The sequence below is a fragment of the Callospermophilus lateralis genome, unplaced genomic scaffold (assembly GCF_048772815.1).
Source record: "Callospermophilus lateralis isolate mCalLat2 unplaced genomic scaffold, mCalLat2.hap1 Scaffold_43, whole genome shotgun sequence".
NCBI classification, from domain to species: domain Eukaryota; kingdom Metazoa; phylum Chordata; class Mammalia; order Rodentia; family Sciuridae; genus Callospermophilus; species Callospermophilus lateralis.
Genome location: NW_027514380.1, coordinates 7661720 through 7733808, shown reverse-complemented (window position 1 = coordinate 7733808; position 72089 = coordinate 7661720). Strand labels below are relative to the sequence as shown.

At 43.4% G+C, this 72089-nt stretch overlaps 1 pseudogene; it reads right to left on the bottom strand.

The window, feature by feature from the left end:
• Positions 1-16652: 16652 nt before the first annotated feature.
• Positions 16653-59699, bottom strand: LOC143389433 (protein-tyrosine kinase 2-beta-like; annotated as a pseudogene).
• Between the last annotated feature and the right edge of the window lie 12390 nt (positions 59700-72089).

Genomic DNA, 72089 nt, shown 5'->3' with positions numbered 1-72089 from the left:
CTTAAATTGACACTTTGGGATTATATAGTTTTAGAATTATTTTTTTTCCTCTCTGCTTCATCTGGTTATCTGTAGTTCAATTTGTGAAGTGCCAAGAAGTCATCGACAGTGTTTCTTCATATCCTGTAATTTCTATTCTTATCATTATTGCACATTTTATACATTCCTAAATTTAGGTTCCTCATGCACTCTCTTTGAACATTCTCTTAAAGATTCCTCTTGCAGAAATAGTTACAGAAAATGCTAATTATGTGATATAAGTAGTTTTGGAGAGTTGTCAGGTGTTAGGGGAGGAAAATTACTTATTTCTGGAGTAAGTTTTGTTTGGAAAATAGTCTCTTAAGGAAAAAAACACCAATATGTGAAATGGCTGCCATACCTTGAATAACTCCTTCCTTCACAACCCCAAGCTAACACCTGAGGTACAGTTATAATTTCCAGTACCACAGAGTTTGCCATACATTATACAACCACATCTGGGAAGGTCACATTATTTCAATAATTGCATAGTTAACAGACACTCATTGAAAGGCTATAACATGTTAAAAAACATTGGCTCATGATAAGCACTGGTCAATTAATTAATTTAATGATTGTAATGAAAGTAAAGGGGAAACAATCTCAATTGCTATCATGGTGTCTTGTAAAGCACATTTTTCATAATGATAACTATTAAGTTAAAATTTGTTAATGTTTATGCAGGAATGGAAAATTTAAGTTAGAGTGTCATAGATATTCTAAAAGCTAAACATCACAGTGCCTTTCACAATGTGATGCAGCGGCTGCAAGCCCCATTAATAAATCAAATTATCATGGTAGTAAAAACAACCCACAAAAGTCAAGAGTCAAATGAAAAAACTAGAAAAAAAATTGAGCATATGTCATCTAAATACCCAGATTTTCTAACATACTTATCAATATTAATCTTTTTTATTAAATAAGAAAATGAATAAATAAGCAAAAACATGAAAATGTAAATGTGTCATACTCCTGTTAAAATTCTCCTCTGCCCTTCCTTTTTCAGTTCTATATAATTTAATTCAAAATTCCCAGAAATGTTTCTTTCCCCCATACAACATTAACAAAATTCCAGCATTTTGCCTGAAGCTATGGGCTGTCCTAATCCCTGAGGAAAGAGATACCAGAAAAAAAAAAGAAGTTCCACTTTTTTTCTCTACAATTTTAGAAAGTAGAGAGTATTGTACATTACAAAATTCATTCTGGTAATATCACATGTTGAGAACTTTCCCAAAGTTGTCAACTGTTCTCTCCATTATATTATGGAGACGTGTATGAGAATACGTAATTCTGTTCTCCTTTCCAACTTTAAACAACATGTGGATGTCTCATTTGAACCAAGTAGTCTAGATTCATAGAGTTCAGAGAACAAAGCTATAGGTGTAAAATGCAGAGAGTAATTTCTATGTTTGGTCCTCCACTTTATTGTTTTCATTATTTGTTGATTTAGTAACCACATTTATTTCTATTTCTTCACGGTGTAAAGATAAATCAAAGCTGCTTTTTCACTTATGTGTAAAATAAAAATAAATCCAAAGATACTATAGGACTCATTATTAAAAGGAAACGTTTAAGAATCTTTATTTCACTTTAAATGGCAGTGTGCATGTGGATGAGTGCGCATGCGCGCCCGCATGCGCACACGCATGCACACACACACACAGACACACACTCCATAAATAACCTAAAATATCTCAAGACCAAACTTACTCATATATTTAAAAATTAAAACACTGTTAATTAAGTCACTATTTTAACATTAACAGATCATCTAAAAATATTTGATAGTATTCAAGGATTGCTTAGATTATGGGAAAACATACAGTATCCTACCCTACTAGGGAAGGGTGTGAACTGCTCTCAAATTTTTAAAAGAAAGTTGGAAATATGTAAAAAAATATGAAGTGTAAGCTCCTATTAACATACCAATTTTAATTTCATTGATATTTTACATATTAAATCAAATAAGTACCGCAAATACACAATGTTAGGTACACTGACTTTCTGCTTGCAATAGACCAGAAAAGAAAAGAGACCATCTAAATGCCATGAGAGGACAGAGAGGAAGAATGGCAAAACAAGTAGTGTCACCTTTGTGGAATACAACACAGAAAAGGATCTGTTTAAAATGTATGTGGTTATAGTATTCTTCAATTTGCATAAGATAGCATATATTGTTCACATATCAACAGAAAGTTTTAATCAGGAGTAGCAAATGAATAGAGGATACAGCGAGATGATTCATAAATTTAAAAAATATATTGCCAATAAGCATGTTGAAAACATGATTTTTCTAAATTAATTTAGAATAAATTAATTCTTTTTGAAAATAGCATACATTTTGTTTTAATAATTTAAAGTTCTAAAAAAAGAGAGAAATATTTATCCATAAACAAAAACAGCAGTAATCTTTCATATATAACATATATACATAGATTATTTCCCAAAGGCTATTTATTTCTGGTCACTGATCTTAATACTGTGAATGTAGAAAGTGGAATAATAAGATTGAACAACCTAATTTTTCTCCTGTCTTGGTTTCTTAAATCTTTCTCAAGGAGAACTCACCTTCAAGTGAAAATATCTTTCAAAAAGTAGGAATCCCAATGGAGTGTTTGGGTTAGCTATGATATAAGGAAATAATTGTAAATTATTTTCTTAAAACCCCTCTTGCTCAACAGTCATTTAAAATATTCAGACACATGCACACATACAAAAACAGGCCATTTTCAAAAGGAACATTATTTTGGAATAAATAAAGAACTAGTCAAAATATTGTTCAATAAAGAAATGTTTTCATGTCATATGACATTGATCAGAAAGAAAAATGGAGTAGGGTGAAGGGATGAATTACATGCAAACTATACCATTTGGATGCCACAGGTTCTCTATCCTGAGAGAGGGGGGGAAAAAAAAAAGTAAAAGCAATCTCATATCTCAGCTATACATACAGCACACCCATAGATTCTTATTTTAGAGTAAATCTAAGTTACATGTGATGTGAATAGCCATATGTAAAAGAGAAAGCAGACTCTCCTCATAAAAATGTTAACAGAAAATAGGATAGAAGAAGGCACTTTCTCAACTATGGTACAGGAAGTTATACAGCTTTTGATGTAGAAGTTAATCTGAAGCCTGGAGTGGAAGACCCACATGCTGTGAGTAAAATGCACCTCTCAGTAGGCTCCTGAACCTAGGAAAAAATGCATGGTTAAATTAAGCTCTGATTTGTACCACACCTAATGGGAAAATCTAAGGTTAGATTAAGAAGTGTTTGATAACAGTTAACATTCAGGCAAAGGTCAACATAAGCAATGGGCAACATTGCCTGTAGTTTATATAATAATGAGTAATTTGAAGATTTTATCATTCTCATGTGGGTGACCGCACGCGCGCGCGCGCGCGCGCGCACACACACACACACACACACACACATACACCATAAATAACCTAAAATATCTCAAGTCCAAGCTTACTCATATATTTAAAAATTAAAACATTGTTAATTAAGTCACTATTTAACATTAATAGATCATCTAAAAATATTTGATAGTATTCAAGGTTGCTTAGATTATGGGAAAACATACAGTATCCTACACTTTTCTATTTTAAAATTCCCTTTAGAATTAGAGAGTATGATCAGTATTGGTAGCTCTCACAGTCTCTCATCTCTACTTCCCCCTATTATGAGAATGCTTTATATTTCAATGTACTTATTAAAGTACACTGCCAATTAGAAAATATAGAACATGTATATTATTTTGTTTTGCTCATTTATTAATGAAGAAATATTTATTTATTAATGCATAATAATAATTTTAAAATTCTCTTTTCTATTTTAAGCCCGAATAACCAACGATATGTGTTTAAACTGTTCAATCAGTAATTATCATCTATCACATGATTCTTAATTGATTTATGTCCTGGTATTAATTCCCTAATGCTGCTGTGAAACAAACAGAAAACCAAACAAAAACAAAAAACTTATTGTGTTGGTACATTAAAAACAGGATTGTATTGTCCCATAGTTCTGAAAGCAAAAATTCTGTGTCTCCCTCTTTTTTCTTTTTTGGTACCAGGGATTGAACTCAGGAGCACTTGGCCACTGTGCCACATCCACAGCCCTATTTTGTATTTTATTTAGAGACAGTGTCTCACTGAGTTGCTTAGTGCCTCCCTTTTGCTGAGGCTGGCTTTGGGCTCGCAATTCTATGATCTTAGCCTCCTAAACTGCTGGGATTACAGGTGTGTGCCATCATGCTGGCCTGTGCCTCCCTCTTAATTTGGCTCACAGATAGTGTTATCTGCCTGTTTGCATTGTCTTTTCTGTGTTTCTGTGTTTACCCTTTTCCTTTTACATAAGGATATCTGTTACACTGTATTAGGGCCAAGCCTAATAATCTGATCTTAATTTGAGCATCTTCAATACTATTTCCAACTAATGTTATGTTCATAGGTATGGGGAACTGACACTTCAATAACTATATGTGGGATACATTTTAAACTGTAACAGTCCCTAAATTCAGGAGGAAAAAGACACTCCTATAAATGGCATCACTTACATCAAGTATTTTTTATTGAGGGAGTGGAAAATGGTAGGGAGTGGAAAGTTTTCCAAGATGAAAAAGAAACAGTAGCTGATATGTGAAGTTTGGAAAGAATGGCCTAGGTTGTAAGAAACCACAATACTGGCTAAAAAAGTTCCCTCACCTTTTGAATCACTGACAAATAGGGGATCCCATTCCTATTTTCGGATGGGAGATGCCTAATATATAATGATAGTGTATTTTGAGGAAAAGAATTACCATAACTAGCCTGTAATAGTCTAGAATTACAAGTGTTAATTCTATGAATTGGTGGCAAAAAAATTCCTAGCATTTTATTAAGCTGACTGAATCATACCATTTATCTATTTCATTAATTTATTTTGAGATCATATCCAGGATATCAGGTACAAGACACAAGGGCACAAAGACAAGTTAACCACCTTCTGTTCCCTCAAAAAGACTGTAATTGAGGTGACAGACTTACCAGAACACCCATAGAGAGGAAGAATGGCAAAACAAAATGTCATCTTTGTGATGTAAAACATGGTATACTCTATATGGAAAAGGATCTAAGTTTAAAATGTATGTAGTAATAGTATTCTTTAATTTGCATGAACAACAGAGGTCACTTTAAGCAATTGCTCTGAAACTACTTTCCACTTGGGCACATATGCAAGATGCTTGTAGCATGCACAAAATATTCTTATGGACAAAGAAAACTTGTTAACAAAATTTTTTAAAATTATGGTAAAGATACTAAATAATTCAAAATCATTGCTGTATTAACATTCCTCAATGTCTCTGTACCAATTAAGTATAATGTCTCTTCTTCTCCCATAAAAGAATATGTGAGTAATGTTACAGAAATAATGTTGACTTTACAATATGTTACAAAAAATTACTCATAAACTTTAGTAATGTTCTATTTAGTATACATTGATTTTAGTGCAACTGACATAGACAAAGAGGAACATAAAGATGTCAGATGAGCTTCTCTGACTTAGAGAGTATGAGCACTATTGATAGCTCTCAGTCTCTCATCTCTACCTCCCCCTTTTATGAGAATGCTTTATATTTCAATGTATTTATTAAAGTACACTGCCAATTAGAAAATATAGAACATGTGTATTATTTTGTTTTGCTCATTCATTAATGAAGGAATATTTATTTATTAATGACTATGTTCTGGATATTTAGTACATGCCCTTGAAGAATTACATGTTAGGGATAATAACAGAAGACAATTAGACAAACAGATGATAAAGATAACCTTGATTAGTATTAAAAGCTGTGGGAAAAAAAGAAAGAAATGAGATACAAAGAGTGAGTAGTGGAGCAGATGGAAAGCTCTTTTAGAATGGAATCAAGGAAGGTATTGCTGAGAACATTTCGCCATGCTGCATCTGTGACAGAGCAACAAGAGAAGAAAACAGCCACAGCAAGCCCAAATGGTATGAGGAAGTCAGGGATGGTGGCAAAACAAAGTATTCCAGATTCTTACCACATTTATAAGTAGAAAATGTATTTTTAAGAGGCACTTCCCCCTCATTTTTCCTTTTATTTAATTATATGCTGGATTATAAGATTTAATAACCATAAAGCACAGCCCATTAGTAATTGCTATAAAGGTTCAAACTCTAAGAATGAGCAAGTAAAAGAGCAATATTTTTAATATCATATTTAATTCAAAATACATGCTTATTTTGCCAGAAACACTTAATTGTGTTTACAGCTGTTAAATGGTACATCATCAGACGGCCAAATAGATGCTGTTTAGGGAAAACTTTAAACAAAATTATTTCCTAATGAAAAATTAGAACTCCTTTCCTAATGTGGTGAAATACTTAGAAGTAAAATTTTCCTAATTTTAAAGTGCTAGCCTGCATGAGGTCCTGGGTTCAATTCCCAGCACTGCAAAAGAAGAGGAGTTCTCTTTTATTTTTCTGATTTTAAATGACACATTGAAATAAATAATCGGTGAGAGAAAATGTGTGTGTGTGTGTGTGTGTGTGTGTGTGTGTGCGCGCGCGCTCGCGCACGAGTGTATGTGTATAAGCTGCTATAACCAAGTACCATAGACTGGGTGGTTTATAAATAACAGAAATTTATGTCTCACATTTCTGGCAAGTGGAATCCTGAGACAAGCATGCTAGTGTAGCTACAGGTTATGGTAGGGTTCTTTTATGGTTTGGGGGCTGATGATTTCTCCTATGTCCAAATATGGTGGAAACAGAATGACAGAGCTTTAGGTATCCTTTTATTACAGGTACTAATCTTATAATGAGGGCTCCACTTTCATGACCTCCCAACACCTTACATTCTAATACCATCACACTGGGGTTATGATTTCAACATACAAATTTGGGGGATACAAACATTCAGTACATTGCGGGGTTTGTGCTTGTGTATGTGTGTAAGTGAAAGTATGATTGTGGGGTTTATGTACTCATAAAAATTCAGCTGCCTTTGTTTTCAGGCATGGTATATTTCTTTTTACATGCAAGCTATTAATAGTGAGAATGCATATACCCATATTCTAGGTGCGTCTGGTAAAGACATTTATTCACGTCTAACTTTCTGGCTTTTTATTCTTGTGGCTTTATTTCAAACCTGTAACCTCTATTATCAGTGTCTTGCTCCCTGCCTTGTCTCTCTCTTAGCTTCGTACTCTTGACTTCCAAAGTTGCCCATAACATCAGGCTTTCACAGCTTCCTCTGGTCTTGAAGGAGGAAACACTCAAATTTCTTTATCCACCACGGATTTCACTATGGACACTACAGAAATATATAAGATAATTAGAAACTATTTTGAAAATTTGTAATCTAGTAAAATAGAAAATATTGAAGACATTGACAAATTACTAGAGTCATAGGATTTACCCAAACTGAAGCAGGACTATATATACAAGTTAAATAGCAGTTTCAAGGAATGAAATCAAAGATGCCATCAAAAGCCTACCAACCAAGAAAAGCCCAGGATCAGATGGATTCACAGCTGAGTTCTACAAGACATTTGAAGAAGAATACCAATATTTCTCAAATTATTCAATGAAACAGAAAAGGAGGGAACACTTCCAAACTCATTCTATGAGGCCAATCATCCTGATTCCAAAACCAGATAAAGACACATCAAGGAAAGAAAACTTCAGACCAATATCTCTAATGAATGTAAAAGCAAAAATTCTCACTAAAATTCTGGCAAACCGAATACAAAAACATATTAAAATAGAGTAAACCATGATCAAGTGGGGTTCATTCCAGAGATGCAAGGTCAGGTTCAACATACGGGAATCATAAATGTATTTTATTACATGATTGGACTTAAAGATAAGAATCTCATGATCATATCAATAGATGCAGAAAAAGCATTCAACAAAATACATCACTCCTTCATGTTCAAAACACTAGAAAAACTAGGGATAATAGGAACATATTTCAACATTGTAAAAGCTATCTATGCTAAGCCCAAGGCCAACATTTTTCTAAATGGAGAAAAATTGAAAGCATTCCCTCTAAACACTAGAATAAGACAGGGATGCCCTCTTTCACCAATTCTATTTAACAGTCTTTGAAACTCTAGCCAGAGCAATTAGACAGTTGAAAGAAATTAAAGGAATATGAATAGAAAAAAATAAACTATCACTATTTGCCAATGACACAGTTCTATACTTAGAGAATCCTTAATGTTTCAACAGAAAACTTCTAGAACTAATAAATGAATTCAGCAAAGTAGCAGGATATAAAATCAACACCCATAAATTAAAGGCATTTCTTTATATTAGTGACGAATCCTCTGAAAGAGAAATTAGGAAATTTACCCCATTCACAATAGCCTCAAAAACAAAACAAAACAAAAACCCAAAAAACAAAAAAAAATACTTGGGAATCAATGAAAGAAGTAAAAGACTTCTACAATGAAAAGTACATAACACTAAAGAAAGAAATTAAAGTAGAACTTAGAAGACAGAAAGATCTACCATGTTCTTGGATAGGCAGAATAAATATTGTCAAAATGACCATAGTACCAAAAGAACTATACAGATTTTTTGAAATTCCAAACAAAATCCCAATTATATTGCTCACAGCAATAGAAAAAACAGTAATTCATTTGGAAAAATAAGAGACCCAGAATAACTACAGCAATCATTTACAAGAAGAGTGAAGCAGGTGGCATTACTATTCCAGACTTTATACTACAGAGCAATAGTAACAAATACAGCATGGTATTGGCACCAAAATAGACTTGTAGACCAATGGTACAGAATAGAAGACTCAGAGACAAATCCACATATATACAGTTATCTCATGCTAGACAAAGGCACCAAAAACCTACATTGGAGAAAAGATAGCCTCTTCACCAAATAGTGCTGGGCAAACTGAAAATTCATGTGCAGCAAAATGAAAGTAAGTCCTTGTCTCTCACCATGCACAAAACTCAACTCAAATTGGATTAAGGACCTAGGAATTAAACCAGAAATTCTGCACCTAATAGAAGAAAAAGTAGGTCCAATTCTTCATCATGTTGGATTAGGTCCTCAATTCCTTAACAAGACACCCAAAGCACATGAAATTAATTCAAGAATCAATAAATGGAATGGATTCAAACTGAAAAGTTTCTTTTTAGTAAAAGAAACAATCAGTGAGTTGGAGAGAGCCTACAGAACGGAGCAAATTTTTACCACATGCACATCAGATAAAGCACTGATCTCCAAGATATATAAAGAACTCAAAAAACTTAACACCAATAAAACAAGTAACCAATCAATAAATGGGCTAAAGAACTGAACAGACACTTCTCAAAAGAAGATATTCATTCAAACAACAATAATATAAAAAAAAAATGTTCAACATCTCCAGTAATCGTGAAATAAACATCAAGAGTAGAGTAAGATTTCATTTCACTCCAATAAGAATGGCAGTTATTAACAATATAAGCAACAATAAGTGTTAAGGAGGATGTGGGGGGAAAGACAAACTCTTACATGGCTGGTGTGGCTGCAAATTGGTGCAACCAATCTGGAAAGCAGTATGGAGATTCCTTAGAAAACTTGGATTGGAAATGCCATTTGATCTAGCTATCCCACTCCTCAGTTTATACCCAAAGGACTGAAAAACAGTATACTATAATGATACAGCCACATCAATGTTTATAGCAGCTCAATTCACAATAGCTAAACTGTGGAACCAACCTAGATGCCCTTCTATAGATAAATGATGAAGAAAGTGGGGTATATATACACAATGGTATATTACCCAGCATTAAAAGAGAATAAAATTATGTCATTTGCAAGTTAATAAATGGATTTGGAGAATATCATGCTAAGTGAAGTAAGCCAATCTCAAAAAACCATTGGCCAGATGTTTTCTCTGATAAATGGATGCTGATTCTTAATGGGAGGAGGAGTGGGGGAGAGTGGAGAAGAGTTTGGGAGGAATGGAGAAACTTTGGATAGGCGAAGAGAAGGGAGGGAGCAAGGGCGCAGGGAAGATGGTAGAATGATATGGACATCATTACCTTAGGTACACGTATGAAGACCCTAATGGTGTGACTCTGCTTTGAAATGAAAAATTGTGCTTTATTTGTGTACTATGAATAGAAATGCATTCTGCTATCATGTATAACAAATTAGATCTAATAAATAAATTTTGAAAAAAATTCTTAACTCACTTAATACTTCTGTTGATCTTCTCTATTGTATACCAACCCTTTCTTCCTTTTTTTTCTTAAGGTTTTCATTTTTTATTTTGTTTATGTTTCCCCCACCCCCCATCAGCTCATAAATCACTTGGATACAATTCTTATGCTGTTAAAAGAATTAAAAAGTAATAGTTTCTCTTTATCCCTTACTCTTAAATGAACTGGTGCATATTTACATATTGCTGTAAGCTTTCTTTTCTCATGGAACCCATTTCCCTTGTTATAGAAATGATTGTCTCAAAGACGGCTTTAACTAGATGAGTTTTCAGTGTTATGCTTTGTCTTCAGTCTATTTAACCTCATTGCTTCTCCAAAATCTGTGGTCCTGTATGGTCACACTGACCTCCCTGGGTTTGCTTATGGTGCTATACTTGGGTTCTCTCACTTTCTCTCTTTTTGCTCCCTTTCCTCTCTCACCCATTGCTTCTCTTCTGTATATATTAAGTTTTCCTGGATAATTTCAGTCTTTCTTCACCACCTAGAGCCTTCTGATTTCAAACTTCATACTTTAACTAGACTTTCTTTTCAGCATCAAATATAAAGGTTCATCTTTCATTTACCAACTTTGATTTTTATATCTATATTTAATGAAAATGTCCATGAGGGAAAATTTTAGGATTTTCACCTAAATCTGAAGCTTCTTAGACCATAAAGTAGGCCTTAGTGACATCTGTATTTCTAATACAAAACAATACTATCTACTTCACAGTAAAGACTAAATGAATATTTGAACAAATTTAATATTCAACTCATAATATGTTGTGAATTTTAAAATGTAAAATATGCTATTTAGATTTTTGCTTAAGCCAGAAGGACACCGGTAGGCAGCATAAACTAAATAATAAACACTGAAAATCACCATTTTTTACTGAAGGTAAATAAGAGAAAAATTTAGGATTCATGAATCCCAACAATGCCATTTGATCTAGCTATCCCACTCCTCAGTTTATACCCAGATTTCTGTAAAGACAAACTTCCCCTAATCATCTATTAAGTTATTAAAACTGGTCTCTGCTTCTGTATTCTGTCTGCTTCTTCAGATGAATCCAAATTATCACAAAGATTCTTCTCTTTGAAATTATCCCTGAATAGGTTCTGACAGCTATTACTCTGGTTTGGGTACAATCACGAAAACATTTAGAACTCAGACATAGAAAAACTTGACTTTCACTTTAACTTCAGTAAAGCAAAAAAATAAAAAACTTATACTTGTAGGTAAGTAATGGATATCCTAAAATCTCCATCATCACTAAATTAACTCACTGTATATTTACTGTGCAAGGAAAACCTCAGCTTGAGGCAGCTTGCTATAAAATGCAGGAAAAGTTAGTAGCCATAGACATCTGTTTTGAAAAGATAGACCTCTGCTTCTTTTGAGTCTTACCAACAGAACTCATCCCATCTGGATCTAGTATGTCTTCTACAAGACTTCTGAAAATATTTTATGAACCTCTTCTGTTCGCTGAGGTCCCTAAAACCTAGAAATTCCAGGACGTATGTCCTATTTTATAACTGAACTCAATAGTGAAAATGACTTTTAGATAGTCGACTGCATTAAAAAAGTTTTTTTAATTCATATGTTGTGCAATCTCTGTACCTAGTTTTCAGGAAAAAATATGGGCATTTTGGGGATTGCTTTGTAAATGTTATATTTTCTTCTGTGAAAGTTTCTGTAAAGGAGATTCTGTTGGGAGAAGAGAAGTTCCCAGAAAAAGAAACAATGTCAAATACTTCTATAAGCCTATGGTACATGGAAAAAGATTCTGGATTGGAAGTAACTGACAAAGAATTAAATAGAAAAATAAATGTTATATATATATATATATATATATATATATATATATATATATATATATATATATACCCCTTGATATTATTTATGTGAACTATAAATTTCTAAAAGATACTTCATTCATTTATTAGACAAATATTTATTGAACACCTACTCTGGGTTCCTAGAACCTCAAATGAAGGTAGTTACAAAAAATAGCAGTTACAAACTTAGATTTAAAGCTCTTTTTAGGCATGTTCCTCAATCATCAATAATTAGATGAGATTCTGAACATCTGTATTCCTTATGTATTGTTATTTTCATATGAATTTTAAACAATCAATATGATTTTACAAAAATTAAAAAGAAAACTTTACAAAGTCACTAAAAATAAACCATTTCAGATTTTCTGAATAAAATAGAAGGTAACCATACAAAACTAAAATGAAAATGTTGGCCCACATGACACATAAACTCATTTATTGTGACAACAAAGGTATAGATTCCACACTTTGGGAAACACCTGTGACATGTAGCACTGCCTTGAAATGGTTTAATTTCCCAATCTTAACTGTTAGACTCTAAGCATCTTGATTTCAGAAATCATGTCTAATAATTTTTAAATTCACTTCTTAATAAAAAATGGATAATCAATAGCTTGAATTACAGAATATACATGCACAGATCTCTTCAGTTATACGTACTCAAATTTCTTTGAAGAGTAATTGCATCTTACTATGAAGAGATGATTTTAAATGAAAATCATTTAACATTTTATTTTTTAAAACCATGTATTCTAAAGAAAGACTTTGCTTTTGATTTGGTAACATGCATATTTCATGGGCTGTACTTTGAACATTTAACCAAGAGATTCGATGTGATTACTTCAGTAACAATTCAATTTGAAATGTCAACTATGTTCAGCATTTAAAAATTAATAGCTAAATTCCTTTAAGGATCAGGGAAATTTTGTTCTGACTTAGAATAATTTTATAGCCTATTAATCTCCTTGTAGATTGTTTGCATGTTTTAAGCTATTCTGAATAATGTACTCTCTGTAAGGGCCCATTACTTCAAAGAATTTTGACAGCCATAGCTCAAGGTATTAATTTTCATACTAGATATATATTTCTATTGGCAGCATGTTTGTCAAGACAAAAATACACTTCACCCAAATTTTGAGTATGTACATTTTGAATAGGTTACAGCAGTATATAAATATTTTTCAAATGAGAATTTAATCAAGGCTTCATCCCCCCTCCCTTTTATTTGATTTCTGAGAAGAGAATGAGTCAGTGAAGTCAGAAATCTGAAGTAGCAGGCTTCAAACCAAAGTGGCTGGAAAAGGAGTCCAGGCAGTGCTGTAGTTTTCTCCAGAAGCAAAGAAAAATTATAGCATTTCTGAGCAAAAGGGTGGGGAGCTTCATATGTAATATGAAAGTGTAAATAGGAAATACACTGATACCATACTTGTTGGTATCAGAAGCACTTCTTACCTAAATGAGGTTGATGGAAACGTTATTACCTCTCAGTGGCATCAAGAAGAACAGTCAGAAATTCCCCTGGACTGTCAATACCATCTTAGCAAAACCTGAGATGATATGTTCAGTTATTCATCTGAGAAACTTTTCTTTAATATATTATTATTGACATACTACTCTGGGCTAGAAATTGGTGAAGTACTCAGAAAATAACATGGGGTAAACAGTTCCTATCCATGGGAAGCTTGCAGCTAAGTGGGCAATACAGACTCAATCAAACACTACTGCCCATTAATATGCACTTAAAGAATGAGATAAATGGTAGGAAGGGGAAACAGCTTTGAAAGAATATTTTGCAAGACAGAAATCCTGCAAGGATTGTTGAATGAGAGTTAGCTTCTCTGAAAATTTGACAGTACCACACCTTTAACATTTTATCATTTTATTTATAGTACTTACCATGACCTAGGTCACAGTAAAATATGAAATTCATATTGCCACACATGGTTCTAAGGAACTGAGGATTCTGTATGAATTGATATTTAAAGAAAAACATAGTTAACTCCATAAACTCTCTTCCCAAGTTTTCTTCTCTATATAGTTCCAGAGTATATGCACAAAAAATAGCAGTTGAATATATATTTTCATAGGTGTTAGATACAGAGCCAATATCCTTTCACACATTAGAGAATATGGACTACGCTGTTTCTGAAGTCCTTGCCCCTTCCATATGTCTGTAAGCACCTAACTGCCTTTTTTCCTCCTACCCCATTTAAAATACCTCCAAGTACCCTGTAATCCATTTTGACAGTCATCAATTTATGAGCCCTCAACTCTAAACCCATCCTTTAATACTTGCTTTGTGAAAATAAAGCTGGTTTCCTTTTTCCTTGCCAGTTTGTGTAATGTTAAATTGTGTCAGCAGAGGGCGGTGGAAGGACACTGGAAGAGAAGGGTTTCTTTCTGGATTGGTGTTCTGGGCTCCTCCTTCAAAGCATGTAGCCTGTTCACTCCTGCTCTGTTTCCAGAATTTGATTCCTGAGGAGCAAGTGGCTAGTTCTGCAACATGCAGAGCTTTTTCAACACTTGGTTCCTATAGTACACAATCGTCAATAGCACCCAGCATCTCCCTCATACTTCTTTCTGTAGTTACTTATCTCTTTGAAATTGGAGGGCCAATTTCTAGCAATTTACTGAGGGTAAATTTCTGGTCAGTTCCACTGTGTTAGCACCTCAGAAACTTCTGCCAGGCATTGATCATAAGCAAGCCCTCTCCAGCAAGATCTAGATCTCAGCCCTGCTAGAGTGGGGGATGAGATCTGTCTTGGTCCTAGGCTTAGTGGCTGTGCTTTCTGCTAATACTTTTTCCTCTACAATTCTCTTAATACTTGGAAACACTCACCTTAATGATGTGTTGTTAAAGTCAAAATTCTTTATATTAACTTTTCACTGTCCAATGTACTGAGGAATCTTTGTTTCTTTATCAGATCTTGACTGATACAGCCATTAATGATATTTTAAATCCCAAACAAGGGCAGTGATATCACAACTTTGGGATGTTTCATGTGCCACTTATATACTGGTATAGTTTCTGTTCAGTCTTTATGACATAACCAAGTCACTGGGATTCTTAATCCAGGTCTGGTCCTTGGAGAGTCCTCTCCACTCTCCAAGGACCAGACCTGAACTAACGTTCTTTCTTCTCATTTTCATCCCAGTACAGTTTTGTCATGTTCTTACAATTTTCACATAATTGTTGCTTTACTCATTTACCTCCCAACCACAATAGGAGGCTCTTTAAGGTATATACACCCAGCACAGCATATATTTATAATGAGCATTTTAAAAATTGTTAAATAAATGAATGCTTGAGTGAATTAATGATCACTCTTTTCCTTCCTACTCCCTGTCTAATCTGCTTTCCTTTCAGGGTCTTGTCCTCTCATTTGACTTTCAGAGGCAGGGTATCCAAAGCTCAGTCTTATTTCTTTTCTCCTTTCTCATCTCCCTGTTCTTCTCCCAGCTTTCTTTTTTCAATTCCCTCTTCCCATATAATGGTAGTTTTATTTCCATTTAAAACTAACTGTATAATGTTACTTGATTACTCTTACAAATGGTTTAATGCTCTCTCATGGGAGTGAGCCGTGTGTGGAAGGAGTGCATTAATTCTTGAGAGAGGGGACTGCTATGAAAAATGTATCCTCTTGGGATCTTGTTTTCTGTATTGCCATGTGATCTCTCCTTCCTATATGTGCTCCCACCGTGATGCCATCCATCAGACTGTGATGTAGCCAGAAGGCTTTCACCAGAGCTAAGCACAGGTCAGTGTTTTATTCTTGGATCTCTGAAACTATGAGCTAAACAAACCCCTCTTCTCTATAAAGTATCCAGCCTCAGGCATTTGTTATAGCCACACAAAAAGGAATAAGTACTCATTAAGCAATTGAAGCTTAGATCTGATACTCCAAAATGAACAAATTTTGAGGCCACAAATATCCTTGGTTAAGTGTCAATACCGGTAAACACAATGGTATGGCTGCCCCATACAATTTTATACTATTGACAAATAGTGATAAAAAGGAACTAAGTGCCTGAGGTTCTATATACAGAGATAAGAATATCTAGGTGTAAAAAAAAAATACACAGACTGAGAAAGATTCAATGCAGAAAATATGAGTTACTGGAGTCCAGAAAACACTGTATAATTTTACAAATGCCACCACTTTCATGTTTTGTGTGTTCCAAGCTTAATCTTAGCAAATCTTTAACGAACAAATATTAGAAGACTCAACAGAATGAGTCTTTCAATTTCGTAGTAAGACCAAAGGAAAAAAAAATGAGAGACTTTACAACCTTGAATGTCTAGGCTGGTTTTTCTGAAATACACTCTAGGTATTCTTTCCAGGTCATGGACAGTTAACACTCCCTTTGTCTTTTAAAATGATGTTCATGAGCCACAACACCTGCCAGCCTCGTTACCCCCGCCGCCTACCCTTCCTTGCTCAAACACCACACCACTTGCCCCTGCCTCTTCCATCCCTACATTCCAGTTTTTTCCACTCCAAATTTTCTCCATCCTTCAGGGCCCCACTGAAAGCCAGCAGCAGGCAGGAGTCACTCTCCCCTCTGAATACCCTTTACGTGTCCCCCACAACTTTCTGGCTCACATTACCCATGAACCTGCACTTGACCTGCTCCTTCTGACTGACTGTAAGCTCCTTGAAAGCAAAACCACGTGTTCCTCCTTCAGCATCCTGGACAGCACCCGCAAGTGCACAGGCCCACTGTGGCCTGTGGAAATTCAGTACTGACTTGTGAAGACTCCGGAAAGGAGATGCTGCCATCCTGACTCTGAGGCATCCCACAGGCTCCCAGATGAGCCAGGCCATGGGGCCAGTCAGGAGGAAAATTATTGTTACCATCTCTGAGCATTGCTTTAATGTTTCCAGTTGCCTTGCAGGGAACCTCGTCAGCACTTCGCCTGGGAGAGAATTTTCTCAGTGTTTCTGATCTATATTTTTAATCTTTTCTGTTTGGTTAAAGAAGTGCTCATTATGTTCTTTCAGGCAGATTTTTTTCTTAGCAATTACTTCTAAACCTCTGACACAAAAGGTCTTTTTTTTCTGTGGCACAGTCTGTCTTTATGGAATGGAACAAAATCCTCCCAGTGGAGCAGGGCTTAGACAAAGGCCATGCAGCCCCTCACGTATACAAAACAGCTTCTTTCTAAAAGCACAATTTTTAAAGTAAAGCTCCCTAAAACTTAATTATGGATAAAGAGTCGAGGGCAGAAGGGTAGAGAAACTGCATACTGCCTAAATTATAGTACATGCTTAGAACCATAGTTTTATTATTGTTATGCATATGAAAAGACAGAAATTGTTTAAATTAATGTGAGAGAGAAAAACGAGGTAGGTTGGGGAGAATTTATTTCACAATAGATCTCGCAGCCTGGAATTTGAAGCTACCATGGGCATTCAAATTTTTACTAAATAAAGAATAACAGTACAGATATATGTCAACATACTTGCCCAAAATTTCCAAATCTCTTATGATAAACACATATTTCCTTGCCTCCAAATTTTTAGAGACATATATGTTGAGCCTGAAATATTAGACATATATACAAGTTAGAGCTCAAATAGTGAGTTTAGCCTGTTTTGTAACCCAGTTTGGTAAAATGTGTCAAGATTTCATGGCAACAAATGGCAAGAGGTCATTGCATTAAAGGAGATGATTGGTGGCAAGTGAGCATCTGCTTTCAAGCAAAGATGGTTTTGTTACATAAGATCTGACAATCAACAGATATTCCACAAAGCACTCAGTGTCTCACAGTCGCTGATGACATAGCGATCAATGGGGAGGTGGCTTAGCCTCTCTAGCAGTTCATGAGCCTGTAACCACAATACCCTCTAAGCTCCTTCCCACCCAGCAACACCTTTACAAAAGCAGCAGCAGTAGAAGCAGCTGCCAGGAAGCCTTTCTTTCCTCTGATGGAGGAGAGATTTAGCAATCAGGCAGGATGGCAGAGTGGGGCAGAACATCCAGGGTCTTTTATTCTCCAGCATCACCAGGCCTGGCTGCACTCCACCCACCAGCCTCCACACTAATGCACTGCATCTGCCTCTGGGGCTCAGAAAAGGAAGGGAATTTTACATCATTTGCCACAGCTCCAGTGTGGACAAGGGTAGTTCCAGCTGGTGTCCAACTGGTGTCCCCAGGAGCAGAGCCTAACTTCATCCCAACTTTGATATATTTGCAAAGGGAAGAGTCACAGAACACCTTGATGACTTGACTGGCACACAGAAGCATGGAGGGCACCCACTGAGGCTGAGAATGTGGGGTTCCTAGTATCCCAGGCCACCTCCCTCCAATAGCTTCCTCAGTCCGGGCTGGGACTCAGCATGCAGTGCCCTCTTACCCGCATGCTGTGGCGCTTGAAGACATTGTGCTGGTGGAGAGGTGGGGTACGCAGCGAGTTAATGGGAGATGGGTACTCTATAGGGCTGGTGAGCATAGGGGAGCTGGACACAGACCCTCAGGGACCTATTAAGGAGAAGCAAAGAAGCACTAGGCACAGGACAAGGCAAGGGGGTGGACAATCAGCTGCTACAAACAGGAGCACAAAGAAGTGATACAAGAGCATCATGGGGGACACAGACTTGCTCTCTCAGAGTTGCTGAAGAATGTGGTGTGGCATTTCCTTGGCCCTGTTGGAGACACCTGGTGGAGCATCATGGCCTCTCATCTGCCTAACACTCCCCTAGTGGTATTCTGCACACACAGGGTCCATGCAGGCTGCTATTGAGACCATGACTCCTCCCTTGGGCCCTTTTCCAAACAGTTATGTTTCATAGTCATGTTACAAATTGACAGATATGATTAGTCCATTGATAAATAAATTCTCACACACATAGTTGTCCTTCCATATTCAAGGGGGATTCATTTCAGGACACCCTGAAGATATCCCAAATCTGCAGATGCTCCAGTTCCTTGAGCAAACTGGCATGGTATTTGCATGTAATGTACATATATCTCCCAGTATGCTTTAAATCATCTCTAGATTGCTTTTGCCATCTAATGTAATGTAACTACACAAATAGCTGGCATACAGTAATTTTAGGGGAATGGCAAGAAAAAAGTCTGTACATATCCAGTATAAATGAGATTTATTTTCCTATGTTAATATTTTTGATTCCTGGTTGGTTGAATCCATAGATACAGAACACATGAATATGGAAAGCCAACTGTGTGTGTGTGTGTGTGTGTGTGTGCATGTGTGTGTATGTGTGTATGTGTAATTTTCAATAATTATATATAATTTAATTTAAATTTAAATAACATCACTATTTTAATTATGTTTAGTTTTTAAGGACGTTGCTTCCACCTTCTGAATCAAAGCATTTTATTTTCACATAAAGGATTTATCTGGGGCTGAAGATGTGGCTCAAGTTGTGGTGCGCTTGCCTGGCATGCGTGTGGCCCGGGTTCGATCCTCAGCACCACATACAAACAAAGATGCTGTATCCACCAAAAACTAGAAAATAAATATTAAAAAATTCTCTCTCTCTCTCTCTCTCTCTCTCTCTCTCTCTCTCTCTCTCTCTCTCTCTCTCTCTCTCTTTAAAAAAGGATTTATCTGTTGGTTCTTGGTTGGGTTTACTCAGGCATAGGGCATTTCCTTGGGAGGAGATACACAAACCTGGGGAACAGCCCCCTGTAAGGAGCATCAGTAAATTGACATTGTTGCTATTGGTTGAGATATTCCAGTTCTGAATGGCAACACTGATTGGGGGATGAAAGAGAAGGACAGAGATGAAGCCGGGCTCCCTCTTACCCAGACACAAAAAAGGACTCAGGACAGAGGCATTCTGAGTCAGGGACCTACAGCCTTGGTGAGAGACATGGTTGGTGGTGACAGAGGTGGAGAAGGCTCAGATGGAACCCTTCTCCCTTCACTGGCTACCCAGGTCCTGGCCAGGACCTCTGCAGGGAGCCTCAGGGATCCACTCTATTCTCTGGAGACATCATCCTTCCCCAGTTCCTAGGGATTACTTCTCAGAGGCTCTGCTCAGGGTAGGAGGCCAGGGAAGTCTTGGACATGGGGAGGGAGCTACAAGCAGGTACACAAAGCAGCAGACACTGCAGACAGACAGACTAGGCTACAGGAAGGTCTGCTTAGCTGAGGACAGTCTGGCAGGACTGAGTTGCTATTCTTTTGATGTGAGTTCAAGTTCACATCAAAGAGCCAAACAAAGAAACAAAGAAGAGTCAACCCAGCTATCTTTATCATCTGAGCAGATGGCTGCTACTCCTTAATGGCACAGGAATGGAATTTCAAGAAACACCTGACAAGGGATGGGCCTGGCCATTCCAAGCCCCCTGGTTACACATTTACCTGGAACTGTAGTTTGAGAGCGAGCAGGTTGGTTTGTGGAGGGGGTCTAAACAGCAAGAGGTCATTGGACTGGTTGGGGTGGAAAACAGGATATAGAGCAGTGTCAGTTGCATTTCTCCCATTAATAAATGAGTTGGCCCACTAAGGGGAGCATCAGGTTGAATGTAGCTCAGCCGTATTCACAATGAAGGAGCAATAGTGGACAAGGTTATCATTAAAATAATTTTGCATCCACTTCTGAGCACCAGTTACATGCTGAGAGATGGCAAGTCACAGGGGCTGGCCTCTGCCACCTGGGCTACGGCTAATTGGGGGTTTAATGACCTCTGTGTGTGCAGCCTCCCTGTATGTGGGAGTGCCTGACAAAACAGCCATGGATAGCCACATTCAGAGCAGGAGGTCACTGAGGGCTCAGGGACTCACAGAAACTTCATGGAGATAAAAGCTGCATTGGGCCCTAGGGAAAGGGCAGCACATGCCTGGCAGGAGGAACAATGAGAAAAGACCTTGGTCCACATTATGCATTATTATAGACTGAATGTTTGTGTTCCCCTCAGTTCATATGTTGAAGTCTTGTACCCCAGTGTGATGGTTTAGGAGGCAGAGATTTTGGGAGGTGATTAGTGTTCAATGAGTTCATGAGGATAGGGCCCCATAAAGGGATTAGTGCCCTTATAAGAAGAGGAAGAGAGACCAGAGGTTTCTCTCTCTTTCCACCAGGTGAGGACACATTAGGAAGGTGGCTATCTGAAAGCTAGGAAGGGGCCCTCACCAGATACCAAAGTTGCTAGAGCCTGGCCTTGGACTTCCAGCCTCCAGAAGAGACATAAGTGAATGATTTAAGCCACTCATTCTGTAGGATTTTTTTAGGGCAGCTCTAGCTGACAAATACAGGCATGGTCTCTGGACCCCTCCCCCACCTGATGGTGGAACAGCTGGGCTCTGGCTCCTGAGCCAAAGGCTGTCATGGAGAGCATGGACAGAGAATGGACTTTGGGGACTTAGGATACTCTCCATCCATGTATCCTCAGGGAGAGCTAACTTAGCCCTAGGAAACTCTCAGAAGAAAAGTGCCCAGGTTCCCAAGGGAAAGTTCTGAGAAATGACTTTTCCACAAGGTGTCTGCTGTCTCAGATGACACCTGCCAGGGCATGAAGATGACAAGGGGTGATTGATAAGTAGCTGAGTTGCAGAACTGAGAGAGGATTGTAGGAAAGCATCCTGCTTCCATTGAACAGGCAGTGGGTCACACAGGTACTGGCTCTGTTGTGGCTCATGGAACTAATAGCAAGGCCAGGGGTGGCTTACCTTGGGTGGGGGTTCCTGGGAAGCAATGGGCTCCAATATTTTAGGTGAGCATTCCTTTCTTGCTCTATGGCAATGTCCTTCTCCATCTGATAAATGTCACTGCCAAGGCAGCAGGTCAGACAGGGTGAGAGGGCCAAAGCGAGTCACTCCTCTCTACGACATTGAAACTAGGAGAGGCCTGGACAAGGGCCTTGATCCCATTTTCATTTATGTTTTTTCTGAAGAGTGACCTGGGGAACCCCTCTGAGACAGGCTGGGGTATGGATCCTGAGGGCACCCTGCACCAAGTTGGGAGGACCACAGGGATGGGTCCAAGGTGGGAGGAGGTCCCTGGAGAGCCAGACTTAACCCAACAGGTCAGCAGAAGCCTGCTATATCCCCAGCTCCCCACACTTCCTGCTTTTCTGTGCCTGCTATTGGTGCCAACCCTGTTTAGATTTCCAGTGTCCCAGTCAACTTCAGGATGAAGGCCTGGGTTTGACTTGTCATTAAACAATTCACCATCTGGTTTCTGATGTGAGCAAATGGGCTGTGGATTCATCTCCCCCAACCCTCACCTGTTAGCCGTTCTAGTGCCCCTCACCTTTCTGCCCCAATTCAGTGCTTCTCAACCTGGGCATCACAGACCCCAGAGGCCTCTGGAATTACTGCAGAGGCCCCATCAATCCACACTTTCAAATGGGTATGAGTGTTATGTACTTTTGTTTTTATTTTATTTTTCTTTAAAGAGAGAGAGAGAGAGAGAAAATTTTATATATATATATTTAGTTTTTGGCAGACACAAAATCTTTGTTTGTATGTGGTGCTGAGGGTCGAACCCGGGCCGCACGCATGCCAGGTGAGCGCGCTACCTCTTGAGCCTCATCCCCAGCCCCAGAGTGTTATGTACTTTTGAATACTGCCTGGTACTGTGTTTTCAAACACAATGTATTTTGCCAATCAAAGGATTCTAAAATTACGATTACATGGAAGAATTCTCCAAATTTGACCTTTAAAACAGCCCTTCCTACCCTACAAGATTGGGAAACAATAATCAAAACCTTTATTTCCCCTAAAGAAGGGACTGTGAACTGAGGTAGGCAGCTGGGGTCCTTTGGGTCTTTGAGTATCCTTCCTTTGCATCAGAGAAGCCTGCTTTAAACTGCATCATGGTGGGGGGGTGGCTGGCCCATTGCCTCCGAAGGAGACACCTCTCATCTTAGGCACCCCATCATGCTCCCCTGGTTCTCCAGATCCCATAATGGATTAAGACCACACCGTCCTCACTCAGAACTTCTGCCCTCTCAAAGTACAGCTTTCAATACATTTCTCCCAGAACTCCCTGGCTTCTTCAATCTTCCTTGTGAGGGACAATGCAGATGAATTAATCAGGACAGCCAATGAAGGAGGAAAATAATTTTTATTTTGAGACAAGTCTTGCTAAGTTGCTTAGAGTCTCACTAATTTCTGAGGCAGTCCTTGAACCTGCAATCCTCCCGCCTCAGTCTCCCAAGTCATGGGGATTACAGGCATGCAATACCACACCCAGCCAAAGAGGATTACAGGTGTGCAATACCACACCCATCCAGAGAAGCTTTTTAAGCTAGAGGTTTTGCAGACTATGTTGGGGACCCTGCCCCACAAATAAATGCACGGTCATCCCTGCTGCCCCCTGCCTGGGCATTCCCAGCCTCCTCCTTGGTGGCCTTCAACCAGCCAGTTTGTAGGGGTAATTTTCTTGCCCTCACTAAAATTTGCCAATATGTTTATATGATATCAATGAGTAGTATTAACAACATGTTAATGTTGTTAAAGGTCAACTAAGCAAGAGATCTCCTAAAACAGAGGTCAGCAAACCATGGTCAAAGGCCACATGTGGTCTCCCACTTATTTTTCTATGGCTTCAAATTAAAAATGGTTATCACATTTTTTTAATAATTGAAAAAAATAAAAATAAAATGATATTGTATGCCACATAAAAATTATGGTATTGATGTTCTTATTGAACCCAGCTACCCCCATTCATTCACTACTGCCTATGACTGTTTTTAAGCTGTGGAGGCAGAGATGAGAAGACTGGACAGAAGCCCCAAAGATTCACTATCTGGTCCTTTACAGAGAAGGTCAGCTGACTTCCTTGCTAAAGTATTCCTAATGAAGGGGACCACCCTTGGGAGCACTGATGGCAGGCATTCCACCAAGCAAACTGGGGACTCCTGGACCTCTGAAATGGAAACACCCTTTACCTGTGACCTTCCAGTACCAGGGGAACAAGTGTCTTGGCACTGAGAAAGATAAGGCTTCAGACTCCTAACCCCACTCAGGAGACAGGTGTTTTCCAGCCAAACTCTGAAGACCATAGGTGTCTGGGCCATCTTTTTTTTTTTTTTTTTTTTTTTTTTTTGGTACCAGGGATTGAACCCAAGGGGTGCTTAACCAATGAGCAACATCCCCAGACCTTTTTTATATTTTATTTTGAAATGGAGTCTCACCTAAGTTGCTTAGAGCCTCGCTAAGTTACTGAGTCTGGCTTTGAATTTGTATTCCTCCTGCCTCAGTCTCCCAAGCTGCTGGGATACAGGTGTGTGACACCATGTCTGGCTGCACCAGACATATTTTTATTCCAATAGAGAAAATACCTTCTAGGCACAGCATGAGCAAGGCACAGGGCTGGGTTGGAGATGCCCTGATGAGCAAGGCCTCCCCAGGCTCACCTTGTCTCTGAACTAGTATCTGACAGTGAACCTGGCCTCAGCCTTTCAGCCCCTGACAGAGCTGCTTCTGTACCGAGTGCCCAATGCTCATCATGCCTCTGCCAAGGACCAACTCATTCTGTGTGGTCATGTGGCTCAGAGATGATCAGAAGGGAGGTCTGGGTACATGTCCTGCCTTCCTGTCACTGCCTTGGGCAAGTCACTGACTTTGAACCTGAACTCTTCCATTCAGCAGATGGGAATGGGGCCATCTGCTGCATAGGCCTGAGGAGCCCCTGAGAGCACTGACTTAGCTGTAAACCTCTCAGTGCCACTGGCAGCAGCTTGCCTCTGGGGCAACCCAGCCAATGCCCCCCACACCAGCTCCCCAGCCCATGCTCACCTGAGGCTGCACACGAGCTCCGTGAAGTGGGTCCAGACACTGGGGTCATAGTCCCAGCAGCGAGTCACGAGGGTGTAAAGAACAGGTGGACAGAGGTCAGGTTTGGGCAGCCGGTCCCCTTTCTCCAGCACCCCAATGACATCCTTGTTTTCCAGCCATAAGAAAGGCTGCTTCCCAAAGCTTAGGATCTCCCACATGCACATAGCTGAGGGCAGAGGGGAAACCGTCAGGCACCCTGCTGGGAAGTGGGCACCCCGGGGACACTATGGCCATTAGCACTTGGTCCCAGCAGGGAGCGTCTGTGTTATTTTGCAGCTCCCTCTATGGCCACTGGGGTCTTACCCACCATGGTGGTCCACTCAAGGGACCAATGACCTACATCTGTGGTACATGAACCAGGGCTTCCCCTTCCTGACTCTCTCAACATGGAGCTGGCTGGATTCTGTAGGTTCAGGAGGTGGCCCACGTTGGAACCACCAGATCCTTCTTGGGAAGGTTAGGAGCTACAATAATAGGGCAGGCACCACCTCTTGCAGCCTGTATGATCATGGGCAAGCCCCTTAATGGTCTGAGCCTCAGTTTCCTTATCTGGAAAATGGGGGTAACAATGATGAGGTCTATAGTCAGCTGTGGGAGAACTGGCAGGTAACTTGAAGTGCTGTGTTTGGTGAGGTTGCCCATTCACACCCAGCTAGGCACTCTCCACTCCCTGCTTCTCCTTTCATGAAAAACCTGAGTTTTGTGTTTGAAGCTCACCTCCAAGGCATCCCCATATTTGTCCTCAGAGCTGGTTGGTGGGGTCCATGCTTATCAGAGCCTTTTACAGGAGGATGAACCCAGATTTTCTAGGCCAGTCCTTGGCTCATGTCATCTCTGACTCTACCACCACCTCCCCACCTCTGGGACTTCTCAGTGGCTACAGTGAATTGGGGTATTTGGGTTCAGGGATGATCCTCCTCTTGAGGATGATCCTCAAGAAAATTTGAGCCCATTTCCACACTCTCCTGAATTGCCTCATACCAAACATCCAGATGTCACTGGCTGTCGTGAAGCGGCAGAAGTTAATGGATTTGGGGGACATCCATTTGATGGGGAGACGAGTCACAGAGGCTTGGGGTGGGCAAAGAGGTTTACAGGCATTATTAAGGGAAGAAAGATCTAGAACTTTCCAGAAAAACAACCTACTGTCCAGAAGCCCATGGTCTGGGATCCCCAGTTGTAGGCTCCTGAGATTTTTGTTTCAGAGACAAAGCAGGGGCTGGAAGTTCCCTCATCCTTGTAATACATGTCATCTTCAATGTATGAAGAAAGGCCAGAGTTCCCCAGCTTCACACACTCTGGGGAGGCCACCAGGATGTTCCAGACGGTGATATACCTAGAGAAGGATGTGGATACCAGGGTGAGGCACTGCCTAGGACCCTGGGGCAGGTGGGAGAGCTGAAGGAAGGTTCCAAGCAGGTGAGTGAAGGAAGAGGTTGTATACAGTTAGCTTCCTGCGAGGTGAGCTCCAGCCTCCTAGAGGAGCTACTGGTACTGATGGCCTTGGTCCTAGCATGGCTCCCCACCCCAAACCAGTGGGCATGTTGGCCTTCTCACAGGCAGCTCTGCTCCAAAAAGTCTGCTTCTGTTGTTAAAATGCTGACATGAAAGCATGCAGGCTTAAGTTTCCCAAGGGGTCCGACCCATCATTCCACTCCCTTAGCTTACAGCCACTGACAGGGTTTACCTGACGTTCATGCTAGGACATGAGCTTCACAAAGACAAGGTTTGTCTGTTTTGGTGACAACTTTGTCCCAGAATCTAGGACAGTGCCTGGCATCCAGGAGGAGCTCCATAGTACTCACTGAATGAATGGATGCTTCCTGTGTGGCTTTGCATAGGGTCAGGCACAAGGCCACACAGGCCACGTCAGTGGTGGGGAAGCACCTGGTAAGTGCCCAGGTAGTCTCCTGGGGCTATGTTCCCATGGCAGTAGCCTCCTCTTAGGGAATGGGAACAAGGCCAGGTGGGGAAGAGACAGCTCCACAGCCCCAGGGGCTGGGGAATGAGGGTGGTGCTGGGCCTCAACCTCAGGATCTTCAGGTGCTCTATTAGCTCAGATCCTCTTCCTGGACCCCTGGCAGCTAAGTGGGCAGGCTGGAGGAGGTGAAGCTCTGAGAGGGTGGGAGGTTTCCTGGCTTTGAAGGGGAGGGGCAGAAGGTCTCAGCTACAGTCAGACACTAAGCTTTGGAGTTGCTCTGAAGCTACTTCTAGTGACAGTTCTCTGAGGCCCACACAACTGTTTTGGCTTTTTAGTGAGAAAACACTTTGTAGAGGTGCTCAAGTGCTCTAAGCTGCTTGGTGCAAGCCCAGGCAGGGTCTCCAGCTCCTCCCTGTGGGACTCTGGCCCTGATCCTCAGTTTCCTCTGGGGTCAGGGATGGGCTTCGCTTTCCTGCTGTCTCCGTGTACCCACCTGTGCACACAGCTGATGCTCTCCAGGTAGGCCATGGCTTTGCATATCTGCAGCGCATACAGGACAAGGGTGGGCACCTTCAGGGAGTTCTTATTTCGCTCTAGATAGTGGCCCAGCTGTTGTAAGGGAGGTGCTGTTAGGACCCCAGCATGGAACCAGGGCTTCTGGCAGCCACTGACCCTCCCCTTCCTCTGGGGCAAACCCCAAGTCAGCAAGATGTTCTGGCGACTTCCTCTATCAACAGGGCCTCTGCTTCTGCTGAGTATGGAAGGCAGGAAACTGGGAGAAGTGTCCTTTGCTCCCTTGGTGTCCCAGCTATCTTCAGGGTGCCTGGCCTGCTTCCTCCAGCTCACCTCCCCATAGGAGTACAGTTCCATGATGATCCAGGTGGGCTCCTCTTCGAAGATGCAATCAGCTTCCCGATGTGGGGGTGGTCGAGATTCTTCATGATCACTGAAGTGGGAGCAGGAGGTCACACAGGGGAATGGGGAAAGCCGGAGGAGAACCCTCCCCTCTCCTCTTCCTTAGAAGGCCAGGGAGTCTGGGCCCCGCCCAGGTGTGCCTACCTGCCTCGCTCATGAACTTTTTCTTATTGTCCAGGGTGCAGTCCTTCTTGCAGGTCTTGACAGCCACATTGATTTTATCCCCTTTATGCAACAAGAGGGTTTAGGGAAGCTTGGTCCAGCCTAGTGCTCAAAGGAAACCGTTCCCGCCCTTGCCTCAGCAGGTCCTTCCCACGGACTTTGCCAACTGCTGAGGGGCAAGGCGACCTGGCCTCTGCAGGACACACCACTCCTTCCTTTCTTTCATTTATCTCCCCTTTCCCCTTCTCTTCCTCTTCTTCCCCTTTCTTCTGGACCAGGCTGGGTTAGACCCAGAATGAGGTTTGGAGATCAAAGAGCTCAAGCTCAGCTGTTCAGACCAAGATGCTGAGATGAGGGGCCGCGTGATCTGCCCTGGTTAGCAGGTGACCCCAGGACTTCATGAAATGCAGGTTGGCTGGCCCTGTTCTCTCTAAACTTGGCTTCAAACTGTGCTTCCTTCCTTCCCTGCCCACACCCCGGCGCTGCCCTCCCCAGGCTTGCTGAGCATGGCCACAAAGGTGAAGCCTGTCCACCTAGAGGTGCCCCAGATGAACTTCCACTTGGCTGGGTCCACCCTCCTGCCCTCCGTGTATTCTCCTACCAAAGCCTCACCCCTACACAGGTGGACAAAGAGTCAGGAAGAGTCTGGAACTCACGTGATTTGTGTGGACCCCTTCATAGACCTCCCCAAAGAAGCCTTCTCCTAGAATACGGTTGAGAACCATCCTTGAAGGCAATGCCATACTGTGGACCTGCACAGATGGAGAACACAGCCTCTGGGCACACAGACTAGCTGGCATCCCCTGGTGCCCCAGAACCCCATAACACCTCAGCCAAAAGGCACAGGCTGGGCTGGGAAAGGGGATCTAGAATGTTCCACTGCCTCAGATCCATGGAGGAGCCATCACCCGTTTCCTGGGTCCCAGGTCCATGTTCTTAGAACCCCCATATCCCACAGACACACAAAAGCACACAATCCATCAGGGGAGGACCTCAGTTTTCAACCCACAGGATCCCAGGTTGGCTGCTTCCTGAGCACACTTGGGGCAGGAGGAAGGGAGGGCAGGAAGATCCACGGTGGTGTCCCAGGAATCCTCATCATGTCACTTCCCAGACCCCTAACTGGTCACCTTGGCGGGGTCCAGGACCTACCTCCCGAAGGTCTCAAGGTCTCATCGGGAATCTCTGCATAGATGTCTGACTCTGGAATGACAGGAGGATGCCCAGCACATGGGTGAGATGTCTCATCAGGCAAGGAACCTGGGTGTGGCTCACACCTGGAGCCCAGCACAGTCAGAGGTCAGGGTGCTGCAGGAGGGGAAGCTAGGCAAGTCTGTGGCTCCTGTCCCAGGCTTTGGGGCAGCCACTGAGCCTGGGGTATCTTGGCTCAAGTCTCTGTTTTGTTATCTAGGGCAAATCCATCTCCTTCAAACATACCTACCACCCATTTAAAACCATTATGAACTGGGTGCTTGTGTCTCAAAGCACTGACTCAAAATTTGATGGTTTTAGGATATGCAGCTTGGAGGGGCAATTAGATGAGGTCAGGGAGTGGAGCCCCCATTACAAGATTAGTGTCCTTATAAGAGGAGGAATGGCCACCAGAGTTCCTTCTCTCTGCACCACAGGAGCACACAGTGATAAGGCAGTCACCTGAAACGGCTGGTTCCTTGACCCTGGACTTGCCAGCCTCTGGAAATGTGAGAAATCAATGTCTATCGGTAGTCATGTGGTCTGTGGATTTTGTTTGGAGCCACCTCTCATTACGACAAACTCAGTATGTGTACAGACTACTCAATATATGCTAGCTATTACAACTGGCGATATTTTAAAGCCAGCGCTGAGAAGGGATAGGAAAGGTTGTTTTCTGTAACTTGGAGGGAATGGTCAGAAGAGCAGGCAGAGGGACCAAACATGGGGAGGTGGGCACAGGCCATGGGCAGGGTGGGCACAGGCCGTGGGCAGGGTGGGCAGGCTTACCTATGCTACAGCTTTCTGAGAGGTGGGACCACCTCACCTCTAGGTTTCTGCAGGAGGTGAGAGGGCAGGAGGCAGATGAACCCAGAGCTTGAAAAGCTCCCCCAGAGCTTTGGTCCCCCTCATCCACCGCCTGATAGCAGAAGTAGCCCACCTGGCTGCAACAAGCTGGGGCATGGCCTGGGCCTGGGATGGGGCTCAGCAGCAATCCTCCCAGGATGTCACCAGGGGGCTGCATGGAGGGCAACACACTGTGGGAAAGGCCAGGGTCTAGAGTTCTCTCAAAAATGAGGGGGTGGGGGCACCCTGCTTGTTCATCCTCCTCCCAGCACACATTGGCTGAGCTCAGGGCCCTTCCAAATCCCCACTGTACTCACAGGGTGGGGATCTGGGGCAGGCTGTTCCGCATCTCACCATCTGGAGAAAGAGGACAGGAGGGAAGATTGGAGCCAGGGACACAGAGTCTGGGATGGATGGAGGGCCTGTCACTGCTCCACAAGGAGACCCCTCCCCACCTTCTGTCCCCTCTCAGCATCAGGGTGGAAGCTATGTAGGCCTTAGACCAGAATCAGAATCCTCCTTGTAGGCTTCCTCCTGCCAGCACCCTGTGATCCATCTCAGACCTATTTGCTGACCCTGGTCCCAAAATGAGGAAGGTCCACCCATGTCCTAGCAATGGCTCTGATCTCCCTGGTACTACAAATACAGCACTTCCAGAAGCTGGCCTCTATGAAGCTCTGACTAGCAGGACCAGGGGTGGCTGTCCAGGACCAGGACCTGTAGCTGGCGACCCAGGATGGCCCCACAGGAAGCACCTGCAGGGCTGCTTGAGTGCCTCCTCACACCCCTGAAGAACGCATTTGTTCAAGGGCCAATGGCTCCACACCCCCATGCCTCCACATCACCCTGCAGGCTTGGCTCAGTGTGCAGCTGTCCACTGTGCCTTTCAGAGAAACTTACCTTTCTTGGGATGGATGATGAGAGAGCCTTTATGTTTCCCCTGAAGCTGGCAATAACCATCTTAGAGGTCAGCCATGTTCTCAGCCTCTGCCAGAGATGAAGTTTTGATGGACAAAGACTGCAGAGAAAAAGCCAGCCAAAGGTGAGACCTCAAGACTTGGCTACACTGTACCCTCTAGTGCTGCTTGAGAGGCTGCAGGACCTTCATCTCCAACCCTGCTGCAGGACCCCCAACCCCAACCCACACTTCCTCCCATCTCTGCTGGCCTTCCCTGTTGCCACTAGTGGGCGTGCTTGTGCTCCCTCCTACTGACCACCTTGAGCTCTGGGAAGACTAGTGAGAAAGCAGGATGCCTTGTACCATGTGGGGTGTTCCCTATGTAAAGGAGAAACTGAAAAATGGAAAACAGAGTGGAGCAGGGACAGACTGGTGAGAGCAGAGATAGATGCTCTGCAGTTGGAGGTATCTGATTCTTCCACCATGAAATCCCCCCATCCCTGGGATCTTGACCTATAAGTCATTTTTACTTGGTCAATATTAGACCCTACTTCTTTCCTGACATTAAAATAAAAATACAAACTATCATCCCAGCACCTTGTTAGGGCATGGGTGCAGTTTTCTTAACAAGATCCTCAAAGCCACTGAAGCCCTGGCTTCCTGCTTGTCACAGTCATGTTGACCCAAGGGCATCCTAACCCAAAGTGATACCCCTGAAGAGACTCCAGGTGTCCAGAGAGGCTTACCTGGGGTGTGCCTTCAATACCCAGCTGCAGGACAGCCTGGCCCTCCTCCAGCGGGAGGCACCTGATGGACCTGATCTTCTTGAACTCAGCCAGGCAGGTGGGCTGTGGAGAAGAAGGGGGCCTTAAGAGCATTCCATTGCTGGGATCAGGCAATACAGATGAGTCAGGAGGGGGAGGGAGGAGCGACTGGGAGTCTCTCTGCAGATGAAGGGAGAAAGTCTGGAAGGATCATCAAGTCCAAGCCCCTCACCTTACAGAAGAGAAAATGGGGTGTGGAGAAAGGCAGGACTTGCCCAAGGTTATACGTCAAGGTGGCAGTAGAATCAGAACTGAACCCAGAACTGCCTCCCTTTGCCACTTACAGAGCTACTCTTCTCTCTGTATCAGGAGAATGTCAAGCATGTCCTTTTCTCTCTCTCTGCACCTATGTCTGCAATAAGGAGCCATCTGCCCAAGCTGCCATCCCCAAACACTGTCCACAGAGCTCACACCAAGGGTGTGGCTCTCTGCTCTCAGGAATGGGGGAAGATGAATGATTGGGCAGACAGAGAAGGAGTCAGAAATCTAAGACCTTGAGCCAGGGGCTGGCGTAGCTTCAGTGCTCTCTACCTTTGCATCTTGACTTGTCAGCTGGCGGATGCCTTTGGGGCCAATGACCAGGTCCACTGTAATGTTCCACCCTTGCTGTAATAGAGGAGAGAGAGGACTGTTATCTCTCTTCTGCCACCTGGTGTGTTGACACTCTAAGAAAGGCTAGACAGGGACCACTGTCTATACAGCTCACCCCTCTGGATAACTGCCCACCTGCCCACCTCCCACAGCTGGAGGCCAACATTCAGCTCCCTGCTTGGCACATGGATTAACATGAGTTCCGCCATAGGCAGGTAACAGCAAGGCCCTGCTGTCTGAACACTGTTCCTGGCCCCAAATGGCTCCCTGGCCCCTAGCCTGCCAGGCCCAGAACCCAGGCCCAGAGAGAATAAGGAGGGTGGTCATTACAACAAGTTCACAGTGATAGGTCTCCTGATCGATGTTGGCAAAGCCCGCCAGGGTATTGAAAAACTTCATGACACACTCCTCCTCCTGGTGTGAGGCATACTGCTGGAAGGTCTGCTAGATCATCTTCCAGAACTGCTTAGGCTGGGGAGAGGTTGGCAGTGATTAGCCAGGCCCTGCCCCTCCTGGCACCTGTCCTTCCACTAGGTCTCACTGGGAGGATGCCCATGCTGGAATATGCCCCCAGGGCTCCTGCCGTGAAAGCAACACTGACCTGTTCCTCAAAACACACTCAGTGGTCTCAGGCGGGGCCCACCCTAACCCTGAGCGAGAGGCAGGGAAGTCGGCCTCCCAGGGCTCAGGCTGCCTCTTGGGAGGCTGGAGCCAAGTGCAGCCCATCCTGATTCTCCACCACAGAAGTGGCCCAATGTCCTGGCTTAAGACAGCACAGATGCCCCAGCTTCTTTGAGGATCCCCAGCCCAATCCTTGTAGTTCTAGCCCAGGGGATCTGCAAAAAGAAGGTTTTCTGGGCCCCTCACCCTTTGATTTTCTCACCTTTAAATTCTCCTGCATCTGCTTTGGGAAAAACAGGTCGAGTCCCACTTCCTTTCTGAAAACAGGGAAATAGAAGCAGCATTTGACTCTCCTTCTCTCCAGCTCAGAACTTCTGGCTAGTCTGGAGGAGGTACCAGGGCTTGGGGACAAGGAGAAAGGCCCTGACTACCCCGCTCTGGTCCAGAGCTGAGTGGGAAAGGAGGCTCTGGAGGGAAGGAAAGGAGGCAGGTCAGGAGGCAGCCCTGCACTTACTCCAAGAGCTGGAAGTTGGACTTCTTGTCAAGGGCGTTGTGGGGCATGTCCTTGAAGAACTGCCTGGAGAGAAAGGAGTTACGAAGGGGAGACTCGGTAACTGGAGAAGAAGGCCATCAGGGCCGTAAAATAAAATAAAATAAAATAAAATAAAATAAAATAAAAGGGCACTCATGTCCAGGAGTTGGCCTGGAGGCCCTTCCCCTGCCAGAGGTGGGATTTGCGGAGAGGGAGCAAGGTGGCAGGGGGGTAAAATTGGATCTTCAGAAAACAGTGAGGACAAGGAAATCCCCCAGACTTTGTTCCCAGAAAGGCAACATCCTCGTGCTCTGGGAGACCCAGCTCCTGGGCTGTGGGCTCTGAGGCTGAGGAAGAAGATGGCGGCCAAGCCCAGGAGGCCAGGAACACCACCTGCACCTTCAGGTCCTGGGTTCCTGGGCACTTTCTTTTTTGCCTATTTGCTATCTCTGATGTGTGCATATGTTTGTGTGTTCACCTAAACAATTATTAAATAAACATGTTAAAATTTTTGAATTTGTAAAAGAAAATATAAATAATCCATAATCCTACCACCAGAGGTGGCATCTATTAATATATGACACATCTTCTTCAAGTCTCATTTCTCCTAAAAATATATGCATTCATGAAAACTTGTATGTATGGTCAGATGCCACATAATGACCTTTTGGTCAACAATGGACCACAGATATCATGGTGGTCTCATAAGATTATATCACCTAGAGTCATAGCTGTCTTTGTTTGTGTAAATGGGCTCTGTTGTGTTAGTGTGACAATGAAGTTACCTAATGATGCATTTCTCAGAATGTATCTCCATTAGTAACTGATGCATGACTGACATATTTATTTGTAGCAATGGTGGTTTCAGCTGAGACCAAATAGCCAATGTCCCTGCATATGCCAGCCTCCCTTCCCTGTCAGGATTGCTGTGTCTAGTCATTTCACTGACTATTGCAGACACTGTCCAATCTTACATTAAAGTAACTGATGCTTGCAATCCCAGTGATTTGGGAGGCTGAGACAGGGGAGCCTCAAGTTAGAGGCCAGCCTCAGCAACTTAGTGAGATCCAAAATTAAAAATAAAAAGGGCTGAGGATGTAGCTCAGTGATAAAGCACCCTTAGGTTAAATCCCTAGTACCAAGAAGAAAAAAATAATAACTTAGTAATCCTTTAAGCCAGGTGTCCTATAGACATCTGGGACCAGTTTTGTGCTACTAATACTATAAGCAGAGAGAAGCAAGTAACTTATGACCCCAAAGCAATGAGCTCAGACTGCTCACCCTGTTTAGAAAATAGGAAGGTTGGATCCTCACCTCAAACTATTATCTAGAATATTTATTTTTTAAATATAGATAAATATAGATATAGATTAAACACAGATAAATATAAGCAATAAAACCATTATAAAGCTAGAAAAAGAAATCTAGGAAAATATTTTCATATCACAGGGTCAAGAACATCTAAAGCATGAAACTATAGAAAAAAAAACCCCAATAGGAGCATAAAAATACAATATTATGTCCTGAACAATTTTTAATAAATGGTGTCTTTGAATATATTGTCAAGCAACATAAGTAGCTGTCATTCACAAGAAAATAAGTATGCTGGGAGACACAGGGATGGAGCTACCCAGTGAATGGAGGCCACTGAACTCCAGGCACAGTAAGACAGGGGGTCTTCCTACCTGGGGAAAACTGAGTCTGTTTAAGATGCCACAGGGGGACAAATCATTTGGTTCCTCAAACTTATTTCTAGCATATAGGCCATGAGTTTCACATTTTAACTTAGAGCAGGAGATTTAGATTAAATAATGTAGTTGGCATTTGTAAAGCATCTCCACTAGATCAATAAAACATCAGTTAGGCTGCACTTCAACTATATGATATTCTGCAAAAGGCAAAACAAGGTGACAATATAAAGCCCAGCAGTTGCGGGGAGTAAGTGGGAGGGAGGGATGAAGAGGGGGGACATGCAGCATTTTTGGGGCAGTGAAACTAGCCCGTATGATATCATAGTTGTGGATGCAAGCATTTGTCCAAATCCCGAGAATGTGCACCTCCAGGAGAGAAGCTTCATGTGCACTGTGGCATTTGGGTGATAATGACGCATCAATCGGAGCAATTGCTCCACACTCGCAGAGTGGCGATGATGGAGCGCTGTGCAGGTATGGGAGAGGAGGCACAAGAGAACTCTGTGCCATCTGCTCAGTTTTGCTGCAAATCTAAAACTTCTCTGAACAAAAGTCTATTATAGACAAAAAAGTAAATAAAATAAGGGTTGAGGGAAAAATGTCAGCCAAGTAAATACACAGTTACAGAACACTTTAGTCCCTGTCATGGTTGTAAGTACTTGAAATATAGTAACTCACTAATTCCTCCTAACAACCCTGTGAAGTTGTTCCATCATTCCAATTTTACAGATGAAGGAACTGAGGCACAGGGAGATCAGACGACTTGCCCAGAATAACAGAGTCAATGCCTCAGGATGCATGCCCAGAAAGCCCAGCTTCTGACCTGTGTTGTACATCATTATATCCAATTCTCCAGATAGGATCTGATCTGAGTCCACAGAGGATTCATGTCCCTAATCTCATGTCTGCTGCACCTACCATACTTCTTTTTTACACCAAGAAACAATGCATACTCTTTTCCTGGTGATGTCGTTAGCCATAGACAAAGTGTATAATCTGTGATGTTAACAGGACAAGAGACTGTTACCCATGATTTTCAAGCAAGAGTCACATCCCTGGAAGAGTTGACTTCATGGTATGATTTTCAGAACCATATCTGACTCTGTTCATGACAATAGTCAAAACTTCAATATAAAATAGCCCAACTTCACATAAAACCACATTCCATCTACCCTTTTCATTTAAAAATGATCAGACCTGAAAAATCTTCTATCAGTTTTACAAAGTAGGTTTTTCCCATGCCCTTTCCCCATCAGCACACCCCCTGACCTCAGGGGTCACTGGTAAGAATAGGAAACTCTATCTGATGCTCCTGAAACTCAGGAGAATGAGGCTGTTTCTTTTCAGGAAACAGACCTGGGAGCAATCCTGGCTGATCAGAGAGCAGCCTCTCTAGCCTACCTATTCCTGACCACACTCTCTTCCAGAGCCTCGTCCTCCAGCCTCTTAGCACAGGCCCTGGCACTGAAGCCACAACCAATAACAGTTTGGGGATGACTGGAGGATGTAAAAATGTGAAGTAGAATGCAAATGGATCCCCCTGTGGGTTGTTTTCACTAAGTGATGACTGACAGGTGATTCACTGGAGTTTCCAAGTGATACCACAGCCCTAAGTGTGAGATCCACCAACAAAAAGGAAAAGATAAATTCTTTAGGACTGTCTAACTCCAGAGGGGAAGACTATAGGATGCCATGCATGGTATAGGGACTGCAGGACTCCTGGAAGGCAGGACAAGGCACATGGTATCTGTTGTCCTAATGATGTCATTAGCCTGCCATTATCATGGCCTCTTACATGCCAGCCATCTTCGCTCTCCAAGTTCACCCCACCCCCATTCTCTAGTCTATGCCTTTCTTCCTCCATCCCTGGGCGGGCTAGAATGCATGTCCCACTGGGTGCCATTATCTGCCAACCAAGAGGTATTTTTACCTTCCAGGAGCAGTTCAAATCCCCTCTCCCTGCTGCCTGCAGGCAAGGTTAATGGCTTCACTTGGAAGCGGTACATGTTCGTTCTGCCTTGTATTATGATTAATTGTGTACAAATCTGTCACCTCCTAAACACTGTGAGCTCGAGGACATCGCTGAATGCTGTGCTAATTTCACACAGAGTACCTCCTGGAGCTGCGGTGCTATAGTGGGCAGCAAAGATGGGTACCCCTACATTCCAACAGCCCCAGGGCATGGCCTTGTGCTCTGAAGCATTTACAGAAACACTTGAAAAGGACAGAGGGAGAAGCAGGCATCCCAGAGGCAAGGGCAGGGCAGGAGGTGGGGACTGAGCAGAGGGAGCTGGTCCTTCTCTCCCATTTATTCCAAGGACCAGATGATGAGCACCTCAGAGGCCCACTCTGCTGGCTTCCTCTCCTCCCCTTCTCAGCTCTCACATGCCTACTCCCACTTCCACCCTAGATGCTTGAAAGTCCAGGCCAGCCTCTGGCCCAGCTCTCCAAGGTGAGACCTTGAGGTTACTTACCTGAGCTCCAGACAGCCCAGCTGCAGGGCCATGCCTTCGCTGACCTTGCTGGCATAGCACTGCATGTAGTCACTCCGGAGCTGGAAAGAGAAGGATCACAGTTCAGACTCACACCCTCATTGTCCCCTTTCCTGAGCAGAGGCCCCAGGAGGTGACACACCTCTGCCTCCGAGCTGTCTCATGCTCACCCAACCACAGACAAGCACTGAGCAGGGATGGGGAGCAGGATGGGAGCTCCCTCTCAGCTCTGCCTCTGCCCCTGGGCCCCTGAGCCCCTTCACAGGTGAACTTTCATACACATTCTCTTCCTGTTTCAGAGTCTTCACCCCATCCCAATTTGGAGAGAACCGACCCCCCCATATTTGGGGAGGAGTCATTAATTTTTCCAAAGCTCTGTCTAGATTAGTGTCCAGGAAACCAGAAGGGAGATGCAGCTGAGACCAGCTGGAAAATAATGGAAGTAGCTCACTCTTCCTTGGCACATCTTCACACAGGTGCTGGGCACTTATTTAATGCTATGGCATGTCAAAGAGGCTTGGCAATTGTTCAAGAGAGCCAGTTATCACATCTTTAGAAGTTTTGTGAACTGGTGAATATCCCATTGGTAGCTTGAATCAGGTCTTAGAAGGAGCATTTACACCATGGGAATTGGCAGGTGCTCTAAACCAGGGGTCTCATCTTCCCAGAGACAGCTTACCTGCACAGTGCCAATGATGTCATTTGATCCTCACAATAGCCCCCATTGAGTAGGTATTAGTATTTTATAGACAAGGAGACAGTTTCATGCAGGTAAATGAAGTCTCTGAGAATACCAGGTTAGTAAATGGCAGAGCTGGCTAAAAACCAGTTATGAAAGACCCCAGGGCCTGTATTTTAACCTGCTTCTGCTTCATCAGCCCAATCACCTGGGAAGCCAAGGAGCTGGGAGGAGGAGCTGGGAGCTTATGGAACAGGTTGGTCTGCACCAAGGTTGGAACAACTGACAATGATCCTCAGGCATAGCAAAAAAGACAAACCTGGGCTTTGTCTTTCCATCATCCTATGGATACACTTGGCCTGGAGGGTGCAATGGGACTCTGGAGAAACTTTTTATCAGTTGGTAAAAATAAAGCAGCATGGTCCTGTTCTCTTTCAGGCTGTCCATGAAGTCTTCCAGCAAGTAGCGGATTTGAAGGTCATACCTGTGATAGGCGGTCAGACTCTGGGTGATGCAGGGAAGCTCGAATCTCCAGGAGAAAGTGGGTCCCTCCATCCTCCCTATCCTTTGCTCCCCTTCACCATAGCACTACAGTATCCCAACTGGGAACATTTCTGGATACAGATTTACTGTGAGTCCACGTCAGGCTTTGAAAATGCATGCATTAGATATTGTAGGAGGTCTAAGTCTAGGATGCCACTTGGATTTTCTAGAAGATTCTGAGGATGGGGAGTGCTTTGGGGAGGACCTCCAGGGCTTCCCCACCCCACATTCCTACCTCCACTCATCCTCCACGTGTAGACATTCATACTTGTCCTGCACCTCACCCACCTTCATCTGGGGGTGTAGCCAGTGGATCTCATCTGACTTCATGTGCTTTAGCCTCAGTCCATAGCACTCAGGCAGCTGGATGTTGGGCCAAATCTGCCCACTTAGCAGGATGGAGGTGATGATCTCCTGCAGAGAAGAGAGGGACACAACTCAGGGGTGTTCCTTACTGGGTTCCCCAGGGTGTGTGATTCTCTAGGGTGGGATTCTGCCTTAACGATGTACTTGTTTCTGATTCCCTAGCACTTAGTGCAAGATGTGGTACACAGTGAGCTGTATGTTGTGAATGAACAAATGCTGTTCATTTAGCCAAAATGAGACAGAGACAGAACTGAGGAGACAGCACAGGTGCTGTGCTTCTGCACTGCATTCCAGTTGAACCAGTTAATACTCACTGAGCACCTGCCAGGTAAAAAGCACCTTCGTAATGGTTCCCAAGTTCACCATCCTTACTGAGTACCGGACCAGGCACTGCTAGATACTTTACACACACGATTTCACTGAATCTATACAACATGGGGAAATAAGCAGGTGTCACTGTCCTTGTGTGACAAAGAGGAAACTGATGTAGGTCACACAAGCCATGGCATTATGCTGGGATTTTTGAACCCTGGCCTGCTGGACTCTAGATTTCTACTAGGCCAAGCTGATTCACTGGGATGATGGAGAGGGCAATACAGAAGGACAAGACTCACCTCAAGGGAGCAAGTGGCACAGTCCCTACACAAGAAGGATAGTCATTGGAAATGAAGATATGACAAGAAAGGTGGCCTCTAGTTAACTGGGCCACTTGCCCACAGCCTGATGTTCTAGCTTCCTGGCCAGAGCCAGGGCTGGATTGACAGGAGGGCCACTTGGGCAGCTGGCTGCCTGGATGTGAACCTCTGAGGCCTTCCCTTGTTCTGACATCACTTTTGCAACATTTTTCCTCAAGCCTCTTATGTGGTTCCACACGTAATGGGTGACTGAAGCCGACTCTTGACAGCAGAGAGATGGCTCAGATGCAAACTTAGAAGCCCGCAGGCACTGACCTATCCTGTTGGATGGCTTGGTGGTGTGACAGATGGATCGATGCCCAGGCAGTTGCTGTTCTGACCAGGAAGAGCAGAGGCAGTTTATTATTTAGATTTCATGATTTTTTTGTTGTTGCTATTTTTTACCGTGCCTTCCAAGAAATTCTCTAATTTAGTAAATAAAATGCAGCTAATCTCTTAATTGGAACAAAAAGAAGGAGATATGACATCTTTTTTCTCAGAAGAAAATCTGTTTCTTTCTATCTCCACTAGGAGAATGTTAAACTAATATTAAAATAATATGACTATGAATAAATGCCCAGTTGTTCATCTGCCCAAGCACACATGTGTCTGGGTCCAGCTATCTCCTACCAGGATGCTAGAAGACCCTCAGCCTAAAACCTCCCTTTCCCCTCAGAGAAAGTTGACTACTGCAGAGAAGTTGACTACTGATCTGTGAGAGAGCTGGGGAAACTGAGGCATAGCATGAACATGTCATCAGTTGTAACAAATCAGCATGGGAATCAATTGACGCTCAGGATGTGGAAGAGGGCAATGACCTAGGGTACCCACTGGGAGAGGGACATGGGTAAGAGGATGTGAAGTAGACAGTTTCGTCACTCTCCACCCACTTATACCACTCATCTTTACCACTCTGTCCACAAGGTCCTCATGATATGGTACCCAACCCCTTTTCCCTCCTGAGCCCCATCTGGAGTTCCCAGTTGAGGTATTTAAACTGAGAGCATTCCCTCTCCCCAGTTAAAACTCATTAGGGTAATGTCTAATTTCCTTAGGGCTGGGCCCCTGTGCTGTTTATTATTGAAAATCTTTAACATATGTACGGTAAACCGAGAAGCATAATAGCTTCCCTTGTACACACAACCCAGCCTCAGCAATGACCAACATTCTGCCCCTCCTGCTTCATCTGTGCCACCCCCTACTCTCCAACTGTGACTCAACTATTAATTTATTTTGTGGTTCTTCTTTTAATGTAAAACTTATATAAATTAAAATGCACAATTTTAACTGTATGATTTTGAAACATGAATGCACCTGTGAAACCCACACACCAATTAAGAAAGGCAGATCCCTGGAAAGTTTTCTCTTCTCCCTCCTCAGTCATCCCTCGTGGCTCACTCCAACCTCTCCCTCCCAGGAACCACCCCCTCCAGAACTTCACATAAGTGGGGTCATTTTATAGGTGCCATTCTTTTGTGTCTGGCACAGTTTTTTTCACCGAGAAAAATATCTGAAATTTCCCCACATTGTTGTATAATTCAGTAATGTGTTTCTTTTTATTAATGGTGACGTTCTACTTTATAAAGAAAACACAATATGTGTATTTATCCCCCTACTCTTAGAAATAGGGGCTATTTCTAATTTTGACCATTATGAATTAAGTTGCTGTGAAAACTAATTTACAATATTTTTGTGTGTAGATGCTCTTATGGCCTTTGAATAGACACCAAGGAGTAGAATTGTGTGGCCTTATGAGAAACTGCCATGCTTGTTCCACTTTTGTGTTTCCACCATGACACAGGGCTTCTGTTACCCTGCACCTTCTCCAACATTGGGTGCTGTCATCTTTCTAATATGTGTCATCTCAGTAGGGAAACTGAGGCACGGCATGCATGTATTAGCAGATCAGTGTGGGAACCACTTGAGGGGCAGGGCTAGTAGTATATTATTGTGCCTTGATCTGCACCTTCCGATGGCTAACGACATTGATCACATTTTTATGTGTGTATTGGCCATTCACACTCCTTCTTTATGAAGTGTCTGTTCAAGTCTTCTGCCCTTTTTTCTATGTTGTGTTTTTGTGATTGAGTTTTAGGAGATCTTTATACATTTTAGCTAAAAGTACTTTGTATGATCTGTTTTACTACTATCTTCTCCAGATCTGTAATCATTTCCATATTAGTGTCTCGGTATCTATAATTTATCAAAAATTCCTTTTATGGTTAGTGCCTTCTGCGTCCTAAGAAATCTTCACCTGCTTCCAGGTCATGAAGATATACTGTGTCTTCTTTTATAAGAGTCATAGTTTTGGAGCAGTGGTAGAGTGCTCACCTAGAATAGGTGAGGCACTGGGTTTGATCCTCAGCACCACATAAAGATAAATAAATAAAAATAAAGGCATTGTGTCCACCTACATCTAAAAAATATTTTTAAAAAGATTCATAGATTTAATATTTACTTTTAGGTCTTTGATGCATTTTAAATGAATGTTTCTGTGTGGTGTGAAGCAGGGATAAAACACTTGTTCATATAGTTCTACAGTCATTTGCATTGGTTGTTAACTTTCCTTTCGAAGTGAATGGTTTTCCTGTCTTTGTAAAAGATTAGTTGGCTATCTAACTTTAGGTCTATTTCTGAATTCTAACTCCTTTCTATTGATCTTTCTTCACACCTCGCTGATACCATAAATGTACACATTACTGTAGTTTTAGGGATCTTAAAGTCAAATGGGATAAATCTTCTGTTTCTCCCCAAGATTATTGGTTTTTTAGATCTTCACATGTCCATATTGATTTTAAAAACAGCTTTCCCTGTTCTTTTCCAGAACTTTGTAGCATTATTATGATTGGGACTGTGTTAAATCTCTAGTTTAATGGGGTGGGGATGCAGGGATGGATCTCTTAACAGTACTGAGTCTTCCAATTCTGAACATGGTATCTCTCTGTTTCTTTAGATTTTCTTTAGTTTCTTTAAGTAATGCTTTATAGTTTCCAGTTATAGGCTTTAGTCCTAAGTGGCTGGTGTATTTCGATGCTTTTTTAAATTGGGATTTTTAAAAGTTGATTATTCATTTTGCTCACCATTTCTGTGACTCCCTTCTTGCTGCTCTGCCGGCCCTGGGTTCTAACCACTTACACCTTGGGCTAGCAAGGCTGCTGCTTTCTGCCTGTGCCCCTCCCAGACTGGATAGTATCCTCCAAAGAAAAGCCAGGCACTCCCACTCATTCATCACAGTCCATGTCACAAGAGCTGATGTCCTTCTTAGTCTCTGCTTGCTGTAGACACTCTTCAGTCCTTAGAGATGGCTTTAAAATTTTGTCCTGGTTTTATCATTGTTACCTGCAAGAAGATGAGTCCAACCAAGCTATTTCACTGTTTTTGAAATCTCTGTGCTATTTTATGAACAAATCTGTGTCCTCTGAAAATGGAAGAGGCCTGGGTAGCTGAGAGCTCCTTTCAAGGCACTAACAGCCAGACAGCAACATAGCAAATATCAGGAATAGCAAGCCCTGGTGCCACTCTAGCAGGGCCCAACCACTCACCAGTACCCAGCTAGATGTCCTTGGACAACACTGATGCTCTCTGGAATCCGTTTTTGTTTCTTTATTTCTTTATTTTTTGTTTTTAAATCTAGAACATGGGGAAAATGGCAGTATTTGGAATGGTTTTGTGAGAATTAAATTAATTAGAACTCTTTAGACTATCACTTGACTCAAGGTAAACACTAAAAACACAAACAACTAAAACATTGTTTTAACAACAACCTTTTGCAAAGTCTGGTGCTTCATAAACTAGATTGGGAAAACAAAATTTTGGAGCCTCCTGTTTTACTCCTCTTTTTTTTTTCTTTTTCCTTCCCTAGGAGGTGGTGGCACGGCCAAAGGTCAAAGTGGTGAGGCTGAGGGCCCATTGCAGAGTCAGCTAGTGATTAGGAAATTGGCTCCACACAGGGGGCTGAGCAAAGAAGAAATCTATGAGGATGCTGGGAAACTTTTACTGGTGGAAGGAGTACACAGACTATTGAGAGGGGAAGGCTATAGAGGACCCCATATAAGGAACTGGAATTAGAAATAGTGTTTGACTCATAGTTTAAGACAAAGAGAGAGAAAGAGACTGAGCTTTGTTTACGAAAGGGCTTAGGGGCAAGGACATTCCCTAGTGATTTGCAAATCAACCACCCAAGTCTTAGTTTACAGATAAATACCCTTCTTCACTGAAAGTTATCTAAGGTTCCTTGGAGAAATGGGTGATTCCAGAGCTGGGGCAGAAGAAAAGAGAAAAGTACAAGATGAGCCTGAAACATCATTTTTGTGCCAGGAAAAGAGAAAATGTTTAGAGGATGTTGGGAATATATGACAATGAGACAGAATGAGCTTGAAGGGACACAGAATGGCCAAATCTGGGAAAACCTAAGTATTAACATATAATGATAGGAATTACATCCAATGGAAAAAATATACTCTGAATAGATAAATAAACGGGGGAGAAGAGAATGCTTCTCTTCTTAGTAGAAGGCCAATTAGTAAATGTAATGAAAAGGATGGAAATACAAATCACCATTTGGCAACAAGCTCAGTGTTGGTTAATCAGTGCACGGTTCATCAAAGGATGATGAAGTTGGAGAGTGGAGGTCTGATGGTGGGCAGAGGATTGACAGTCTCAGGGCATTGCTCCTCAGATGTCAACCAAATACAAAAGAAAACCTGGCAGGCATGAAAGGCCCAGTTGTCCAGGTTAGCATCTCCCAGTTTAGCACAGACAGCTCTGGTGCGCTTCCTGCCTCCATGTGACAAGAAAAGTACAGCTTCACTTCTGAGATGTTCCTGCCAAGAGTTTGAGGCCCAAGTCTGGTGATGAGACCCAGAGTGAGGGGTCTCCCCAGAGTTCCTGTGGAACAAAGGATTGAGGATCTCTTCCACATTGGAGAAAACAGAAGAAATATGACAGCAATGTATGCTCCTGGACTGAGGGACATGGACATGGCTGGGTCAGTCAGATGGAGTTTGTGGGTTGCACAGTGATATCAGGGATATGGGCTGAATGATGGTGTCAGAGGTGTGAGTTGTGTGGTGGTATCAGAATAACACTGACTTCCCAATTTACATGGCTGTAGTGGAACTTGGCAGGAGAGTGCCCTTGTTTGGGGAAAATAAACACTGGAGCATTTTAATAATGGGCAGCATTGCCACAACTCGCCCTCAAATAGTTTTAAAAAAAGATGAAGGGCATGCTTGAATGAATGTGCTTAAGAAGAAAAAGAGCTAGTAAATAAAGCAGAAGACATTGAAAAACTGTGGAACCAGAGTGAAGGTGACTTGAATTCTTAGAACTGCTTTTTCAAACTTTTTGTTAAATTTGAAATAATTACAAAATAAAAAGAGAGGAGAGACTCCTATAGGACCTAGGACATGTGAAAGAAAAATACTATATCAAGGGGATAAATAAAACTTCTGTCAGGCCAGACAGAGCCTTGCTGCTTTCCAAGGTATCTGAGAGGGGTTGGACAGAGTCCAGCTCTCCGTTTCATGGTTGGTGAAACTTTCTAGGACCTGCCCTGGGCAATAAATTTCCAGGTTTCTTTCTTGGAAGTGAAAGATTCTGTAGAGAAGATAGTGGGGTAACTCTAGATCCTTGGAGTGGAAATTCATAACTCCTTGCTTAACAGATGCTCATAGAAAGATAGATTTCAGCCCCAGGAAAGGAAGAACTTGGGATTTCTCTAAGCTCAAACACACTCTCTGGGAGGCTGTCCAGTGCTGGGAAGATTCTTATCAGGGACAAACCTGATGCTCCAGGGAAACTACCAACATGACTACCACTAGTCACTGAGGTTGTATGGTGAAGAATCTGGCTATTCTATGACCTTCGTTCTGGGGAAGGAGCCTCTAGACCTTTGGAATTCCCAAGTGATAGGATTGCCTTTGAAATTCATGATGGGTACCTGGACCACACTTGAATCTATGCTAATGAACGGAGAGGGACCCTAGATGACTTCAGGATGGGTCCTGGTCAACCATGTTTCAGGCTTTCAAGTTGGAAAGACCAACTCTGTGATTAGAGTGTTGGAGCTTTGAGCCACATGATGGCCTTACCTTGAAGGAGGGAAGAAAGCTGGAGATTAAGTTCAGTGTGGCCAATGATTCAATCAACCATCTAAACAGGCCCCCATAATAAACACTGAGAAAACCCTGGAAACTTGTGGGCTCAGGTGAGCTTCCTGATTGGTGATGCATCCTAAGGACATGGAAACTTCATATTTGGGATCCTCTTGGACTTTGTGTTATGCATTTCTTCCTTTGACTGGTCAAAACTAAAATCATTCATGTGTATGGCACTTTTCTGAGTTCTATGAGTTGGTTTCGTGAAACTTAAGCAAATAGAGGGAACTCCCACATCCATAGTCAGTTGATCAAAAGTGTTGGTGGTCTGAGAATGCTGGAGCCTGCATCTCGGGTCTGAGGGGAGGGGTGTCCTGTGGACTATGCCCCCAACCTGTGAAGACTATATGGACTGCAGAATTTACATTACAAATGGGCTGATCCATTAGGCATAGCAGGGAGAAAAAAGAAGATTGTTGACCACAAGTGACACAAAAAGAACAGTAACTTTGGAGTTTCTCAAACCAGTGATTTGCAAGGTGTGAATCCAATTCTGACACACTTTTAGCAAGATAGGACAGTCCTCTCCCAGTTGTTCTCTATTGAGCTGCAGAAAGTGTCTTCCTTCAAACCATCAGCAAATATCGACCCCATTCACACCGTGCAGAGCAAATTAGGGGCTCCATTATTGGCATGCAGAGCCCTCAGCTGTGGAGGAACTTAGATTTTGTAGGTAGAAGAAAGTGGTTGAGTTTCAGGGAGGAGTCAGAGAAGTACAAGCTCAGGGCCTTGGGGCCACCCTCCCTGTGTTGGCTCCCATAGTGGTCCTGTCTTCTGTGCTCCCTGCTGCTCTCTGGTACCTGCACAGCTTCTCAAATGGTGGAAGCAGCAACATGGGTGCTCTACCCACTGTCCTCACCTGTCACTAATGAGTCAATATTTCTTTCTCTATTCATAAATCACTCCTTTAAAATTATAGTACAAGATGCATACTACTCACTCAATTGCCATATGAAACATGAATTTTTTTAATGGTCTTAGTTTTCTCAGTTGCTCTTTGGATAAGCCCAGGATTTGTTTTCTGCAAGAAGGCCTTGTTTGCCCTGGATGAAGCTTCCAGGCACTCAGCCTGCCCTTGGTGCACAGCCTGGATGTGAGAAGCCTTCTGGCGCTTTTTTGCAAACATTGGCATTTCCAGGGCTTCTCTTTCTATTTGGCTAATGATGATTTATTTTCTTTACCAAATAGTGTGAAGACCTCCTCCAGAAGACTTCTCCTATCTCCCCATTCTCTGGCTTTTCCTCTTGTAAGTCATAAACAAAGAAAGAATATGACTGGGTGTCTTGTCTCTAAGAGCAGGAAAACTTACAGTCATGCACTACATAGTCAATAATGGACCACACATAGGATAGCAGTCACTCTGATTATAGCATCTAGTGACATCAGATGTGTGTGTAAGTGTGCTTTACAGGGTTCACATGAGGATGAAATCACCTCGAGATGTATTTCTCCTGTCATTGAGTGACACTCGACTATGCTCCCAAACATAAAAGACATCCAAGCACTTATCTTCTCCATTTACTTTCTCTGTCTTTAACCACATCAATCACACTGAGGTACTTCCCCTGTAATCTCTGTGGTCTATTTTCTCAGGCTCATCTGTTTTTAGGCAACACCTAATCTTTTTGTTTTCCTTGAGCTTATTAGACATACTGTATGTCTGTGGCTGGATTTTTCAAAACAATGTGATAAATGTGGTCCCCATCATCCTCCACTCTTTTGCAAAAAATGGTCCTTGCCTAAGGTCACATCCCTGATGAGGGATGGCTCACATACAGTGATTGGTCAATAGATAGTCATCAAGGCCTGTCCTTTCATCCTGATTGGGTCAATGTCACTGAGCTGCCCTAGCTCCAGAGATCCAGAGTTCCATGTGGAATGGACTGTGTCACAGCCGAGCTTTTCCCCAGCCGATCCTGCATCTCCTGTTCCAGGTGCATCTTGTGAGAGTCCTCGTCCACACTTCTTCCACCCAGGCCTCCAAGCTGGGTCTGCCTCCTGGGAGTCCCACTGGGACTCTGGCTTGTAGACTATGTTCTGGGCTTGATTCAGTTCACCCTCCTTACTCATTGCCCTACCAAGACTAAATGATCCTCTTTTTAAAGATAACAGAATTCAACCTTTAATGAATAAGATCTACTTAAGCCTTGGTTCAAGAGAGTCTTGCTTCAACTTTGTCCAAAAAGGTGTCACTCTAAGATTGAGAACAAATTTAAATCAAGTGACTTCAGTTGAAAATTCCCATTGGTTCCTTGTTTTCTATATGAAAAGAGAATAAGAACCAAACTTTCTTTAGCATTAGGATTAAAAGGCCCTTTGGAATGTCCCTCCATATGTTCTTCCCAGTGCTGTCTTCCCCTCTTGACCCACAAATTGCCTAGCCCCAGGGCTGGTCTTTCCACCCTCACCACAGCATGCCATTGCTTTTCTCTGTGCTTGACTACATCTTCTTCCTGCCTGGCTCCCTCTGTCTCTTGACTTCTCCTGGAGATTTCCCAGTCATCACAGGTATCCTTTAAGGACCCAGTCCACACTTAAGTCCTCTGGAAATCCCTTCCTGACTGCCCTTGACAGAGCTCTTGTTTTATCACTGAGATAACAAAGGACTTTGCTTATGAATCCAGCAAGAAACTGTTATGGATTGAGTTTGTTCCCGCAAAAAGACACATTAGAGTCCTAAACTCTAGTTCTTAGAATGTGACCTTATCTGGAAATAGGGTCTTTGCAGACTACTCAAGCTCAAATGAAAACTTTAGGATGGGCTCTAATCCAATATGGTCAGTATCCTCCAAAAGGGAGAAATTTGGAAACGTAGAGAGAAACACACGCCGTGGAAGTGCCAGGTGAAGATGTGGGATTTGAGTGACACATCTGCAAACCAAGGAACACCAAAGCATGCTGGAAAGTCATCAGATGCTGAGAGGCAAGAGAGGGTTCCCTTAAGGTTTTAGAGGGAGCGTGGCCCTGCTGAGGTCTTGCTCTTGGCTTTCCTGCCTCCAGAAATGTGAGATGATCCATTTTCATTGTTTTAAACCACCCTTTTGGTGAGACTTTGTTATAGCAGCCCTGGGAAACTAATGAAGACATTTTTCAATATGAACTAAAACCACAGTCTAGGTCTGATCTTTGATAAGACAAACACCAACTATCATTTTAGTTCTAATTGGTAAATGGTTATGAGAATTTTAAGAAATTTTGTTACCTATATTAACAGTGATCTTCCAGTGATACCTTTCCAAGTGATGACAATAAAGATTTAAATATATTTCCAATTATTTTTAGATGTCAGACTAACATTTTCTGGAGTGTGACACTGAACTAAGACTGGCCGGCCTTATGTGGATCACAGATACATAAAGAGCTTAGTGTAGTGGTTGGCATACAGTAGGTGCTTGACCTGGCCCAAAGGTCAAGTCAACCTGAAGAGCTGAACTGATTGGCTCAGGAAGTCTGAGACCAGGGGATGGAGCATCTCTCCAATGGCTCAGGCTTTGCCTGAGTGAGTGGGAGCTGGTGCCTAGGCAGAAACCCAGTAGGTAGGGGCCAAAGGAAGGGGCCAGAGCTGTGGGCCCAGAGCTGTGGGATGCAGTCACTCAATACCTGCAAGCTCCAAGGAAGGGGTGCAGTGTTGAAGAAAACAGTCTTTAGAAAGGGACCTGAGTGGGGCTGGGGTTCTGGCTCCAGAGGTAGAGTGCTCACCTAGCATGAGTGAGGCATTGGGTTCAATCCTAAGCACCACATAAAGTAAAATAAAAACATTGTGTCCACCTATAACTAAAAAATAAATATTAAAAAGAAAGAAAAGGACCCGAGGCTGTTTGCGAGCTGAAGCCAGTACCAGCAGAGGTGGGTGAAGGGTGGTAAATGATAAATGATCCTTTGGGACAATCAGGCCATGGTCACAGCTGATGCAGCCATGCCACCTGGATGAAAGAAAGAATGAAAAAAAAAATCTTTCTTCTGCTCAGATCAAGAGCCATGAAGGGCCTCAGCCCCAGCACCCCACTCAGCCCAGCAGCAGCTTCCCTTTTCCCTTCTGTAGTGAGACCAGAAGTAGGCACAAGGAAGCCATGAAGAAGGAACAAGAGCTTCTCTGTGGCTGACTTACAGTGCATGAGAGGTGCCCCCCCCCCCCAAAAAAAACACTCTGTTAAAGGTAAAACCATTCTATCTATAATCAGATTTGCTAATATACCACCAGTTTGGGCCTTTTGCTAAGTTTTGGAGGAATGATGGATAATGATGGATAATAAAGATTAGAAAGAAAAGTACCAGGTGGTGTATTTCTTCAAAAATTTCTGCCTGTTAAAGTAATGACTTTCCAATTCACTATGAAGTAAACATGTAGCATGTGCCTCAGCAAGAGGGGTGGGTGACGTGGGTTACTTCAGGGTCCAGGTAAAGCAGGTTTTTCTCATGTCCAGTGATGGGTCCCAGGCACCCATTTTACTATAATGCTCCACAATTGTCATCAACGAGTATCAACAGGCACCACTAACATTTGAGGCAAGAAGTTTCTTTGTCATGTGGGTCTGTTCTACACCAATAGCTACAGCCCACTGACAGCCACGCCCCAGACCCCAATTGTGGTGACAGTGACGACAATGTGGATTTGTGGCCATTCTCTTTGGGCTTTATAACTGGAACCCATTGGTCCATCCATCATTAAATAAGGACCATTAATTAATTCAGCAAATTGGGGAAATGAAGGAAGTAAGAGAGAGGGGAACAGAGCTGCTTTTTTGTAGAAGAGCCTTCCAGACAAATGGTCTAGAAATTATGGAGGGCCCTGGGTGGGAGGATGTGAGGATTCAGTGTGCTTGGTGCCACAGGAGCTGGGGTGGAGACAGCATGGAGGGAACTGATAGGAGGAAAGGTCAGGGAGGCTCTGCCAGGTGTCAGCAAATGTTTTCTGTAAAGGGTCAGGTAGAAGATATCTGAGGCTTTGTGGACCATAGGATATCTGTTGCAAATTCCCAACGCTGTTACTGTAGCTCAAAAGAGCTATAGATAATACATGAGTGTGGTTGTGGTTCAATAAAACTGTATTTACAAAAATGAGAGCAACCAGCTGTATTTGGCCTGAAAACAATAATTGCTTGTAAACCCTGTTGTGAACCAAGGTGAGACTGTAGATTTTAAGTGAGATAAGGAGCCACTGGAGAGTTTAAAGCAGAGCAATGATATGATCTAAGCTATGCCTTAAACATGTCCCTCTAATTGACCTGTGTTTTAAAAATTCACCATAGCTGCTGCCTATAGGGTGGAGCATGTGGGTCTAAGGGCAGAGCAGTTAGCAGGCAAATGAGTTATTCCAGACAAGAGATGCTGATGGCTTGGACCAAGAAAGAGGCAATGGATTGTCGAAGGGAGTCAGAATCTGGGTGTTTGTGATGGTGGAGCCTGACAGGACTTCCTAGTGGACTGAATAGAGTCTGAGAGAATGAATGAAGTCATGACAGCTCTAAGGCCTGAGACATGGTTGGCAAAGAGTGGAGCACCAGGTAATGAAAAAGACTGAGGAGAAGACTGGTGGTGATGTTTGATTCTGCACATATGGTCAGTGGAGATGGCAACCTGGCAGGTGGGGAAGAGACTGGGAGTCATGGGAGACTGAAGTTAGAAGTACACATATGGCACCACTAAGGTTAGAATCATAGGTAGGGGAACTGGAGGAGATCACCTGAAGAGTGACAAGGCAACACCCTAGGGGGTCACATGCTTGGCAACATCACAGGAAGCCTCACATTAGGGCACACAACCTGCAGGTGGCCAGCAGCTGAGAATTCTGGGAAGTGGAGAGGAGGGGTAGACTTGTGTCAGCCATGTTCAAAGGTCAGTTCCAACGCCAGTTGTGTGTCTGGGTGGAGTGTGTGCAGAAAGCTCACACTTAGGTCTGTACATCTGTATGTCCTGGTCTGTGCTAGCCTACATACAGAAACCAGTGACAAACACAGTGATACTGAGAGACAGCTATCAAAAGTAGAAGAATGGGGTCCCCCAAAGTATGCCTATGTCCTAACCTCCAGAACCTCAAGGTGACCTCATTTGGAAATGGGTCTATATAGATGTAACTGAGTTAAGAATTTCAAGATGAGGTCATTCTGGACTGTGGTCATTCTGGCTCATAACCTGTATGGCAATGTTCATATAAAAGACACACAAAGACAAGGAGGGTGTGTGGAGACAGAGGCAGAGACTGGAGCAATGCTGTCATTAGCCAAGGAACACCTGAACTATCAGAAGCTGAAGAGTCAGAGAAGGATCTGTCCTAGAGCCCTCAGAGAGACCAAGGCCCCACTGACACCTTGATTTGGGACTTCCAGCCTCCAGAACTGCAAAGGAACCATCCCTATGTTTTTGAAGCCCCAGGTTTGTAGTAATATATTATGACTGAAATAGGAAACAGATTCAAAGGCCATCTGAGTTCCATGTCCTCAACACATAAGGCATAATTTTCAAAAAAGTGATAGAAGAACAAAATAATAAAAGTTAGCATAACTTCTCACTCTGAAAGCATTCAGTTTGAGGTGATAAAAGCCTCTAACAAGGACATTTAGCAAAGCAACCACCAGGTTAAAAATAAAAAGATACACACCTGACTGCTAATTTGTCGTTGTCATGAATCTAAGCATACAGATAAACAAAGGGGCTCAGAACTCTGCATGTTTGCCTTGCGCTTGCCTCAGTAGGTGTCTGTGTGGGTGGGTGGCCAGGAGCACTCACAGGAAATGGGGAGGGTGCAGAAAGGAGGAGGCCTGTGAGTGTGCCTCTTCTATATTATTCTGAGTGTCTGTGTGGTACCAGCTTGTGGCTTCCTGGCTGAGCCTTTCCTCTCCTATGCCAGTGACGTTCTCATGCACGGGAAGCTGGCCTTCTATAATTTCATCTATTCTTATTAGGGTAGGTTTTCTTTTAGTACAGGTAGCCCTCCCCTCCTTTCCTCTTGTACCCTAACCTTGCATCCCAAACTTGAGGCTGTGCCCTAGCTGCATCTGAATGAGGGCAGCAGGAATGCTCTGGAAACCAAGAACCTGGACCAATGGTCTGAAGGCCAGACTGCTCCTCCAAACTCAGGGAGCTGCTTGCCAGGTGTCTCTGTCCCTTGGGCTGCTGAAACAACATACCACAGACAGAGCAGCCTAAACAAAACTTCTTATAGTTCTGGAGGCTGAGAAGTCTAAGATCAAGGTGCCAGTTCTTTGTGAGGGTCCACTTCCTGGCTTACAGACAGCTGCCTTCTTGCTGTGTCTCCCATGGCTAAGACAGAGTGTGCTCTGGCCTCTCTTCATCTTATAAGGGCACTAATCCTATAATGGGGGCCCCACCCTCAAGGTCTTATTTAAATCTAATTACCTCCTATCTTAGTCTGTTTCTGTTGTTATAACAAAATACATTAAGAGGGATAATTATAAACAACAGAGAATTACTGCTCACAGACCCTGAGGATGTGAAGTCCAAGATCAAGGTACCACCAGATTCACTGTCTTTCCAAGATGGTGCCTTCTTGCTGCATCCTCACACGGCAGAGAATTGAAGAGGGTGCTTCCTTCAACCTCTTTGTAAGGGCAATAATCTCATTCATGGGGCCACAGCTTTTGATGCTGTCACACTCAGTATTAGGTCCAATGTAGCCTTTTGACCAAGTAGCTCCCAAAGACCCCTCCTCCAAAATGCCACCACATCAGGGGCCAGGACTGTACCATGTAAATTGGGGAGGAGCAAAAAACATCCAGTCCATAGCACACTGTGCCACATCAGGTGAGTGGTTAAAGCTTGAAGCTAAGTTGGATGGGAATTTGATGGTGTCACACAAGCATAGGGCACACTTGGAAACTGGACTCTGCCCTCATCCCGTTCCAGGGAAGCCACACCCAGAGACCACACCTGCAATGCAGAGACTCTGCTGTGGGTGGTCGGAATGCATCTGGAAGGACAGGAAGGACACAAAATGGCTTTAGTTCCTGTCCCTCCTGGGGATGCAAATATGAATTCCCAGTGCAGTGACACTTCAGGAAAAAAATGAAGATGTATCTCAAATGTGGCTTTTCAGCCTAGTGGAGGCTGGCTGAGAGATAGGTTAGGAGTGAGGGTCCTGCTGGCAATTCTGCATTGCACCATATCATGGACGAATGCCCATTTTTTCTTACTACCCTCCTGAGAGAGAAAAACAGATGGTCTGATAATAGGGATGCACACACACAGAGAGTGGGTCTGCTGGTGACAGCCAGAGAGAGAAGACACCACAAAACAGGCAATCAGTGTGCCAGGCACGGGGAGGACAGAACATGGCACTTAGAAGCAGGTGACCAAACAATTCAACCTCACATGCATCATACTTTGGGGCTTGGCAGGGACATTCCTAATGGTTATCTCTGGACATTATGTGTAAGCTGGAACTGAGACAAACCAGGACATATAGTAAGCCCTCCCACCCAAAAGAGAATGGGAAGAAAAGGAGAGGGAGAAGGAGAGAGAGAGGATGGGGGCTGCATGCACGTAATCGCGATCATGAAGGAGACACCCCGTGTTGGCACGTCTGGGTGATGCTCTGCAAGTTGTTTTCAGAATGCCATTTTAGCCTCTTTCCCAGACAAGCAAATTAGCACATTAGGAGAAAATAGAATGATATAAGCCTCTGCTTGCTACAGAGATTCCAAGCTCCCAAACAAACACAATTTCCTTTGAATAGCAAACCAAAGGGAAGTGTAAAATCAAGAAGAGCCAAGTATGGTTTTCATTTGTCACATTGCTGAGTCTCTCCAGCACCTACCTGATTTCTGAGGGGTCCTAGGAACCAAATCCAGGGAGTACTTTTGTGGTTTTGAACGTGGCAATCATCATGAGTCTATTGTATTTGCATAGAAGTAAGTTGGGAATAAAGATAACTCTACGAAGTCAGCAAGTACGCCTGGAGTAACCATGTTTTGGAAACATGCCCCGGCAGGGACTGTGCCAGGGTGAATCTCCATTGCTTCTATTTGATCAGATGCAGCCAAGTGGGGGGTGTTGGAATTTCAGGAGTGTTCTTATGGAAGGACATGTGCTTGGCAAATCTGGAAGTGCTGGCAGCATTTTGAGTACTCGGAGGATGGTGAAAGAAGATATGGAGCTGGATATGAAAAATTGGTTGAAGTCAAAGCCAAGTTAGGGAAAGGAGGCTGTCAGGAAGTAGATAGAGGGAGGTATTTCTCCAGGAGAATCTCAGTCAAGGATGCCAGGCCTGGGTTCCCTATTGGACACTCCCTACTGGACACCTCTAGTGGGCTCTGAATAGCAAAGCTAGTCCTTGATGTTCAGACCCAACTCTTCTGTGTTATTTGTTCTCCTAAGCCTTGTTTCTTCCTGTCAGAGCTTTTGCCTCAGTTTGTAATCATTTGTTCTTTGGTTTAAGTCAATTTTGGTCTCACCCTTGGCCAGGAAACCCAGTGAAAGCAGAGAGTATACCTGTGTTTTGGGGTACTTTGCTGCCCCAGGCCATGGCCAGCGCGGTGCCAGGCATGGGCACCCAACTCTGTTTGTGGAATGGAAGATGGAATTATTTAAGACTCTTTCCAGTGACCTCATCCACAGCCATGGTTTCAATCACCACCTTGAGGCTGGCCACACTCGACTGTCTGTGCCCACACTAGTTCTCCCCTCCAGAACATGCACCAACGGTTACTCAACATTTCCATGTGAAAGTGTTAAAGCACCTCAATCGCACTGAAAGATCTTTAACTGCGCTGGGGAACACGTCACTCCCCACCCAGTCTCTCCTCCAGTATTCATCATCTTAGGGAGGGGGCCCTGTCCACCTGAACCAGAGCTGCCACTCTTCACACCTCCCTATCCCTCATTCCTTCACCTCCCATCCATCACCAAAGCCTGTCACTTCCATCTCCTACAGTCTCTGGATATCAATTAAATTACATCAGCATCTTCCCACAAGGGATGGAGTAAAGATCAAAACTATTAACATGTTTTAAGAAGCCAATCTTAAGGAACTCTCAGCCTCCAACCTGCCATGTACCTTTCTACTCAAGGGCTACCACATGTGGTATTGTCTGGGCTGGTGACTTTGTTTCTCTTGCTTTCTCCTCTTTCCTTCACTTCATAGTCAAAACTGTAAAATTCTAGTTATTCTCACCATCTCTACTCAACCATCATTGTACAATGATTCCTGCCCCCATCTCTCCACTGGAACTGCCCAGCAAAGAGTCAACCATGGCACCTGTGGCTGAAGGCAATGACCCTATTTCTGCCCTCCCCTGACTTGACTTCTCTGAGCACTTAACATTGCTAAACACTCCTTCCTTAAAGCCCCTTGGCCTTTGGCCCCTCTGTCTTCTTCTCTCAGTTCTCTTCATTTTTTTTTTTGGACTCTTCTTTTCCTTCATTTGCTTCTCTTTCTTCATCAGTCCTCTGGAAATTAACTTCCCAAGGTTTCCCAACTGGAACTCTTGCTCTTGCTCAACTCAACCTCCATGGATGATTCTGCCCTCTTGCTTGGCATCCATCACATGACAATGCCAAATCTTTACCTCCAAGTCCTTTCTTCCTCCTAAGCTCCAGGCCCACATTTCGCTGTGGAGGTGCTTCTAACACACTTCAAACACACCACAAGTAGAGCTAGAATCTCAAGGCCCTTCCTTTCTCTGCTCCTATCTCAATGAATGGTGCCAGCTCCCATTCAGCTGCCCAGGCAAGAGCTTGAGTCATCCTTGTCTCCTTCCTTTCTTTCCCTCCCTACATCCAATTAATCATCAAATTCTGTTGACTCTGCCTCCAGAGACACACTCAGATGGGTTGACTTATCTGTTCCCAGTGACGCTCCCTTAGTTCAGGTCCTCATCAGTTCCCTCCCACACAACAGCCACCACTTCCTAACCCACATCCCATTTGCCAGCTTCTTTCTCTAACCCTTTGTGTTCTGCTGCCAGGGTTTGGGGATAAATGTTCCCTAAATGATTTTTCAGAAGACTAGTGGACCAACTTTTAAAAGAGCATTTCTTTAGGCCAATAAGAAACAGCTAGGTAGAAAATAATACTTCTGTGCCCCTGTCTCAAAGACTCACTGGGCATATTAGCTTATTAAAGGTTCTGAGAAAGCTTGCTATAAAAGAATCTGTTCAGAATTGTTTAACAAATTATCTTCTAAGCTTCCTTGAGATAAGACCCTTTCTCCAGGGCAACCTCATTAACATCTTTCAGAACACCATGTGCTATTTTAAAATACTAATGTGATTGTCTTCTCAGTTTGAAAATAAGAAAGATGAATGGATAAATACCCAAAGAAGACAACTTGAACTTCATTCTCTGGGCATTTAGTGATCCTTGAAGATTTTTGAGCAGGGTAATCACCTAAAACTCATCCATGCAACCAATATTTCCAATTATTTGAGACCCTGTTGTGCACTAGATACATTTTATCTGCCATCTCCAATCCTACAGCAAGGCTGCAGATGGACATGGTCCCCAGGGGGAAGACTGAAGTGCAGATGGGTTAAGCATTTAGACCCAAGGCCACACACCACTAAGGGTAGGACAGCTCATGGCTGGAAGTCCAAGTGGCTTTATGGCCACAGCTGTTTGTAATAATCAGTGACATTAGAAGGTGACCTTTAGCCAGCAGGAGACACTGGAAGCAGAAAAAGTCAAAACGTGGATAGAAACTCCTAGAAGGCAATTCCATCCTTCTGTTGTTGCTGCTGCCTCACCTTTGTCCCCACACTCCTCCAGATGATGCCCCCAGAACTGGTAGCCATTCTTGAGCTTGGGCCTTACTGACCTTTCTATAGGCCTCCTGCTCTTCCTCCCCTTAGACACCCACCAGGCCATCACACAACTCTAAGAAAATCTCTCTCCCCCTTCCTAAAAACTAGGTGCTGTTTCCCAGTGCCTGCCCAACTACAAATTTCTAACCTGATGTTCTAGGCCTCTTTATCTGCCCTCAATTTCTACCTTGGCCTTGACTTGAGATGCTTTTCTAAATAAATCCAATGCTTCCATAAAGCCAGACTACCCACCATCCAGCAGCCTCCCAGCCTCTATCTGTGTTGCTCCCTTCTTACCCCAGAGTCTCTGCTTTAAATCCCACCCATCTTTTGGGGCCCTTCTCACTGTTAACTCAATAAAACCTATCCCAAGCTGAACCAACCAGATGTTCTCTGCTTCTCAGCACAAAAGGTCAATGAGTGCTCCTCAAACTTGAAGATCAGGTTAACTTCTGAAAATTACGATAGTGAGGCTCACAGTGGATGGCATCATCTATGTATGAAAATGACATACCTGAAGGAAGACTCATGAAATGGACAGTTAAGAAGATAGGAAAATGTCCCCTGGAAGAAGGGGCCCAGGGCTTATATTCAGGCACATTTATGATCCCATATCAGAAACCATATGACAAGTAATCAAGGCCCTAATCAAATCAGTTACAGGAAACAGAAGGAGTCAATGGAGCCAGAATCAACAATGGTAACTGGCCAACATAGTGAGCTAATCAATTACACTCTGCTCTGGTGTTCGGAGGCAGATGCATGCTGTAACAGACAGCAAGTGGGATGGTGACATGGCCAAGCTGCCACAGCACCAACCAAAGAAGCCACTCACAGAGTTGAGAGGCATGGGTTTTCAGGACACAGGAAGGGTTGGCAATGCCATGGAGAAGAGCTCAGGCAGCTGCCCCAGAGTTGGTGCCTTTCCTCCAAGTTCCCTGCTTCCTTGTTCAAATCACAAATCCTCCAAGCAGCCTTCTGAGAACCCATTTGACTTTCCCTTCCATTAACAATAAGGAATGTTCTGGGCATAGGAAAGATGCATTCTCACTGAATCCATCTCTTGGGGCCATTAGAGGATTTAATGAGATCATGAGTATAGAAAGACACACCTAACTGTTCCCATGTAGCTATTGTTCAATACATGTAGGTGGTGAAATCAGCCAGTATATTGGAACTCTGCTTTTAATGACAATTTCATTTAGACTTAGTTAAGTTGAACTGAATTCCTGGTATCTAGATGCCTTGATGAGGTGGATACCTGGATCTGTTAACAGATTTTAGGACCCTAAGTAAGAATAAGCCCATTGAGCTGTTGCTCTGGCAAAAGAGCCTGGTGACGCCCATCTAGCCCAGGGCATTTGTAGCTCATTACCATCCTCTAAATGCCCCACCAGCTCCATCCTCTAAATGTCCAGCAGAAATCTTAGATAGCTTTTTTTTGAAAATGTAATCACTTGCATATGCCTCTAATTCCAATTACATTGGAGAGTATTTGAGGGGGCTTTTAAGTCCTTTGCAGAGACTTAAATGTCATAAATACTTAACGAGTTGAAATGAATTGAACAAAGACCAAACAAACAATCAGGGTTTCAAACCAAGGCTGTAGCATCTGTCCCCCAAACCCCTAGGGAAGTGGAGTTGCACACCTGGAGAGGAGTTTGGCCACATCAGCTGAGAACATCTCTCCTGATGCCAACTTCCCTCTGCCAGGCAGTACAGGAGAGCCTGCTGGGATGAAGGAGTGCTGCTCAACTGTCCAGGAAGCAGAGGGTGGAACAGACAAACAGAGTGCACAGGTCTCCAGCTTACCTGGATCTCTGTCTGCACAGTGCATTTGACCAGTTTGAAGTTCTTCCCATTTGCTTTAGAAGCAAACCTTGAGGATGAACACATCTGCCTTTTCCATGTTAACTGGTACCACCACCATGGGCTTTGGGGGACCCTCAGGCCGGCGAATGTGCCCACCTTTACTCAGCTCAGGGGCTTGGACACCCCGGACATCCTCTCAGACAGCAGCTGGGACCAGCACATCTCAGTCCTGTGGAGACAACAGAGAGACAGTACTGAAATGAGTGCCTAGAATCCCTCATGCCTTAGCCCCCCAGGTGCAACTACCAAGCAAATGACCTATTCTCCTCTTCCTGAAAACTCCCCTAAAGGCATCCAGCGTTCTTGGATGTTCTTGGGAAGCTGCAGCAGGTGGAAGCGGGATGCATGAACATTCAGGTATAAAATCTGGACCTGGAGCTTCCAAGCATGCTAGCCCTCTCCTCTGGAAGCCCCCTCTACCTCCCATTTCTCCCCACACAATGGCTCCTAGGCAAGGGGCCCACATACAGCAAATGCAGCTTTGAGAGGAGGCGGCCACAGCCTGGTTCCAAGGCACAGTGGAGCAGAAAAGTGAGAAGTGGGGCAGGAGAAAATAGCAGAAAAGAAACAGGGACAAGGGGGAGAAAGCAGAAAAGAGACAGATTTGGAGAATGAATAGCTCTGAGGGACCTGGAACAGAGAAGGCAAGAGAGGGGATAGATGGTGAACCTGGCTTTTGAATGATGTCCTGACCATCTGCAGCCTCAGCTGCTAGCCAGAGCTTTCATGATAGGAAGCCTGGATCCCACAGGGACTCATCAAATAGAGCATACCTCAGCACACGAAGGACAATTCCCACCCTCTCTCCAGTATTATGAAAGTGTATTCTGTAGGGTGGGAGGGGCTGAACTCTAAGATTATTCCAGTTCTCATGATAGCCTAGCTTGATGCAGATCAAGCTATAAGAATCCTATGAATCTGTAGTTCACCCCAAATTTCAGCAAACTGATCCTGTTCTCTGGATCCAATAAGACTTCCAAGGACCTACTTTTTAGAGGTCTAAACAGGGTTGTCCAAAAGAAGTGATGGAAATGCTTTGGATTGATGGTGTCAACTGAAGCTCTATTTTGGTATTACCTGGGAAGTTTTAAAGAATACTAACTCTGGGTCCTGTCTACAAAAGGGCTATTGAGGTCTGAACACTAGTATACTTTAAATTTCTAGGAGTGCCCTAACATTCAGCTCTCATGGTGAAATCTACCCTTACAGAAAAAAGATCTCAAAAGATACTATGATATGGAGGGAAAATTTCTGGACCAGAAGTTGGGGGAAACATGATGGAGTTGGCCATATTAAAAAACAAGTGTGGGGTCAAATATTTAAAAAGTGGAATTACAGCCTATGATTTTAAAATAAAATTAAACATACTATGCTGGGCACTAGTTAAAAAAAAAAGATTTAGACAGCAGATTTGAGGAACCATTTATTTTAAAAAGCAAATGTGTACTAGGAAGGTTCAAAGAGGTATTGTAATGATGAGGGGAAAAGCAGAGCTTGTCCCTCAGCTGAGGGGCAGATGGACAAAGGGACACACCAGGCTCAGAGTTCTCAGGGAAGCTACATATACATGTACATCTTTATGTACATATCTATACACCATCCACCCAGCATCATGGAAGTGTCTACTCCATCTTCCCACAAACATCACTGAAAACGTCAAGGTACCAGTGTCTGCTGTGCAGTGGGATGGATCTCAGTTCCCCTTGACCTGCCACAAGGAATCTAGGGGAGGTCATTTGAGAGGTGATCCCAGGGAATACCACTCATAGAGTATGGAATGTGTGAAGGGAAGGCAAGATAGCTACCAAAAAGCTGTCTGTTGAGGGATCACTTGAACAGCTTAATTAATTCTGCTGGGAATCCCGGGCACCTGACAGAATACACCCACCCAGACCATGAGAGACCTGGGACATTTAGACTCTGCTTCGTACAGCCATTGTCCCCAGCATTTCTAGTCAGTTCTATGCAAGGGAGAACAGAGAAATTCTTTAATAAAGATGCAGAGCTGGTGGCTTGACCTTATGGATAGGATCAGTCAGGATCTTTTTTACAAGGGACCCAAGAGAACTCTGTCACCCTCTTTCTGCCACATGTATCAGCAGGAAGAAGGCCCCCATCAGAACCTGAGCATGCTCACACCTGATCTTTGACTTCCAGCCTCCAGTACTGTGGGAAATAAAAGTTTGTTGTTCTAGTCACCCAGTCTATGGTACTTTGTATAATGGCCCAAACTAAGACAGAACTTCTAGGAGTCTAAAATGAAAGCTGACAGCCTGGCTTCCCAATGGCCACTGGGAATGCTGCAATGTCATGCTTGTAAGAATATGCTCTAAAAGCTGGAAAGAAGGGCATTGTATCCATATCTGCTGCTTATACCGCATGCTCCCAGATAGCCTTCATGAAGGGAATTGGTGTTTCTGAAGCTTTGGGAGCCCTAAGAGATGTCACCTCAACCCAGCCAGCATTCTTACCAAAGGGTGATACTCCAGTGAGCACACACAAGACACTTCAGTGACTTCCTAAAATATCCTGGTAAGAATATGAGAGAGAATGTTTTAGGAATAAAATGTCTATATAATTCAGAGATCTCATTGGTAGGATCTGGGGAAACTCCATCTTCAGTGTTATATGTATCTACTGGCAGGTGGAGTGTGGAAGCACAGTGGTATGGGACAGTTAGAAGTCCATGCCTGTGACAGGGACAGGGCAAAGTCTGAGGGGATGATATTAGAATCTACATGTGCTTCTGTGCCTAAGCTGCTACAGCTGATGGTACAAAAGCAGATAGTGCTTTTAAACTCAAGAGAAAACAGGACCCAAGAATGTGGAGCAACAGGAACTCCCCTTTACTGCTGGTGGGAATGCAGCATGATGCTGCCATTTTGGAAAACAGCCTCACAGTTTCCTACAAAAGTAGACATGCTCTTATGATAAGATCTAGCAATCACACCACTTAGTATTTACACAAAGGGACTGAAAACACGTGTCCATACAAAAATGTACACAGGGATAATTGTAATAGTATTACTCATAATTGCCAAAAGGTGGAAGTAACCAAGATGCCCTTCAGTAGGTGAATGAATAAACAAACTGGTACATCCATACAATAAAATATAAGAACTAAAAACAAATGAGTTTTGGAGCCACAAAATACATGGGAGAACCTTAAATATTTATTTTTAAGTAAAAATGTCAATCTGAAAAAGCTACAAAGTAGAATTCCAACTGTATGTCATTGCAGAAAAAGTAAAAGTATAAAGACAGTGAAAAGATCAATGGTTTCCAGGGTTAGGGGAAAGGGAGAGATGAATAGGTGGATAATGAAGAATTTTTAGCAGTGAAACTATTCACTATGGTAATGTAATGGTGAATACAGGTATTTATGCTTCTGTCCAAAAAATAGGAAGTACAGCATCAGGAGTGAGCCCTAGTGTAAACTATGCACTTTGCTTCTTCAAGGGTGCCCCAAACTCTCACTAGTAGATACAGATCTGTAATGAACTCCCCAAACTCTCTGAAGTAGAGTACCTGAGAGAAGTCACACAAGAAAGATCCAGGCTACCTGTCCTTGGGGTCTTGGAGAACTCACCCCTCTACACTCCCCATGCTCACTCTGCCTGTGTTTGGGTTCCACCTCACTTTCTGACTACCTACAGGACCTAACACAAGTATCTTAACTTCTCTCTGCCTCATTTTCCACATCTATACAATGGGGACAGGGCTACCTGCTCTGTTTTCCTTTTGGAAAGGTTGTGACAATGAAGTAGAAAACATAAATTGATGTTCATTAACAGAATTCAATGGCAAATCTCATAACAGTTATTAGTTGCCTATTTTCTAAAATCTTGCATGTGTTCCTGTTATGGTTTGGATGTGAGGTGTCCCCAAAAAACTCATGTGTGACACAATGCAAGAAGGTTCAGAGGAGAAATAATTGGAGTTTGAGAAGCTTAATCCAATCAGTAAATTAATCCCCTGAGAGAGTTTAACTAAGAGGTAACTGAAGATGGGTAGGATGTGGCTGGAGGAGGTGGGCATTGTGGGCGTTCCTTTGAGGTATATATTTTGTATCTGGTGAGTGGAGTCTCTCTCTGCTTCCCAATCACCATGTGAGCCTCTTACCTCTGTCACAGTCTTCTGCCGTGTTGGTCTGCCTCACATCCAGGCCCTAAGAATGGAGCTGGCTGTCTATGGGCTCAGACCTCTGACACCATGAGCCCCAAATAAACTTTTCCTCCTCTACAATTTTTCTGGTCAGGTCTTTTAGTCACAACAGTGAAAAAGCTGACGAAAACAATTCCCATATTTTGTTCCTCCTGCCAATGGCTCTCTATAATGAAAAAAAAAATTCTGATTACCAGCATTTGCCAATTTCCATGGTGTAAATATTCCCTCCATGGCTTATTTCAAGATACTAACATATATCACTGAAAGTTGAGTCAGGTAGAGGTAAGCACAATCCTCTAGAAGGCTCCAGCTCCTCTTCCTGATAAGCGAACTTGCTTGTTCCTTTGAATTTTGCCTGAATATTTGAATTTCTCATCAATAGCCAATCTCTGGCTTTCTATAACTGCACTCTTCTGACCCTCAATGTGTGAGACAAAAGCCATGACCCTTTCTCCAGACCTCTTTCCTGACTCTCCCAGCCCTGGCTTCTGCTCCTCCCTTGTCCTGGTCTGCCTCAGACCCACTGAGTGGTGTCAGAGGTGCCTATATGCTGTGGCATTAGCAAAAACCCTGGCCCTGAGCCATGCTGGGCTCCAACTTGCTTTCCAGCCCTCAGGTCTGCCATAGTCACAGTCAAAGAATAACAAACACAAGGAAATGGGCCCAGATTAAAACAGGAAAGGTCTTGATTGGCTATAAGAACTTGTTGGCCCTAACCTGCAATGGGTACTCAAGGAGACTGTTCAATCTCTGAGTCCAAGAAGCTTCAGGAAGAAGATAAATTTTGCTCTTCCTGAATGGCAAGACGTTTACCTGCCTGAAGGAGGGGCGACTGAGGCAGGATGTACATCCCTTGGAGATTTCACAGGTGATCCTGGCCTGAAAAAGATGTTAGGGCTACAGGGGTAAACATCACAGAAAAAGAGAATTTGTGCCCTTGAAGACATTGTAGGGTAATGCTACGCCTTATTGAACATGTACTGTGTGCCAGGGAGTTCACATAAATAATCTCTGATTTTCCAGAAAAATTCTGCAGGTAGGTCATATTTGTGTCATGCCTGAGAGAAGAAACAGACCTACAGTCTTGTCCAGATCACTCAGGTGGTAAGTGGCAGACATTTTGCCTGACTTCAAAGTCCACAGTAAGTAATGTCCTAGTGATGTGTCATGGAGACCCCGAGGACATAGGTTTTAAATCCAGGTTTGAATGAATCAGCTGTGTCAGCCTTCTCCGTGATGTCACACCTCCCTTCTCACTAATGCTAATTACCAAATGCTGGGAGCAGGTGTCATGTCCTGCTACCACAGTTATGGGGTAATGTCACAGCTCTGCCACTACTGGCTCTGACGCCTGGAGACATAAGGCTCCCCAACAATGGCTGATAGGTTGATGGTGGCCTTGACGTTTTTTCACATGTCCATGGAAAAATGGAAAAAATAAGGACACTGCATAAAATTCATCATAAAGCTCAATTTGAAGGACAGTCCTATTCTAACATTATGCTGTCTACCTTTTCCTGTATTTATGATGCTCATTCATTGATGAAAGGAGAAAAATAGTTTTTGGTAATTTGGGGCTGGACATGTCTGCCACTTACCAGCTGTGCATCTGGACAAAGTGACTGACCCCTCTAGGCCTTGGTTTCCTTTTTGGGGCATAAGGCTGAATTCTTCAGAACTTTTCTGGAGAATCAGAGGATACTTCAGTAAAGTTCCTGGCTCATATGTTTTAAAAATGCTTATAAATTGGCAGAAGAAAGAACTGGAAATGTACTACTGAGACCCTTTCTTAAAAGAACACCTGGCTTTGTAAGTGCGGGACCGGGTGGTCACCACAGCCTCTTCAGCTTCCAGAGCTAAGAGGCTCCGTTCACCTCAAAGCCCACCTTCCTCTCTCCACCCACCACCTAGGAAGGTCACTCTCCCTCCTGCTCTGCTCACATGCAGGTTGCTGCTCTGGCCTGAGCACTCAGAAGCATGTTCTGTGGAAGGAAGCTCACAGAAGACAGACAGAGCACCAGTCCCTTGGGTCCAGATTGAAGTCAGAGTGTCACGAGAGGCACACTTGATTTCCACTCTGTCTGAGTCACTTCCCTTGCCATTTCCCCATCAACATGATGGGGAACATAGGCCTGCTGGGTGCAGCCACTTAACTCATTGTGAGTGGCTTTGCAGTGTCAGGGAGCCGTTCCTGTGTCTCTGGACAAGGTTGGGCCCTGCTGGCTCCAAGTGGTGCCCCCTCACTGCCCAAGCCCTTTCAGTCCCCAGTTCCTGCAGGGAAGCATTCTGCTGCCAGCCCCTGAGCCCAAGCACTGGGCTAATCCCTTCTCTTCTCTCCAGGCATCCCTCCCCATTACCTCATGAAGGAAGGAGCCAGAAAGGTTGTGATTACTGCCAGCTATAATTCAGAACAATTCTAAAAGCATTTGTTGAGACTTTACCACGTCTTTGGCTTCCCACCCCGGGGCCCATTATCCACCAGTAGTAGTTCTGCTGCCAGCACATGCCCACCCAGGGGTCAGCTGACTCAGGAGGGCAGGAGGGGTGCAATGAGACATGTTACCCTGTTCTTCCTTGTTGAGGGGACCTCTGCTTCCCTCGCCAGTTCAAGTCCTCTGCCCTCAGCTGGCCAGATTCAGCTCTCCTCCTGTTTGATCTCTGGGTTCCACTGCTTTCCAGACCCTTCAAAAAATTTACAATCCCCTTGCTCTTTATCTGGCAGTTCATGAATGGCTTTTCTCCTTCCTCCTGCATTCTTCCCCTCCTTCCCCTGTTCCCTCTCCTCTCTTCTCTCCCTATCTACCCTCTTGTGTCTCAGGAGTCATGCCAGAGCTTGGAAATATAAGGATAATCAGAAGAGGGAAGAGGGTCTCTGCCTAACAGACAGACCCTTCTCATTCAGAACAGAGGGAAAAGACACACTCACACATCATCCACAGTGTGGCCTGGCACAAGAGGACCTCAGGACAGGGCTGAGGACTGGCTTGGAGACCAAGCAAGATGAGGAAACCAAATGACCCGATGTCAGCCTGAGAAAGAGAATAGGTGAGGAGTTGCCGGGAAATAAGGCTAGAAGATGGCAGTATGTTAAGAAATTTGAGCTTTTTTCTGATGGAAAGCAGATTTTCATCTTAAAATTATAAATCTGGCAACAGATGAGCACCAGGGTGAGCTGGGAGATAGCGAAGCCATTAGTATAGGTTGGTGCATGTTTGCCACCGGCAAACCAGAGAGGGGAGGCCTCAATTTGTAGCATTGGCCAATTTCTCTGGTCTAAGTTTCTCTGGCCAATTTAAAGCTACAAGAGTAACCTCACTGAAAGCAGAATTGGAGAGAAATGGGCACCAACCACTTATGAGAGGTGGTTACAGCCCACCACTGCGAGGACAGTGAGAGAACCCAGGCAAAGAGTGCAGATTTCTGGGTCACTGGTCTCCAGCCAGCATCTGACCCTTGATTTCCATTTGTTCCTATAGTGGTGTCATCACCCAGCACTGCAAGACAGTGAAGTACAGGAGACACAGAAGTTCCACAACTCAAGAGGAGGCCCTTCTGCAAGGAACTTGCTTCTGTCCAATCTCCTAGAAGCTGAAATTTTCAAAGCCACACTCTTTGTCATCTCTAACCCCAAACTAGACTCTCCAATTTGAATCATGCTTTCAGCTTTTGCCACCAAACCCAGAAAAAATCTCATTTCCCTCTGTGAGTAGAATTTAGAGTTGGTGGTCAGGCAGGGAAATTTGGTGCCATGATGAATCAATGCTTTGGCTGGATCTTTGACTGAGTTCTTCCCCATTTGCTTGAAAAGTTAAGGAGAAGGCCAGATAATAAGCAGGAAAATTCAAAAGTGGTGGAATGGTTTCTTCAAAGACTGCTGATCAAAATATCCATGCTAACCTTAAGGACTGACTGATGTTCTAAATACCCCTCGTGGGCACCTTTTAACTTGGTATGAAGGAGTTTGTGGTCATCCAATGAGAGGCAGCAAGTTGAGTAAAGGATTGGGAGAGGTAATGACTCATGCCATGGATCAAGAAGGATTCCAGGGACTGGAATTGTGGCTTAGTGGTAGAGTGCTTGCCTCCCATGTGGGAGGTACTGGGTTGGATCCTCAGCACCATGTAAAAACAAATCAACAAAATAAGGATGTTTGTCCATATACAAGTAAAAATCAATAAATAAAGGATCCCTGAAGTCCTCACAAGCTGGCAGGACATTCCCATGTAACAAAATGTAACTTAGAAAATGGAATAAATGTAGCCTTCTTAAAGGCAAACAGCAACATATAGTTCTCCCCAGTTTTTGATGAGGAAGATGTGGTTTGAGCAGCATTATGGTTTAAAAAAAACAGGGTTAAAGCTAACTGTAAACTCACTGTTAGTCACTGTGATGTGGCTGCCCAAAACAAAACATTAATGCAGTGTTGGGGTTTTAGAAAATCTCGAAAAGGAGAATAGTAATTCCCCTTGGCTTTGCACACTTAGTCCCAGCTCAGCACTGCCTGCTAAGGGCCCAGAGGCTTAAGAGTCTGTGTTCTATGTGTGGAAATTGAATCCCTGGGAGCTAGGGACCTTGGTGCAGGATGCAGACCGCTGAGACCAAAAGGAGAAGTGAGTCTGGGGAAGGCAGGATGGATTACAGATTTCTTATGATCATTGAGCTGCCATGTAAAAAAAAAATAAGATGAGTCTGATTTCTTTAACCAGGTCAAGGTTTAAAATAAAATGCAACACACAGAGGATAGAAGGGAGGAGGAGATATATATATATATATATATATATATATATATATATATATATATATATATATACTATTATTACTCAATATCTGCAGATTAGTGATTGCAGAACTTTGCAGATAATCAAAATCTAAGGATGCTCAAGTCCCTTATATAAAATGGCACATACTAGCATCTAAGCTAAGCACATCCTCTGGATGACTTATACCTGATATAATGTAAATGCTATGTCAATAGTCGTTTTACCCTTTTATTTGAGGAATAATTACAAGTTAAAAATACTCTGTACATGTTCAGTACATGTGAGGTATTTTTCTTTTTTCAAACATTTTCAATACTCAGTTGGTTGGACCCATGGATGCAGAACCTTCAGACACGGAAGGCCAACTGAATGACAGTTACCCATTAATGTGTTTGTACCCTTATTAATTTGCCGATGTCTCCCAAGGCAGATGTCCCTCCCAGTTTGAGGATAAGAAAAAGTGACCCAATAAAGCCAGCCAGCCTAGGGCCTCCTTTCTTAAGTGGCAGAGCCTGGACCAGATCTCAGATTTCCCATCTTACCCCACATTCATACAGAACCTAAGTCTTCAGGTTGCCCGCGCCTCTGTCTCTGTGCCCAAGAAGTGCTCAGAGGAACCTGCTTTCCAGAATTCTGATAGAACCCAAACTGCTCACTGTAAGCTTATCAACATCTAGCCATGTGGCCCTGAAATAAAGGTGAGCTTTCAACACTATTAATAGGTGTGGCAATGTCAGAGGCATAGAGCTTTCTTAAGGCATCTCATAGGATACAATAAAGAAACAACCCAAAACAATTGGTGGTTAAAAGAAGACTCAGTACTTTTCTTTTTTAAAAAATCCAAAAGCACAAACACAGGTCTAACAGCACAGGTGCTGTCCTGTGCATCCATCACCACCATAGAAGCAACACAAACATCCCTTGAACAAGCATCTCCACCTGCCAGCCTCCAATCTGCCACTCATTGCAAATGCAGTCTGCACCAAAAACTTGCTTCATGTAAACAAACACTGAAAACATCCAACTTGACAATGCCCCCATCTGTACACTGCAGCAGTCAGCCTTCATTTTAACAAGAGCTGGATAAAACACCAATTTAGATGCCCTGTCAAGCGAACAGAACACCACCTGTATGTGAAAGACTTGGGAAGATGAAAAATACATGGGCAACACCTCAGTGGTTAAAACTGCAAATAAAATAAATACTTTAAGGAATCACTAGAAATTCATCAAACAAGCCAAGAGACCTAAAGACAAATAATATTTTAAAAAACACCTACATTTATATTTTATGAAGAAACTGGTACAGTTGCCAATGAACTCAGCACTGGCTTCCTGAAGAACAACTTAGTTAAATATAAAATAACTTAAATGTTGACCTCGTCCTCCACCTGAGGGAAACATACCGCACAGGGGGTGTGGGTCATTTGCACGAAGATGTTCACACCTGTACCACTGATCATAGTGAAATCATGAGAATCCAGACAAAATGCTCAGGGAAATTTTCAGAGGAAAAGCTGAGCAATACCAATCATGATATACTATGAAAAGAATATGGGGAACAGTTGCACATGAAAAGATTTATATAAAAATGTATGTGACAGAGAATGGAATTTACATACTTATTATAACTACAAAAAACAGATCTATATTTAAAGTTACATGCAATTAAAAGGTCTTTGTTCTCTTACTGTTAAACTGGTTAAATATATTTAAAAATATGTACAGTCTGTCCCCAAGGATAAAGCTGTCCCCCTTTTCTGTGCATCTGCCTCTAGAGCCTTTTCTTGTGGTCTGATTTCCTGTGCTCTTCATGCAGCCCATGGAGAGGGTGGCCAATGTTCTTGCCACAAAGCTAGACTAGAGAGCACATATGGCACCTACAATGGAAATTTCTGGATCCTATCAAAAAAAAATCAGGTTTGGGGTAAACAATGCAGAGAGACATCTCAGTAAAATTTGACAGGAGAGACTGAGACCACTGGAGTTGTCCCTGATTCTAAATAGTCTGTCAGGAACCCAGAGTGTCTTGCAAGGGTTCAAGATTCCTTCCTACACTGCAACTGTGGGTCACTCTGCAGCCCTCATACCTTAGCCCCACCTGGGCCCTTTTCTCACCCCTCCCTGCTGTCAAAGGTCTCATTTCTGAGAAATTATACAGAGCACTTTCCTCACCCTGTCCCAGCCTAGCACTTCACCTACACCATGAGTCCATTCTGTCCTAATAACAGCTCAACAGGGAGGTACTGGTATCTCTTGTCTCATCCATGGGGAAACTGAGGCTGAGCAGGTAACTCCCAAGGTCACACAGCAAATGGAGAGCAGAAATGGCACTCCAATGGAGTTGGACAGGGTTCCAGATGAGGGCACTTTGCTGCCCCGACCCGCACTGATGAAGGGTCTGGCAGTAAGCCAGAGTCCAGGCCTGTCCACCCAGGAGACCTTACACCAAAGCACACCCAGAGAAGTGCCCTGGGGGCTCTGGATTTTAAACTTTCCACGTTAGAAACATAACCTGGAGAAACACTATGCATCCCTCCCCCTAAACACTCGATCAGTGTGTCACCAGGGGAGGTGAGGCTCGGACCTCCCAGGCCTGAGCTCCATACTAGAGTGCAGACCTGTGTGGATGGGCTCAGCCTTCTCTATTTGTGATTTTTAAAAACATTTTTTGACAGTCTCACTATGTTGCCCAGGCTGACCTTAAACCCCTAGATTCAAGCAATTCTTACTGCCTCCCACATGGTGAGACTGTTTCCATGTGCCATCAAGCCTGGTTTTGATTTTTAATAGTTTTTAGTTAATTTAAAAAAATTATGGTAATGGAGATTGAAACCAAGGGTGCTCTACCACTGAACTACATTCCCTAGCCCTTTTTATTTTATATTTGGAGACAGGATCTCGCTAAGTTGCTCCTGCCTCAGTCCCCCAAGTAGCTGGGATTACAGGTATGCACCACCATGCCCAGCTTATTTTTTTTTAATTAGTTGAAATTGTATGTCCAATTGTATGTACAATGTGTAATATTTTGAAATACATATACATAGTGAACTGATAATTGTGATAAAGGTTGTTAATATATTCATCTCTCCATATAGTTACTGTGTGTGTGTGTGTGTGTGTGTGTGTGTGTGTGTGTGTGTGAACATGTCAGATCCACTCTCAGCAGATATCCAGTACATAATACAGTGTGATAAATCACAGGACATTAGACCTCTAGGGCTTACAAATTCCGTGTCCTAGAAGTTCTGTCTCCTTTGACAACCATCTCCCCATTTTCCAGGGGGTGATGATAATTGCCTGCCCAGTGAGAGTGAGGAGCTACTGCTCTGGTCCTTGCCTCACTGGTGAGAACTGAGTTTGAGAGATTAAGTGGTGCAGTCTCTCAGCTGGAACTGGGGTCTCCCAGTTCCCAGGTGGCAGACCCCCCACTATGCATCCCTTCCTCCGAACCACACGTTCAGTGTTCAGGGTGGTGTCCACGCCAAGCTTGGTGTTTCAACAGGTCTTAATGGGTTACAATTGGTAAATGCCTATGTGTCTCTGGACCTCTGATTTCAGAGTACAGTGCTGGTTTCTATTTTAGTTTCTTCTG